This window comes from Coregonus lavaretus (genome assembly GCF_964263955.1).
Source record: "Coregonus lavaretus genome assembly, chromosome: 13".
In the NCBI taxonomy this organism is placed as follows: domain Eukaryota; kingdom Metazoa; phylum Chordata; class Actinopteri; order Salmoniformes; family Salmonidae; genus Coregonus; species Coregonus lavaretus.
In genome coordinates this window covers 32568134-32640222 of record NC_140000.1, presented here as the reverse complement: position 1 = coordinate 32640222, position 72089 = coordinate 32568134, and the positions used below count along the sequence as shown (strand labels likewise).

The 72089-nt window shown below is 43.0% G+C and overlaps 2 protein-coding genes across 2 annotated transcripts; both read right to left on the bottom strand.

Moving 5' to 3' along the window:
- Window positions 1-22027: 22027 nt before the first annotated feature.
- LOC311140179 (failed axon connections homolog) lies at window positions 22028-47811 on the bottom strand (the record flags this gene model as incomplete). The annotated part of the gene is made up of 6 exons (XM_084175125.1): window positions 22028-22386; window positions 23034-23150; window positions 24095-24312; window positions 42683-42879; window positions 43500-43635; window positions 47555-47811. The coding sequence occupies 6 exons, from the start codon at window positions 47809-47811 to the stop codon at window positions 22028-22030; spliced, it is 1284 nt and encodes a 427-aa protein (XP_084031251.1).
- A 4882-nt stretch (window positions 47812-52693) lies between these two features.
- Window positions 52694-67616, bottom strand: LOC311140178 (ubiquinone biosynthesis O-methyltransferase, mitochondrial-like). The gene is made up of 6 exons (XM_084175124.1): window positions 67341-67616; window positions 64323-64460; window positions 58909-59008; window positions 55950-56201; window positions 54939-55098; window positions 52694-54627 (listed from the first exon to the last, which is right to left on the bottom strand). Exons 1-6 carry the CDS (start codon window positions 67517-67519, stop codon window positions 54431-54433), a joined length of 1026 nt encoding a protein of 341 aa, XP_084031250.1. The 5' UTR covers window positions 67520-67616; the 3' UTR covers window positions 52694-54430.
- Between the last annotated feature and the right edge of the window lie 4473 nt (window positions 67617-72089).

Sequence of the window (72089 nt, the reverse complement as noted above, 5' to 3'; positions counted from 1 at the left end):
GATTACAAAAGCTATCTGGCTTTTTTGTCTAAATGACAGAATCTGCAAATATAATTAGCACAGGATGAAATACAGCAAGATAGCGGAAGAGCTGTCATCTCCTTCTGCTATTGTTTTCCAGTGCGCGTCCTCCAACTGAACTTCATCGCTAACTCTTTAATTGGTTTCAGGAAATCGGTTGCGATGAAAAGTCATGACCTTGATCTTTCCTTTCGATATATATTTTCTTTTTGCCTGGTACATGCAAATAGGAGGTGGGTTGGGGTGGAAAGTAAACAGACACAGATTGTTTCATTTTATTTTGTGTTTAGTGGCTGATTAGAAGCCTAATTAAATACAGTGTAAAAAAGAGTTCACAGGCACACAGAGGAGACTCTGACCCTGCAACTTCTAATAGACTCCAGAGATCCACTAAACAAAGAGATTATTAAATGCACCCCGGAATAAAGAGCATGTACTCAGAGTCTTTAACAAACAACCATCATTAGACCTTTGTTATTATCAGATCCTGTTCTTCATTTACTTTTCACCTAACAGCTGAACATTAATGGGGGTATAAAGGAAAAGGAAGCAGACCAAACATTAGCTCATTAGGTTGGTGATATACTGTATATCAACTTGCCACTGTTCCAGCTGATGGCAGGTTCACCACACACACAGTCAAATGTCATGCCTAGAACAGGAAGGTGAGTCAAATGTGCTTGTAATGTAAATTCATAAGAATTCATTAGATTCATATTATGACCCAATGGTGAAAACAAAAGAGATTTGAAAAATAGCCCACAGTTGGATTTGGTCAGCGCTGATGTGGGGGGGGGTTATTGAGTTTAGGGGGTGGAGGTTCTTGAGTATAGGGCTATGCAGGACCCTAACCTGCAATATCGTTAATAGTCTCAACCCAATAAACCGTCCTCAGAGTGTGATCCATATTGACAATTATAATACTGTATTGTTCTATTGTTCCTTTAAACTCCCCACATCGTCTCTCCACCCCTCCCACTTTCCTTGGTTCAGAACATCAGTGTACCAGGGCATCTCCCAACCTCCCAATTCATCCATGGCGTAGACAGAATGGCATTCTTGTCTAGTCATTCTATTTCTATGAGCCAGGACTACAGTAAACACCAGTCCTGGTGCAGGAGAACTCTCTCACCTCTCAAGGTCTCAAGGATGCACTTATACAGTAAAGCAGAGCAGTCTTGACGCAGTGCGTTGTCGACTCGTCGCTATGACAGCCTCAGACACAGAGGGCACACGTTACACCACAAACCTCACAGCAGGTGCTTAGCTACTCACAGTGAACTAACACACCACCCACTGCTGGAGGTTCTCTCATCCAAAAGGTTAACATGGCTGCGCAGAGGAGATTATTTTTGTCATCCTATCTGTCTCTTTGGACTCACTCTAGCTGGTAGTGGAGGGCAGTGGGCAGTGGAAGGGTATGGACAAATGGTCAGGGGTAGGGAAATAGTCATGTAAAGCCCCAAAATACATTGCTGCTATGTAACGGTACATTGGTGAAAGGATGGATAAACAGCCACAGAGGTTTAATACTGAAGATTCACAGCCATATCCAAATACGTTGATTATCTCAGGCAGATAGCATGGTCGTCAAAACAGACCATAATACAACTATGGTGGCCAGTTCCGATTTAGTCCATATTCCTCCTCCTCCAGCTGAGTGAGGGCTATTTCACATGCCACCCCTCCTCTCCTCACCACCTCTCTCCACGCCACCGCTGACAACAATACACCCCTCTTCCCTCCTCCGCCCTCCTCCTCCCTTTCAACAGGCTTCTGCTGAATTTATTCAAATATTTTGACATTTCGCCTCCCCTCACTTCCCGAGCAGAAATGATTTGTGACAGACGTGGTCCTCTGTAGCTCAGCTGGTAGAGCACGGCGCTTGTAACGCCAAGGTAGTGGGTTCGATCCCCGGGACCACCCATACACAAAAATGTATGCACGCATGACTGTAAGTCGCTTTGGATAAAAGCGTCTGCTAAATGGCATATTATTATTATTATTATTTATTATTATTAGACGGAGATGGGGCTCTGTCTGAAGAGCTTCCTCTAACACCCACCCAAGGGCTATTTTTTCCCTCTTTTTCCCCTCTTTTTTCCCTCTTTTTTTCAAAGGCCAATTTTTCGCTTTGTCTTTCTCTCCTCCTTTCTTCTCCACTACTCCTCCTGTCAACTGTTGCAGCTGTTGAAAGCAAAGTTCTACTCCTGGTTTTCTCCATGTGCCACTCCACTGCCATCGACAAACTGTGTGAAATTGCAAGAGCTGACATGTAGTTTTATGTGCTTTTAACTCAGTGGCCACCTGCGATCCTGACACTATGTATGACAACAAGGTAAGGGTGGTAAACCTCCTACTGTAAAAGTACAGTAACCTGCCTCTTAGGTGGCAGGCCAAATACTTTAGCACACCCTCAAGGTGTCACGTCTTCACTACACAGCAAATTCTCCAGTGTTAAATCAACACTGAGAGTGTTAAGTTTAACACTGAAAGTGTGGACCCGTATAGGCAGTGGAAGAGTATTAAATTACCACACTGCTTAGTGTAAAGCCTTGTTTGCATATTTCCCAGTGTTTTGCCTTTCGAGTGAATTGTAGAGTTACCACCCATGACTGTATTTGTTAGTGACAGAGACATGGTTGTTGTGTTCATAAATGTTCAGTCCTGTGGACTTCACCAAGTGAAATCCTTAGCGAATATGTTAACATTCAAATTAAATGATTTAACACAATATGTCGTTCATAAGGTAAACTCATGGTTTACTGGCCACAGTAGGCCTGCAAGTCACATTATGCTGGCTTGCAAAGTGATGTATAATTCCTTTTTGAATCCGTCCAGAGTAGGGATATCCAACCATTGGAATATTTTATCACTGCCAGGGTTGGGAAGACTATGATATGAGACTACCTAAATCACCTAAACTGGAACAAACATTTCAGTAACGGGTGCAATAAGTCCAAGTAACATATTGGATTAGTTTAGAAAATGTATGTCATTTATATTTGAGTAGCATAAGATTAATTAATCAATCAATGTACAAGCAAAAACTTCGATATTGAAACAAACAATTCTAAAAACCAACCTGCAATAGAGCATGATGGGAAATATGATAATGAGGGGCGTGGCTTTGGTTCAACTCTGGTATTAACACCAACACTGGGGTTATTTTACCCCAATGAGTGTTCATTTAAGACTTACAGTGTTAATTGTTATGTTACACTGAAAACTCAACACTAGGTAAAACTGGCCAATTTGCTCTGTAGTTATCCATTATACTCCATTTCATTAAAAGCTGTTTATTCTACAAACTAAATCTAAATGTTGAACCAGTCAGAGTAGTCTCCAGCATAATACATTGCTATTGTACTTTTCTATAAGTAGTGGTAGATGGAGTACTTTTCTGCTAAATCAAAAGGAGGATGTTGTGTCCACTGAAGGAAGCAGCTCAGATAACAAGCGATGTAGAGTAGACTGCTGTAGACAGTTCTGCTCTGACAACACAGCCTCTATTTGAATAATGCTGCTTATTAGCTTGGGGAGAGGTTTTTTTCTGCTCCTGTCTATCCCTGGTCACTTTGCACCGCCACAATAGACAAACAAGGCAACTGAGCACGAAGGTTGTCATCCATCAACAGAGAGAGAGAGAGAGAGAGAGAGAGAGAGAGAGAGAGAGAGAGAGAGAGAGAGAGAGAGAGAGAGAGAGAGAGAGAGAGAGAGAGAGAGAGAGAGAGAGAGAGAGAGAGAGAGAGAGAGAGAGAGAGAGAGAGAGAGAGAGAGAGAGAGAGAGAGAGAGAGGGAGAGAGAAGTATGAAGCAGTGCAGGCAAATGCATTTCTGTCTTGTTATTTCCTCACCAATAATCCGACTTCTCTACTTTCACATTTGTTCTCCCCTATCTGAAACCCTGGTCTCCACACAGCTTGAAACATAAACTCCAGTACATTTGAAAATATCACTTATTATCGCAATTTACGATAATAAATGCTTTGGTAAATGTAAACCAGACTTACTTCCAAAACTGAACAGCTAGAGAGTGAGTGTTGCTCAGTGTCACATATGGCAGCTCACACACACTCACACAAGCCAGTTGAATCAACGTGCAACATTTATTGGATTTGCAAAAAGTCAGCAACGTAAGGGAATTTCCTCTTTTTCTCACCCAACTTTGTACCTAAATCCAATGACAGGGTGGAAGTTTTTGTTGATTTCACGTTGAATTCACGTTAGTTGACAACTCAACCAAATGTAAATCAAAACTAGACGTTGAACTGACATCTGTGCCCAGTGGGCACACACACATACACACACACACATACACAGACACGCACACACATTACAGTTTTTTTATCGCTTTGGTTATATTTTCACAACTCTTAATACAAAACTCCAAATTGTTAACTCTTTTAACTCAGAAAGTCTTACATTCTAAACCTTTTATTGTGCATTCATTTTGTTTGGAGACATCTTTCACCACACAACCATTGATCCAGTTTACTGTGAAATACCATGAAACATTGATTTAATCACCAAAATACAACATAATGATGTCTTCTCAACTGGTTGTTCTAACAAGCAGTTAATCCAATAGCAAAAAATGCAAGATACATGTTTCAAAATTGCCCCTCGAATGTAATATGTACATTACACTGTTTTTACATCAGGCAATACACAAATTGACCCATCAAAAATGTAAAATCAAATGTGTGATCAAAGGTGTGATCATTGAAGACATATTTCACAATCATTGATGCAAAAATAAATGTATTTTTCAGATATTCACTACCAGTCAAAGGTTTGGACACAGCTACTTTATTTTTTACAATTTTTTACATTGTAGAATAATAGCGAAGAAATCAAAACTATGAAATAACACATGGAATCATGCAGTAACCAAAACAGTGTTAAACAAATCAAAATATATTTTATATTTGAGATTCTTCAAATAGCCACCCTTTGCCTTGATGACAGCTTTGCACACTCTTGGCATTAGCTCAACCAGTTTCATGAGGTAGTCACCTGGAATGCATTTCAATTAACAGGTGTGCCTTCTTAAAAGTTAATTTGTGGAATTTCTTTCCTTCTTAATGCGTTTGAGCCAATCAGTTGTGATGTGACAAGGTAGGGGGGTATACAGAAGATAGCCCTATTTGGTAAAAGACCAAGTCCATATTATGGCAAGAACAGCTCAAATTAGCAAAGCGAAACTACAGTCCATCATTACTTTAAGACATGAAGGTCAGTCAATACTGAACATTTCAAGAACTTTGAACGCTTCTTCAAGTGCAGTCACAAAAACCATCAAGCGCTATGATGAAACTGGCTCCCATGAGGACCGCCACAGGAATAGAAGACCCACAGTTACCTCTGCTGCAGAGGATAAGTTCATTAAAGTTACCAGCCTCTGAAATTGCAGCCCAAATAAATGCTTCACAGAGTTCAAGTAACAGACACATCTCAACATCAACTGTTCAGAGGAGACTGTGTGAATCGGGCCTTCATGGTCAAATTGCTGCAACGAAACCACTACTAAAGGACACCAATAATAAGAAGAGACTTGCTTAAGCCAAGAAACACGAGCAATGGACATTGGACTGGTGGAAATTTGTCCTTTGGTCTGGAGTCCAAATTTGAGATTTTTGGTTTCAACCGTTGTGTCTTTGTGAGACGCAGTGTGGGTGAACGGATGATCTCCGCATGTGTATTTCCCACCGTAAAGCATGGAGGAGGAGGTGTTATTGTGTGGGGGTGCTTTGCTGGTGACACTGTCTGTGATTTATTTAGAATTCAAGGCACACTCAACCAGCATGGCTACCACAGCATTCTGCAGCGATAGGCCATCCCATCTGGTTTGGGCTTAGTGGGACTATCATTTGTTCTTCAACAGGACAAAGACCCAACACACCTCCAGGCGGTGTAAGGGCTATTTTACCAAGAAGGAGAGTGATGGAGTGCTGCATCAGATGACCTGGCCTCCACAATCCCCCGACCTCAACCCAATTAAGATGGTTTGGGATGAGTCGGACCGCAGAGTGAAGGAAAAGCAGCCAACAAGTGCTCAGCATATGTGGGAACTCCTTCAAGACTATTGGAAAAGCATTCCAGGTGAAGCTGGTTGACAGAATGCCAAGAGTGTGCAAAGATGTCATCAAGGCAAAGGGTTTTTTGTTTACTACGTGATTCCATATGTGTTATTTCATAGTTTTGATGGCTTCACTATTATTCTACAATGTAAAAAATAGGAAAAATTATGAAAAACCCTTGAATGAGTAGGTGTGTCCAAACTTTTGACTGGTAGTGTAGGTCTGGATTGATGTCATTGCACGCCTCATCTATGGCCTGGAGGAGGGTGGCATGCTAACGGGGATGGCGATCATACCTTCCACCTGTATTGTAATCATTTATTGTATTTTACAATATTGTATTTTACTTATGTATTGTAGTGATCCTGTGTGGCTCAGTTAGTAAGAGCATGGCACCAAAGTGGTGGGTTAGATTCCCACTTGGGTCACATACAGAAATGTGTGGACTCACTGCTGTCACTTTGGATAAAAACGCCTGCTACGTAAATGGCATTTATTACTGTTATACAGTACTGTATTAGCCAATGCAATTTTAGTAAAGCAATGTGAAACACCACCATCAGAAAGACCACAACAACTTTGGATATATGTTTTCTGTATAAGGGATGCATTAAATATAGTACATATCTGATCTTGTCAATATCAGATTTTTTCTAATTTACTGGGAAATAAAATCATAATAGTCATAATAGGATATTACAATATATAATACTTTATATGTTTATGTGTATTACATACATTTTCATTATGTAGTTCTCAAAATCTATTGTTGTCACACCCTGATCTGTTTCACCTGTCTTTGTGATTGTCTCCACCCCCCTCCAGGTGTCGCCATCTTCCCCATTATCCCCAGTGTATATATACCTGTGTTCTCTGTTTGTCTGTTGCCAGTTCGTTTTGTTTCGTCAAGCCTACCAGCATTTTCCCCCTTGCTCCTGTCTTTCTCAAGTTCCTGTTTTCTAGTTTTCCCGGTTTTGACCATTCTGCCTGCCCTGACACTGAGCCTGCCATTCTGTACCTTGTCACACTACCCTGGATTATTGACCTCTGCCTGCCCTGATCCTGAGACGGCCTGTCGTTCTGTACCTTTTGGACTCTGATCTGGAATACTGACCTCTGCTTGCTCTTGACCTGTCGTTTGCCTGCCCCCTGTTTTTGTAATAAACTTTTGTTACTTCGACACTGTCTGCATCTGGGTCTTCTCCTGAAACGTGATAGTACGGACTGGCCATGACTGACCCAGCAGACTCGGACCAGCTCCGCAATGCCATCTCCTCCCAATGAGCCACCTTTGGAAGGCACGAGGAGTTGCTTCGTGGTCTCATGGAAGGGTTCCAGACCTTGGCCGAACGCCATGACCGAGCGTTTAACACATTGCTCGAGCAATTTCGCAGGTTGTCTGTTAGGCATCCTATCACCATGGTAACCTCCCAGCCCCTCAGTAACCCGGCTGTTAGCAGAGCGGCCACCCCGGTTTCCTGAGAATCCCACTTACTTCCCCCGGAATGCTTCGCTGGAGAGTCGGGAACCTGTCGGGCATTTCTCACTCAGTGATCGCTCATCATCGAGCTGCAGCTCTCCTCCTTCCCCTCGGACCACTCTAAGATAGCGCACCTCATCACGCGGATGTCCGGGAGGGCTCTCGCCTGGGCTATGGCAGTGTGGGAACAACAGACGGCCGTATGCTTCAGTCTGGAGGAGTTCATGCAGGAGGTAAAGAAGGTTTTCGATGCTCCATTGTCCGGGAGAGAGGCTGCCCGGAAGTTACACCAGCTTCGGCAAGAATCCGCAGTGTGGCAGACTATGCAGTGGATTTCCGCACATTGGCAGCTGAGTTTGCCAGGAACCCGGAAGTGCTGTTCGACACGTTCCCGAGCCGATGCAACTAGGCAGAGCTAGGATGTCTCCAGCCGAATGGCAATACAGGCTTCACATGAAGAGTTGCCTGTATTGCGGGACTACTGGTCATTTTGTGTCCACCTGTCCACTAAAAGACCAGGCTCACCGGTAGGAGCGAGTACTCTGGTGGGCCATACAGAGAACTTTTCCTCTCCCCTTACTCGCACCCCCTTGCATGCCATCGTGCTGTGGGGGAACCAGTCGAAATCTCTCCAGGTACTCATCGACTCTGGGGCCGATGAGAGTTTTATGGACGCTACCCTGGCGTCCAAGCTGGGCATCCCCACTTAGCCCCTCTCCATTCCCATGGACGTTAGAGCGCTGGATGGGCGCTCTATAGGCCGGGTCACCCACAATACTACCCCCATCAACCTACTAGTATCAGGGAACCACAGCGAGACGATCCAATTCCTGCTAATTAAGTCTCTTCAGGTTCCCATGGTATTGGGTTTCTCTTGGCTCCAGCGAAACAGCCCCTTTATTGACTGGTTTACTAGTGCCATCATGGGCTGGAGCCCGTTCTGCCATGCTCATTGCCTGAAGTCAGCGCAGCCTGCCCCGGGACGTCTTCCTGGGGGCTAGGAAGTTGCCTCGGACCTCTCCGCCATTCCCGCGGAGTACCAGGACCTCCAGGAGGGGTTCAGTAAGGGCCGGGCCAGTTCGCTTCCACCGCACCAACCCTATGACTGCGGAATCAACCTTCTCCCAGGCACCACTCCGCCCCGGGGACGACTGTACTCACTGTCGGGTCCGGAGACCAAGGCTATGGAGACCTACATTGAGGACTCCCTAGTTGCCGGGTTCATCCGTCCATCTGCCTCCCACGCCGGCGCAGGGTTATTCTTTGTGGTGAAGAAGGACAAAACCCTGCGCCTGTGCATCGACTACCGGGGCCTCAACGGCATCACGGTGAAGAACCACTACCCGCTACCACTCATTTCCTCGGCCTTCGAGCCACTCCAGGGGGCCAACGTGTTCTCCAAGTTGGACCTATGGAATGCCTACCACCTGGTGCGGATACGGGAGGGGGACGAGTTGAAGACTGCCTTCAACACGGCCAACGGTCACTACGAGTATCTGGTCATGCCATTTGGCCTTACCAATGCTCAAGCTGTGTTCCAGGCCCTGGTTAATGATGTTCTCCGTGACATGTTGAACCGGGTCGCTTCGACTACCTCAATTAATTCCTCGTCTTCTCCCGCTTCGCCCAAGAACACGTGCTCCACGTCCGACAGGTCCTCCAACGCCTCCTGGAGAACCAGCTTTTTGTGAAAGTGGAGAAATGCGAATTCCATCGCTCCACCATTCCCTTCCTGGGCTAAATCATCGCTGCAGGGAATGTACAGATGGATCCCGGGAAGGTGAGAGCGGTGGTGGATTGGCCTTAGCCTACGTCCAGAGTGCAGCTGCAACGTTTCCTGGGATTCGCCAACTTTTATCGCCACGTTACAACACCCTGGCTTCCCCCCTGTCTGCACTCACCTCTCCCAAGGTTCCATTCACATGGTCCCCAGCTGCTGACCGGGCGTTCCGTGACCTCAAACACCGTTTCACCACTGCTCCCATCTTGGTTCATCCTGACCCATCCCGCCAGTTCGTGGTGGAGGCCGATGCTTCGGATGTCGGAGTGGGGGCGGTCCTGTCCCAGCATTCGGCCCTGGACCTCAAGTTACATCCCTGCGCCTTCTTCTCCCATCGCCTCAACACCACGGAGAGGAATAATGATGTGGGGAATCAAGAGCTTCTCGCGGTGAAGATGGCGTTGGAGGAGTGGAGGCGCTGAATGGAGGGGGCGGAACATCCGTTCATTGTGTGGACAGACCACAAGAACTTGGAATATCTCCGCACCGCCAAGCATCTCAAGTCCAGGCAAGCTAGGTGGGCCCTGCTTTTCACCCGGTTCAACTTCTCCCTCTCATACCGACCAGGATCCAAGAATGTCAAGCCAAATGCGCTGACACGACACTATAGCCCCGCGGCTACAACCCCGGAATCCGAGACCATCCTTCCCACCTCGTGCTTGGCGACGGCACTCCGTTGGGGAATAGGGAAGCAGGTCCGGGAGGCGCAGCATTCCCAGCCGAACCCCGGGGGGGGGGGCCCAGATAACCAGATGTTTGTTCCTGACGCTGTCTGCTCCTCGGCCCTGGAGTGGGCCCTCTCCTCCAGGCTTGCCTGCCACCCGGGCTCCCGTCAGACCCTGGCCTTTGTGCGACAACGCCATGGTTCCTGACGTCTCTGCGTTCGTCGCCGCCTGCACGATCTGTGCGCAGAACAAGACTCCTCTGCAAGCTCCGGCTGGTCTCCTCCAACCTCTGCCTGTTCATCCCCATCCCTGGTCTCACATATCCCTGGACTTTGTCACGGGTCTTCTCCCGTCTGATGGCAACACCACCATCCTGACTGTTGTGGACTGGTTTTCCAAAGCCTGCCACTTCATTCCTCTCCCCAAGCTACCCTCCGCCATTCCTTTCCTCTCTGCTGTTCGTCTTCTATTGCCCCGTACCCTCCGTATACATCCAACGTCTTCTCCTGAAACGTGATAGTTGTAGACAAACCAGTTTAAAATCTATAGGTTTAACAAATGGTTACGTGATTATCAATTGAGAACAGTCAGATTAAGTAAAATGTATTTTAACAAATGAGAAGACAATCATATCAAAAGTAATGTGAGCATTGATTTGTGAAAAGCAATTACTTTATATGAGCATGCATTGCAATGTGAAGAAACACTGATTAAAGTTGTTGAAAAAGTAAGTGTATAATTTTCTGTGTTTTACTTAGTCAATTGAAAATGTGCTTAGAGTTTTGAAACAACTGCCTTTTTGATTATCTGTTTAGAGTTTTGTACTAAGCGTTTTGAAAATGTACCACATACTTGTGAAAATTGCACCAACGCCAATGGAAAAAACGAATCAACTTTACAAACCACACGTCCCAGAGAGCAACGGCCTGTTCTAATATGATAACAGGCTATTTCTAGTGAACCAGGGCCTGCTACTGGACACTTCATCATCACTCAATCTCAGTGATCTTCTACTAACTCCTATTTGACCCCCTCTACCTCCTCCTCATCCTTTGCTACCTAGAATGAACTGTGGCAAGCAACCCCTCCACTCAATGTCAGGCAAATCCATCTTGTAAAGCCTACAGAATTCACAGGGTCACAGTGCCTCACAGGTTTTTAGGTAAAATCAGATCGATGCCAACAATAGAGAGGTTTGAAAACAGGTGTAAGTCAGTTGTTGATGAGAATATATTTCAACCATGCCCAATTGAAGAGACTAAATCTAAGCAATAGGCCAATACCCACTGTAGGTGATGTGCAATAACCACAGCTAGAAGAGTATTCTGCTGTTTTGCTATTATGTCAGACCTGAAAACAGACTCCAGCTTCATAACAGAGAGAGAAACAGACAGCCCATGCTAATAACTGTGTAACATGATCGAAATCAAATTAGGGCAATTGCTTCCATCTCATTGATGAAGAGCCAATCAAAATCAAAACGAAACATTCCATGCGGATTGTGTTTTGTAATATTCAAATAGGCAATGCTTCAAAATGACAAATCAGTGCATCAGAGTTGTGCATGTTGATTGATTCCATCCATGAAACTCCTAATAGATTTAGTCCTCTGTGAGTTTGGCACTCGTTAACCTCGCAGCGTTTTCATATGAGAATGTATTGGAGCCACTTTATCCACCACTTGAAGGCAATTCACTGGGTGATAAATCCTTTGGCTTATCTGGATCCAGGTGACAGCACAGGGAAGTGCATAGGACACAAACACACACACTCACACACATGTACTGACAGTGTGCACATACACACACAAGCGCGCACGCACAGACGTGCCCACACACACACACACACACACAGATGCGCGCACACACAAACACACACACATGCACACGCACACACACACACACACACACAAACCACACACACAAACATGCACATGCACATACACATACATGGAGGTGCGCACACACACACACATACACACACACAAACGCACACGCACACACACACACACACACACACACACACACACACACACACACACACACTGGTTGCCTTCATCTGTAGGCTCCTATTGCATCTTCAGATTACTTTCTTCTGAATAGGTTGTCATGGTGACCCGGGCGTGAGTAGAGGATGCGGAGCAGGGAGAGTGTGATCCGACCGGAACCGAAGAGAGACTCTCCACAACTTGAGTGACTGAGCGCAACAGAAAATGCTTCCCCTTTCCCTCCCCAAAAAATTTAGAAAAAAGCGGAATTCAATTACACAGCTGAAACCTCACTCCTACCCCTCGGGAGCGTTATCAGTGCCATTTAAAAGTCTGATTACTCACAAAACCAATAACATTTTGACTCCTTGGTAATGGACCAGTAGATTAGAAAATTTAGATTACATTTAACCGCCCGTAGATTCTCATTAAAACACTACAAACTAGTTAGAAACAATAGGTAATTAAGAGTTTAATGAAGCATGTTAGCGTTAGTGCTAGTCGGCTGTATGCTTCTCTTGTGGGACCAAGCCTTACTTTGCACTTATCCTGCAGCAAAGTCAGTGCAGCGTCTCATTTGGGCAATACGACATATTTAATTAGATTAATGAATTTCTGTGCCTTCTCCCAGGGCTCGGCGAGCTCCTCGCGGTGACAGTGTAACAACAGATTATATATGAGGGGAGGCCCTCGACGCTCCAGGCAGACTGGTACGGGTCGGTCCCTCGCGACTGAACTGCGATATGTGACAGGTACGATGGCTGTGTAACCTGTCTCCCGTTTTACCTCCTACGAAATTGCAGAATGCAAATCATTTTCCCCACAAATTTGTTTATGTGAGTAAACAAAAACTTGATCGTTAAGTAATTCAAGATTGAATTCTGAAGGTGGTGTTAATGATAAATAAAATGTTTTTTGGGGGGGTGACAACAGAACGGTAAACTCAGTCCTACCAGTTCCTTTTTTCAGACGATTGTGTCGAACTGAACTGTACTCTCGCAGTACGGTTCAGGTCGATATGATAGTGTGAAAAGGGTACTGGTAGCCTCTTTGGCTTTGACCTGAACTAAAGGTCGATAGATAACTGCTGGAGTTGTAGTTACCACCCATTGAAAGCTAATAACATGTTTGATATAAAGGGTCTCTATGATCTGATAGGACATGGAGCAGATTGAATAACTCTTCTTGCCATTCTTTTTTTATATCACTCTATCCAGACAGATTAGATCAGAAATCAAGAAGGACAGGAGACAAGGAGAGAAACCTGAGTCGTATTCATTAGTGCACACTGTAGCAAAACGTAGAAAAACATTTGTAATGGAAAACGCAAACAAACGTTTCTTATTGGGAAAATCCAGGTCGTCCCTCCCTGTTTTTGTCTGTTTAGTGCCTAGTGAATACAACCCAGGTGGGTGAGGCACGTAAGGGTAAATGCACTGTGCCTCACCCATAGACTGGAAATTCAAAAGTGTTGTGGTATTTAAATGTGAGTGCAGTACAGTCCTCTATAGATGTCTTCTCTGACATTAGTGGGGTCAGCGGTTTTCTACTAATAGCGAACATGTCACTGTTCTGTAGTGAAACACTGCCCTCTATAGGTCTTCATACCAACCTGTACTGTATATTCATACATACACAGACACCATTACCCATCTGTGGAGTTTTAATACCATCTAAACTGTAGTGAGTCTGACTACTGTACCATCTTGACGATAGAAGCAAACTGTCATCCAGTCATCTGGGGCTACTATAATCCAACACAACTGTGAAACATCTCTGTATAAACCATGGAGACTGAAATATACTATTGTGCATTTAAACCCTCAGACACCTCCTAAGTCTTTGCTAAACTGCACAGAGGACAAGAATTAAGAGAATGTGTTTTCTCTAGACCTGAGCTCTGAATGGCACAGACACAGCCCAGGGGAATTCCGCAATATCAGCAGCACACACACACACACACATACACTCACATTCACACACACATACACACACACACACCTCCAGCCTGACTGTGTTTGTAAACAGCTGAATAATTGAGCCACATTCAACACATTCAAATCCACTGCCATTCCAGCCCGAGAAAAGAGGAGGAGAGGAGGAGGAGAGAAAGAGAGAGCGAGACAGATGGCCTAGCGTAGATAGTGCTAGAGACTGGGAACTGGGAGCATACTCTGAAGGACAGGCCCCGGCATTGTTCTGGCCGTGAGGGCCACTCTGTCACGACACATACCATTGGTCCCCAAAGAGCCCTGGTCTTATGATGTCAGTGTCCCCATCCCCGACCCATTGTCATTCCCTCTTTTTTTTTTTTCTAAAATGCAATCGAGTGTGACACAAACTGTTTACCTAGCGTGTCTGCTACCACAACCAGGAAGGAAAAAACACCCGCCAGGATCCCGGCACAAAAATAATCCCCCACAAAGCCAGAGAGTTTAAAGAGGCTTTGCCAATATCCCTCTGCTCTTCAGAAAAAAAGAGAGAGGAAGATAAAAATAAAGAAAAAACATGAGAAAAAATCTGTTAAATTTGCCCCTCAGTCTCGTTTGGGATTGCTAATTATTGTTTTTAGAGCCCAACAATTGGGGTATTAGGGCATAAGCGGCTGAAGATAACATCCAGGGGAAGGGAAGGATGGATGGAGGGAAGAAGAGAAGGGGGGTGCAGCATGGGGAGAGAGATAATGGGCCAACAGAAGGGAAGCTATGATAGGGCCTGGTCCATAGTCGTGTCTCTGTCTGTGCTCTGCGCTGAGGTATAAAGGCCTGAACTCTTAGTCTCTCTCTCTCTTTCTTTCTCTCTCTCCTTTCCTCTTTCTCTTGCTCTCTCACTTTCTCTCTTCCCTCTTTTTCTTTTTCCCAGAGGAGAAGTCAACATTAGAGTCACTAACCTCAAAGTGTATTAGTGCTTGAAACATCCCCACAGACCAGGTGACATAGAAAAACAACTACTTCTGCTGATAGAGCCACGAATGAAAGGCTCATAGAGCGACAAAATGCTCTTAAGGTTTACTATGACAGTCTGTAAATCAAACCTAAGTGCTTACTCAAAACATTACATAAAACTATGTTGTATGAGGACCGTCTATGGTACTCCATATACCTCATACAATATGTACAAGTGCCACATTTAGTCATGAGGACAAATGGCAAAAACTAAACCAGACACTAAGTAATCTGAAACACAACCAAAACAAACAGCAAATGCATCCAACACATTTGTAGTCACAGGCTTGATGTAGTCATTGCGTGCTATGAATATGGGACCAAATACTAAACTTTATACTACTTTAATACACATAAGGGAAGTTGTCCCAATACTTTTGGTCACCTAAAATTGGGGGACTATGTACATAAAGTGCTGTAATTTCTAAACAATTCACCCGATATGGATGAAAATACCCTCAAATTAAAGCTGACAGTCTGCACTTTAGTTATTGTTTGATTTCAAATCCACATTTTTGGAGTATAGAGCCAAAATAAAAACAAATGTGTCACTGTCCCAATAATTACGGAGGGCACTGTATATAAACACACACACACACACATACATGCACGCATACACGCACACGCACACACACACACACACACACACACACACACACACACACACACACACACACACACACACACACACACACACGCACACACAGAGAGAGACACTGGCACCTATCCCGTGAACGAGTGGGGTGGCCAAAGTCATCTGGAAGCCTCCACATGCCAATGAATAAATAAAGCTGTAATTAGTAAAGAAAACAGCGCCACCTGTTGGTTTCAAGTCCCCCTGAACCCAGGCATTGTGGGGAGCACCTGAGCCTGTGGGGGATGCGGCGGGCGGCTGGGTGTGGGGGTACTGTGCTGGTTGTGGAGGTAGTGTGGCATGTCCCGGGGTCCATCGGGGCCCACTGGGACCCACCTGGCAGAGGAGGGCTGATTCTGGGGGATGACCAGCTGGCCCGGGGGCCACAGTGGCCCCTGTCCCCCAGGGCCCCAGACAGACAGTGGGAGGCAGATGGACAGGTCACTGCCACTGCCAGAGGGCCAAGGGAAGGGCCAGCCAAAACCATCAAAACACACACATTCACACTCACAGAGGAACAGATCAACATGCTTGAATATGTTGATATACAGTGAATTTAGCCATGGTTAGTGAAATGTACAGACAGAACTTTAACTTCAAAATTATTATAAAAACTCAGAACATATGTATCATGTATTAGGACTTGAATTCACGCACATTACGATTTAAGCACAAATTGAACAAGTCACTCCTACAAACAGTTTTTGAAACATACACATTTTTACCCTGAAATATTCACATACCACTAACTTCTCATACCTCTTGTATGTCACGTGTATGGGCCTACTCTTAAATATACTGAGCTAACAATCTCGGATTCATTCTGTAGTCGTGAATGCACATTCATGGCATACCCAACTAGATTTTTTTGTTGTTGTTGTAAACATGATAGTTGGAATTAATCTGTTAAAGTTTGTTAGTGTAACTCTATGAGTGTAGAGTGTGTGGGTTGGTTTGAGAGAGTGTACAATATTGTAATGGTAGTGTCTGAGGTTGAGGATGCCACCAGCTCCACTCAGTCAGTCCAGAGCCACAGATGCTCCAGTATTTGTGTGTTGACTCGGTGTAATTTGTTTGCTCTAATTTGTTTTGGTGTGCCAGGGGAGTTCCCTTTTTAATTTTCCTCTCTGTGTTTATCCCTCTTTGTGGAGCGCTGATCTGTTAAGCGTGAGAGAGAGAGGGAGAGGGCTAAGGAGAGAGACTGAGAAAAATAAAGAGAGGGGGCACAGAGAAAGAGAGGCAGTGAGAGAGGTGGGGTGTTTCAGAAAAGGAAAATTAAAAAAAGGAGCTGTGCAGATTGTTTTAAGCTCTGTGTGCCCCTTCGGGCCCAAAGGCCTCGCTCGCAGCCTGCACCTGCTCCATCCCTGGGGATCCTGGTTCCTGATCCGTGGCCCTCTCTCCGCTCTCACCAATCCCCCAGCCCAGCACCACCACACAGCCCCCTCTCCCCTCTCCCTGAGCCCCAGCCTTCTCTCCTCCTCCTCTCCCCTCCACTCCCCCTCCTTGCCTCCAGCGCCTGGCAGAGCCTTAATCAGCCCGCCTCCGCGCCTGGATGCCTGCCACTCGTTAGACTGATTGAAAACACTGTGGCTCACATGCTAAACACACACAGACCCAAACACAAACACACACACACACACACAATAAATGCAGAGTAATAATATAGGGTACTAATATGTAGAATACTAATATATGCACACAAGAAAATAATGTTAGAGGTGAAAATCATTGTGAAATTAATTATTATAAATACTGAATGTGCAAATTTAGTACATTTACAGTAAATAATACCAACATTCAGACACACAGTAACAAAACTCAGACACAGATCAGTTTTTAAATCGTCACAGCTATTGTTTAATGAAATCATTGAGAGTAATCATTGTCATACAGCCACCTCACCTTTGGGTTATCATAATTGGACATCCATAGGTAGTTTGTCAGTATGTTACAGAGGATTCATGAGTTTATCACACTTATGTACATTTCCCCGTAATGTAATATTTCCACTAACAGGACATACATTGTTCTAATTTAGCTTGATAAAGCAGTCGCACTGATATAATGAGTTGTCCATATGTAGCATGGTAAAAACACATCCCATAATATACCGCAGGTTGACGTATTTTGGGATGAATCATGTTCTGGAGGCTGCTCTGCCCCATGTGATAGCGCCTCCCCTGCTGCTCTCTCATTGCGGGTCTGGTCTGCCCATGCTTCTAAAATGTTTTAATTTCAACAGTACGGCAATGCAACTCAATCAACCTCCCTCAAAAATATTTTCTCAATTACAAACACAAAAAGCCAAATTAAAAGATCCATGTCTTGGTCCACATTGTTTTGCAATTTTATGTTTCATCATTGGGAGGTAGGGTGTGTATAATCCTAGCAGATTGACAATTTACTGTTTTATTTGGTCTTTTGTCAATGTGCCTTTGCAAACAACCATTTACTTTGACATTGCAACTTTGTGAATAAATATGATATTCTCTCAGGGTCATCCTGATACACACACACACACACACACACACACACACACACACACACACACACACACACACACACACCTATCAATATTTCAATTTAAATGCCTAGCTACTACACAGACATCCAGTGGCCTGTGTCATTGATGTTCATGTCTCATTCCATTAATTTGGCCTTACCATTTTATCACAACAATCCACAGCATCATAGGTGTGTTAGTTTGAGTTTGCCCATTTGAAACCATTATATTGGTAATAAAGTGAAAACTCCACCCATTCAGGGTACTAGGTGAGTTAAAACATACCCATAGATATTCACATCCCAGTCTATTCATTTGGCATTAGCTACCATCTTATCATAACAATCCCATTACATTAAAAAATAAATATTGCAAAATGATTTCTCTCCTTGAGAGCAATAAAGATACAAATGATAAAACATTGCAAACTTAAGTTTAATATAAATACAAAGTGCTGGCACTGTTTTCAAATAAGAGTGAGTTACTGAGTGAAGAAAGCTAAATCAATCTGCATTCACGATTCACATTCAACCCCTTTTCATAATTTCTGTGCACTAAGGCTTATATCATACAGTGAGGGAAAAAAGTATTTGATCCGCTGCTGATTTTGTACGTTTGCCCACTGACAAAGAAATGATCAGTCTATAATTTTAATGGTAGGTTTATTTGAACAGTGAGAGACAACAACAACAAAAATCCAGAAAAACGCATGTCAAAAATGTTATAAATTGATTTGCATTTTAATGAGGGAAATAAGTATTTGACCCCTTCTCAATCAGAAAGATTTCTGGCTCCTAGGTGTCTTTTATACAGGTAACGAGCTGAGATTAGGAGCACACTCTTAAAGGGAGTGCTCCTAATCTCAGCTTGTTACCTATATAAAAGACACCTGTCCACAGAAGCAATCAATCAATCAGATTCCAAACTCTCCACTATGGCCAAGACCAAAGAGCTCTCCAAGGATGTCAGGGACAAGATTGTAGACCTACACAAGGCTGGAATGGGCTACAAGACCATCGCCAAGCAGCTTGGTGAGAAGGTGACAACAGTTGGTGCGATTATTCGCAAATGGAAGAAACACAAAAGACCTGTCAATCTCCCTCAGCCTGGGGCTCCATGCAAATCTCACCTCGTGGAGTTGCAATGATCATGAGAACGGTGAGGAATCAGCCCAGAACTACACGGGAGGATCTTGTCAATGATCTCAAGGCAGCTGGGACCATAGTCACCAAGAAAACAATTGGTAACACACTACGCCGTGAAGGACTGAAATCCTGCAGCGCCCGCAAGGTCCCCCTGCTCAAGAAAGCACATATACATGCCCGTCTGAAGTTTGCCAATGAACATCTGAATGATTCAGAGGAGAACTGGGTGAAAGTGTTGTGGTCAGATGAGACCAAAATCGAGCTCTTTGGCATCAACTCAACTCGCCGTGTTTGGAGGAGGAGGAATGCTGCCTATGACCCCAAGAACACCATCCCCACCGTCAAACATGGAGGTGGAAACATTATGCTTTGGGGGTGTTTTTCTGCTAAGGGGACTGGACAACTTCACCGCATCAAAGGGACGATGGACAGGGCCATGTACCATCAAATCCTGGGTGAGAACCTCCTTCCCTCAGCCAGAGCATTGAAAATGGGTCGTGGATGGGTATTCCAGCATGACAATGACCCAAAACACACGGCCAAGGCAACAAAGGAGTGGCTCAAGAAGAAGCACATTAAGGTCCTGGAGTGGCCTAGCCAGTCTCCAGACCTTAATCCCATAGAAAATCTGTGGAGGGAGCTGAAGGTTCGAGTTGCCAAACGTCAGCCTCGAAACCTTAATGACTTGGAGAAGATCTGCAAAGAGGAGTGGGACAAAATCCCTCCTGAGATGTGTGCAAACCTTGTGGCCAACTACAAGAATGGTCTGACCTCTGTGATTGCCAACAAGGGTTTTGCCACCAAGTACTAAGTCATGTTTTGCAGAGGGGTCAAATACTTATTTCCCTCATTAAAATGCAAATCAATTTATAACATTTTTGACATGCGTTTTTCTGGATTTTTTTGTTGTTATTCTGTCTCTCACTGTTCAAATAAACCTACCATTAAAATTATAGACTGATCATGTCTTTGTCAGTGGGCAAACGTACAAAATCAGCAGGGGATCAAATACTTTTTTCCCTCACTGTACGTAGTAATGTAGTCATATTACAGCCCACTATCATCTTTCCGGTCTCTTTCTCTCAGACACACACACGTAAAGGGATAACACTACTTCCTACAAATGGGCCTTTCCATTCTGTTTTCAGTAACTTTCTGTATTAGTTTGGTGTTAATACTGAAGTGATAAAGAATGCTTTGTATTATTGTTATTATTTCATTAAAGATCCAATGCAGCTGTTTTTATCTCAAATTCAAATAATTTCTGGGTAACATTTACGTACCTTACTGTGATTGTTTTCAATTAAAATTGTCAAAAAGAAACAAAAACAGCTTCTTAGCAAAGAGCAAATTCTCAAGCTAAAATTTTGCTAGGACTGTCTGGGAGTGGTCTGGGTGGGGAGGGGAAAACTGAAAACTAGCTGTTATTGGCAGACAGGTTTGGAACTCTATTTCTTAATGGTCTATTCTTATTGTGGTCCTCTGTAGCTCAGCTGGTAGAGCACAGCGCTTGTAACGCCAGGGTAGTGGGTTCGATCCCCGGGACCACCCATACACAAAAATGTATGCACGCATGACTGTAAGTCGCTTTGGATAAAAGCGTCTGCTAGTCGCTTTGGATAAAAGCGTCTGCTAAATGGCATATTATTATTGGTCTGATGTCACCAGGCAGGCCAAAACAGACTGAAATTTCAGGCAGTCTTTTCAAACAGTTCTTACACTGAAAGGGCATTATCATAATTTTCACAATATCATTCCAATCATTTCACAATATCATTTCACAATATCATAAAACACAGGAAAATCACGTTTTTGACTGCACTGGGCCTTTAACATTCCAAGTGGCAGAAACTGACAGGACTCAAGACCATAGAGTTAAATAGACCGCAGGATGGATGTATAGATACAGCACCCTCTAGTGGTGAGATACAAGAGACGGATCTACAACCAGCCTGTACTAGTAAGTGTACTCCGACAAGAGTGTTACATCTCCAGTTCCTTTCGTGTATCCCAATCTCCTTTACTAGAGTGAAGTTAGACACAGAGTTGATGGAAAGGCCAGTGATTATGGCTGATGCTCAGCAGCAAGCCACAAACAATAGGACTACTAGTAGAACAGCCCACCGTTAGTAAGACACAGACTAGAGCAGCCACCCAAGTCAAACATTCTTTATATATCACTCTTTACAATATGTGTCCAAGTTATAGCAAATGACTGTCCTCCGTTTCCTCTCAAATCCAGTGTTTTCATGTTTCTGCTACCATCATCATCGTCTCTCTTTCACTAGCTACATTTCTAAGAAACAACCATGTTGTCTGTATTCCATGGACAGATGCACCACTAACTGGTTCCACCAACAATCTCTCTAATAATGTTTTACACTAGTCTGTACCCTGGGACAACTGACACAAATAAGGCAATGTCTGTGATAGTGCCATATTGGCAATGTTACAATCACTAGGGGTGAGGAAATCATATTACTGTAACACATGTAACAGGGGGTTCGATTTATACGCTCTGCATACAAATACCCAGTTTGTCTGGGCGCACTGATATTACATTGTTAGGATACAGTTTTCAGTCATCATGGGATATAACTGCGCCTCCATGTGTGAGCACAGATCTCTGGAAGAGAGGGAGGGGCAGCAGCAGAAGCGAGAACTGTGCCTCTGTGTTCCGCAGCTCTATGATGCCAATCCAGATAGCAGCGCCCTGATTAGTTCGAAGTTCCGGCCGTCTGACCGCCTCAGCCAAACCCACCCCACCTCCCAGGATGAGGGTGGGTCAAGGGTTGGGAGGTTTGGGACTGGGTTTGGAAGGGGCAGGATTAGGAGGGTCAGGACTTGGAGGTTCACACTTGAGCTGCGGCTCGTTGTCTGAGCCCGTGCCCACGTCCGAGTCAAACAGCGAGTGGTCCGTATCGGGGGAGTGAGTGTGTGAGTGTGTGTGTTTGTCGGAGGCTTCACTCTCCTCCATGGTGTCTGTCCTGGAGAACAGGCCAAAGTCCATCAGGCCTGTAGGAGAGCCCTCGCTGCTGTCAGTGTCTGCTCCGTCATAGTACAGGTCCTCTATGTCCACAAACCACTCAGGCCAGAACTTTCTCCGCATGCGCTCACAGAACATGGCCAGGTTGATGAGCTCGCCTAAAACACAGGGGACAGGGGATACAGGAAGTACAGGTTCCAACATCAGTACTCAAGGAAAATGTACATCAGTGTCAGAGCATCCTCTGATTTCATATTTAGACCTTGATTGTCAGATTTTGTACAGTTCAAAAATGAAAAGAGAGTCTTTCATCTCTGATTGTCTCTGTTCTCTAAAGGCTGAAACGTTCCAACATCAGTACTCAAGGAAAATGTACATCAGTATCAGAGCATCCTCTGATTTCATATTTAGACCTTGATTGTCAGATTTTGTACAGTTCAAAAATGAAAAGAGAGTCTTTCATCTCTGATTGTCTCTGTTCTCTAAAGGCTGAAACCATGACTAGTAAATGTGCAACAACACTGCACATTACAGTCTTTCACTGTCATCTAGTGGAAGAAGTAGGCAAGTACACCTGTATAAAACAGGAGGACCTTATTGCATCCTATTCTCCACATGCCTTTAAATCTATAGAATAATACATTAGGTACAGAATTTTTGGATACAATCTTGATAACAACATAATAACAATAACACAATAATAGCACAATCACAATGCACACTTTTAAAACCAATCAATTATGATGCTTTGGTATTGTGAGTATGAGTAAAACATTTCACAGAGAGGCTGAGAGATTGAACTGACCTTTGATGAGCTGTTCAGGTCGTGTGCCAGGTAGTGTCCACATGGCCTGGGCCAGGTGACCAAACACAGCAGTGTCTACTGTCGACATCTTATGCCCCATGAAGTACTTCTTATCTCCTGCAGGACAGATTAACAACTGAGGTCAGTAACAGATATCAACCAACCATCAGCAAACTATCAGCAAATATCAGTCAACTATCAGTCAACAATCAGTCAACTATCAGTCAAAAATCAGTCAACTATCAACCAACTATCAACCAAGCATCAACCAAGCATCAACCATGCATCAACCAACCATCAACATACCCACAGGGAAACACCCAGCCAACCAGGAGAACAGTTTGACGTTATAGTAGTTATATTAAAAGCGTTATAAAGTAAATTCAAATTGCACATATTACACTATAGTTTACGACCTTGCAAAGATGACACTATAGTTTACGACCTTGCAAAGATTTTACGCTAAAATCAATAGACATTCTCGGCTCTTTTCCCTACTAAAAGACATTTGAAACACATATTGTAGTTGGAAGCACTGTGCATATACATTATCTCACCACTAGAGAGTGGAAGAGAGTAAAATGGAGCTGTGCATAAAGGACATACCCCACTACAAAGTCAATCTTACAGTGAACTTCAACTGACCCCATGTTATAAGTGATACCGGATGATTAGGAAGCCTTCCTTTCCCATTGTTCCTCATATCTCCATCATCAGTAGCCAATTTCTCAATACTGTGAGAGCGTTGAGAAATTGGCTACAACATCAGTTGTCCTTCAGTTGCCTCTAGTCTCTCCCTGAATCCCAAATCAACCCCTAGTCCCAACCACCTAGGCACTTCTGTAGATCTGAGAGGATTGGATCGCTGTAAGCAATATGGTTGTTGCTCCATTTTGCCCTCTGATAGGCCAGGGAGAATTATCGCTATATTGCTTACACTAGTCCGATCCTCTCATATCTACACAAGTGCCTAGGCCTAAGGGTAGTGCCTAAGGGTTGATTTGGGATTCACCCTCTGTCTACCCCTACCCTCCCATCCCCCTGTACCTCTCCATACATACCCAGCAGTTCGGCCAGTGTGCGCATGTCCTTCTCCATCAGCTTGTAGACCTCCTCCTTGGAGAAGCGTCCGATGCCGTGGCCGTACATCTGCCTTTGCACCATGCTGCTGTTCAGGTGGCTGAGGATCCACTTTAGCATGTCACTGAGAGGTCCAGTGACTGACAGCATCTTCTGGGTCTCCTCCAGGTTGTCTACCCACTGGCAATAGGCTATTGTCCTGTATAGAAACACATACATACAGATTATAGTACAGTCTTACATAGAAACACACAGATAGGTTGTCTACTGGCAGTAAGCTATCATCTTGTATAGTTACACAAGCATAATACAGGTTATGAACCCAGCGGTAGTATAGTATAGTCATATGGAAACACATACACTGTGTGTACAAAACATTAGAATCACCTGCTCTTTCCATGACATAGACTGACCAGGTGAATCCAGGCTGGCTGATATACACTGTGTTGTAGGCCTCTAGCAGCCCAGTAGGCAGTAAAACAGGGTGGCAGGGAGAAAACCCTCCATCGGTCTCAATAACTGTCACTGTCTGTCCCTGAGGAAGGACAATAGCACTGGGAGGGAGCTGCCCAGCCAGGCCTACTGTCCTCTCTCTCTCGCTCTCTCGACAAGAGACAAACACAGAGAGGTACATTACAGTACGTTAAATCAGAGTTTCTGAAACTGGGGGGGCCCAGGACCGAGTTTGGGAAACCCTGCGGTAAATGACAGCTCTCCTCTTAATACAGTATGTCTATCTGACTGTATGATCTGCTTTTAGCAGTGGTGTGAAGTACTTAAGAAAAAATACTTTAAAGTACTGCTTAAGGAGTTTTGGGGGGTATCTGTACTTTTTTTACTATTTATATTTTGACAACTTTTACTTTTACTCCAATATATTCCTAAAGACAATAATGTACTTTTTACTACATACATTATTTTTTTAAAAAAATCTTAGGGGGTAGATCAGCTTTAATATTGCAGATAGATTGTAGCTTCCATCAACGTAATTGTCTCCATCATTTACAATCGCCCATGTATATTTTTGTAAATATGTATATTTTTGTAAATATATATATACAGTATATGTGTATATATATATATATATATATATATATATATATATATATACTACCGGTCAAACGTTTCAGAATACCTACTCATTCCAGGGTTTTTCTTTATTTTTACTATTTTCTACATTGTAGAATAATAGTGAAGACATCAAAGCTATGAAATAACACATATGGAATCATGTAGTAACCAAAAAAGTGTTAAACAAATAAAAAAAATCTTCAAATATCCACCCTTTGCCTTAATGACAGCTTTACACACTCTTGGCATTCTCTCAACCAGCTTCATGAGGAATGCTTTTCCAACAGTCTTGAAGGAGTTCCCACATATGCTGAGCACTTGTTGGCTGTTTTTCCTTCAAACCATCTCAATTGGGTTGAGGTCAGGTGATTGTGGAGGCCAGGTCATCTGATGCAGCACTCCATCACTCTATTTTTAGGTATTGGTGGTCCCAGGGATCGAACCCACTACCCTGGCGTTACAAGCGCCATGCTCTACCAATTGAGCTACAGAGGACCACAGTTAAGTGTGCCTTGAATTCTAAATAAATCACAGACAGTGTCACCAGCAAAGCACCCCCACACCATCACACCTCCTCCTCCATGCTTCATGGTGGGAACCACACGTGCAGAGATCATCCATTTCACCTACTCTGTGTCTCACAAAGACACGGTGGTTGGAACCAGAAATCTCCAATTTGGACTCATTAGACCAAAGGACAGATTTCCACCGGTCTAATGTCCATAGCTCGTGTTTCTTGGCCCAAGCAAGTCTCTTCTTCTTGGCCCAAGCAAGTCTCTTCTTCTCTACAAAAAGAATGGCAAATGGCAGCTGGGGTGACGTGCACGGCGAGGACGGTTCGAAACAGGCTCCTAGGGGCAGGGCTGAAGTCGTGCAAAGCTAGAAAAAAGCCCTTCATCAATGAGAAGCAAAGAAGAGCCAGGCTGAGGTTTGCAAAATACCATAAGGATTGGACCGTAGAGGACTGGAGTAAGGTCATCTTCTCAGTCCAATTTTCAGCTTTGCCCAACACCTGGTCATCTAATGGTTAGACGGAGACCTGGAGAGGCCTACAAGCCACAGTGTCTCGCACCCACTGTGAAATTTGGTGGAGGATCGGTGATGATCTGGAGGTGCTTCAGCAAGGCTGGAATCGGGCAGATTTGTCTTTGTGAAGGACGCATGAATCAAGCCACGTACAAGGTTGTCCTGGAAGAAAACTTGCTTCCTTTTGCTCTGACATTGTTCCCCAACTCTGAGGATTGTTTTTTCCAGCAGGACAACAAATGCCACACAGCCAGGTCAATCAAGGTGTGGATGGAGGACCACCAGATCAAGACCCTGTCATGGCCAGCCCAATCTCCAGACCTGAACCCCAATGAAAACTTCTGAAATGTGATCAAGAGGAAGATGGATGGTCACAAGCCATCAAACAAAGCCGAGCTGCTTGAATTTTTGCGCCAGGAGTGGAATAAAGTAACCCAACATAAATGTGAAAGACTGGTGGAGAGCATGCCAAGACGCATGAAAGCTGTGATTGAAAATCAGGGTTATTCCACCAAATATTGATTTCTGAACTCTTCCTTAGTTAAAACATTAGTATTGTGTTGTTTAAAAATGAACATTAACTTATTTTCTTTGCATTATTCGAGGTCTGACAACACTGCATCTTTTTTGTTATTTTGACCAGTTGTCATTTTCTGCAAATAAATGCTCTAAATGACAATATTTGTATTTGTAATTTGGGAGAAATGTTGTCAGTAGTTTATAGAATAAAACAAAAATGTTATTTTTACCCAAACACATACCTATAAATAGTAAAACCAGAGAAACTGATAATTTTGCAGTGGTCTCTTACTTTTTTCCAGAGCTGTATATAACATTCTATTGGTTGCAAGAATTTTGTATAATAATTTAAATTGAAAAATTAAACTTTTTGAATCCGGCGTCGTTTTGCGTATCAGTTCATAAACAATATGTCATGGAATCGGTACATCGAAAATCTCTTCCCAACTATTTTGCAATCTACAGTATATGGCACAGCTGTCCATTTTTTGGTCCTTAAATTAAACTGGCATACTTTTTTATCTATCACAATTTTCTTTAAACAATTTTGGTCTTTAATGCAGGGCCGACAGACAGGTTCCTTACTTTTTCCCCCTTCCACTTGACTCTTCCATTTTTTTCGGTAATGCTGCAATTAGTTGGTTGTAATTTTGGGTAGAGCAGACATTTCCATATATTTTTGTTAGCTGCATGTGTGACATAACTCCACCAGTCCTATTTGTCATATCATTTACATAGATTATACTTTTTTTTTTTATAAACGAAAAATTATGTTTTTTTTATCAATTAGTATATTTGAGTTTAACCACAATGTTTGTTGTATTATTTGTTCTGTCTATTCTGGTGGATTAAACTGAAATTGCAACCAACTTTCTATGGCTTGTATAAAAAAAAGCCATACTTTGGAGATGATTTCATTTTCAAATAACTGAAAGTGAGAGGTTGTAATCTGAATAAAAAGGGAAAAAGGCCATTCTTGAACATGGGATGAGACATTCTTACTAATCTGCTAGAGAACCAGTTCGGATTTAAGTATAACTTTTGTATGACTGAGTCCTTTAGTGAGAGGTCTAATGCTTTATTATTAAATAATTTCTGCCCTCATATTCATTATATAAATAGGCCTGTTTGATTTTGTCTGGCTTGCTGTTCCAAATAAAAAGTAATATTTTTTGCTAATTTTTTGCTCATATATTAAAAATAAAAACAGGTCACTAGGTGTAGGCAAGACTAAAAGCAAATAGGTAAACTGCAGTATGACTGAAGAGTTAATCAGGGTGATTTTTCCACAAATAGATCTTCCTTTCCATGGTAGCAAGATCTTATCTATTTTTGCTAACTTTCTATAAAAATGTATTGTAGTGAGATAATTTCTTTATTTCAGGTATATGTATTCCGAGGACATCCACATCACAGTCAGACCATTTTATTGGTAAACTACACTGTAATGTAAAAGTTGTATGTTTTAGTGATCCAATATGTAATATCATAATTTGGTTGTAATCCAGAGATCTTAGAAAAAGTATCTAGATCCTCTATGAGGCTGTGGAGGGATCCAAATTGTGGATTTAAAAGAAAACATGAATCATCAGCTTACAATGACACCTTTGTTTTTAAGCCCTGGATTTCTAACCCCTTGATATTATTGTTGGATCTGATTTTAATAGCTAACATTTCGATGGCCATAATAAATAGATATGCCCATACTGGACAACCTTGTTTTACTCCTCTTGACAGTTTAATACTTTCTGAGAAGTAGCCATGATTTACTATTTTACACCTAGGGTTACTATACATAACTTTAACCCATTTTACAAGAGATTCTCCAAAATTGAAATATTCCAGGCATTTACAGTGGGGAAAAAAAGTATTTAGTCAGCCACCAATTGTGCAAGTTCTCCCACTTAAAAAGATGAGAGAGGCCTGTAATTTTCATCATAGGTACACGTCAACTATGACAGACAAATTGAGAAAAGAAAATCCAGAAAATCACATTGTAGGATTTTTAATGAATTTATTTGCAAATTATGGTGGAAAATAAGTATTTGGTCACCTACAAAAAAGCAAGATTTCTGGCTCTCACAGACCAGTAACTTCTTCTTTAAGAGGCTCCTCTGTCCTCCACTCGTTACCTGTATTAATGGCACCTGTTTGAACTTGTTATCAGTATAAAAGACACCTGTCCACAACCTCAAACAGTCACACTCCAAACTCCACTATGGCCAAGACCAAAGAGCTGTCAAAGGACACCAGAAACAAAATTGTAGACCTGCACCAGGCTGGGAAGACTGAATCTGCAATAGGTAAGCAGCTTGGTTTGAAGAAATCAACTGTGGGAGCAATTATTAGGAAATGGAAGACATACAAGACCACTGATAATCTCCCTCGATCTGGGGCTCCACGCAAGATCTCACCCCGTGGGGTCAAAATGATCACAAGAACGGTGAGCAAAAATCCCAGAACCACACGGGGGGACCTAGTGAATGACCTGCAGAGAGCTGGGACCAAAGTAACAAAGCCTACCATCAGTAACACACTACGCCGCCAGGGACTCAAATCCTGCAGTGCTAGACGTGTCCCCCTGCTTAAGCCAGTACATGTCCAGGCCCGTCTGAAGTTTGCTAGAGTGCATCCAGAAGAGGATTGGGAGAAAGTCATATGGTCAGATGAAACCAAAATAGAACTTTTTGGTAAAAACTCAACTTGTCGTGTTTGGAGGACAAAGAATGCTGAGTTGCATCCAAAGAACACCATACCTACTGTGAAGCATGGGAGTGAAAACATCATACTTTGGGGCTGTTTTTCTGCAAAGGGACCAGGACGACTGATCCGTGTAAAGGAAAAATGAATGGGGCCATGTATCGTGAGATTTTGAGTGAAAACCTCCTTCCATCAGCAAGGGCATTGAAGATGAAACGTGGCTGGGTCTTTCAGCATGACAATGATCCCAAACACACCGCCCGGGCAACGAAGGAGTGGCTTCGTAAGAAGCATTTCAAGGTCCTGGAGTCTCCAGATCTCAACCCCATAGAAAATCTTTGGAGGGAGTTGAAAGTCCGTGTTGCCCAGCGACAGCCCCAAAACATAACTGCTCTAGAGGAAATCTGCATGGAGGAATGGGCCAAAATACCAGCAACAGTGTGTGAAAACCTTGTGAAGACTTACAGAAAACGTTTGACCTGTGTCATTGCCAACAAAGGGTATATAACAAAGTATTGAGAAACTTTTGATATTGACCAAATACTTATTTTCCACCATAATTTGCAAATAATTCATTAAAAATCCTACAATGTGATTTTCTGGATTTTTTTTTCTCATTTTGTCTGTCATAGTTGACGTGTACCTATGATGAAAATTACAGGCCTCTCTCATCTTTTTAAGTGGGAGAACTTGCACAATTGGTGGCTGACTAAATCCTTTTTTCCCCACTGTATATATAAATTTTAGTCCTACTTTATCAAAAGCCTTTTCAAAGTCAGCTATGAATACCAGGCTTGGTTTCCCAGATTTTTCAATGTTCTATTGTTTCCAGTACTTGTCTTATATTATCTCCAATGTATCGTCCATGTAAAAAAAACTGTCTGATTAGGATTAATAATATTAGATAATACCTTTTTAATTCTATCTGCTATGCATTTTGCTAGAATTTTTTCATCACAACACTAAAGTGTAAGGGGCCTATCATTTTGTTAATGGACTGGATCTTTATATTTACCATTTGGATCCTGTTTCAGTAATAATGAAATCCGACCTTCTTATTGAGTATCTGATAATCTATCATTTTTATAGGAGTGGTTAAAACATGCTAATAATGGTCCTCTGAGTATATCAAAAAAGGTTTGGTATACCTCCACTGGTATGCCATCCAGCCCTGGAGTTTTCCCGGACGTAAAGGCTTTAATTGCATCAAGAAGTTCCTCCTCTGTAACTTGGCCTTCACTTGAGTCTTTCTGTATAGCTGTTAATTTTACATTATTCATAGAAAAAAATCCATACAATTAGCTTCGGTTAGTGGAGATGGAGGAGACTGAAACGAAAACATATGCTTAAAGTACTTTGCTTCTGTCACGCCCTGACCTAGAGAACTCTTGTTGGTTGGGTCAGGGTGTGAGTTCAGTTTGAGATCTATGTTATTAGATTCTATGTTTAGGATCTAGTATGTGTATTTCTATGTTTGGCCGGGTGTGATTCCCAATCAGAGGCAGCTGTCGCTCGTTGTCTCTGATTGGGGATCATACTTAGGTAGCCTGGTTGCCTACCTTAGTTGTGGGATCTTGACTCGTGTTTTGTGTTCCTGTTTGGCTTGTTGTGAGTATAGCCCATAGGACTTCACGTTACGTTGCTTTTGTTGTTTTGTCAAGTGTTTATCTTCATTAATAAATATGTACGCATACCACGCTGCACCTTGGTCTGACCCGTCTCTCAACGATCGTGACAGCTTCCTCTTTCAAATAATGGGTTATAAATTATTCTGTCCTAGTTAAAAACAAGTTATCATCCAATAGGCTTTGATTACATTTCCAAAATCCTCGCCCACATGGAAATTCTGTAAGAGTAATGTACACTACCGTTCAAAAGTTTGGGGTCACTTAATCTTTTCTTTTTATTGGCCAGTCTGAGATGTGGCTTTTTCTTTGCAACTCTGCCTAGAAGGTCAGCATCCCGGAGTCGCCTCTTCACTGTTGACGTTGAGACTGGTGTTTTGCGGGTACTATTTCATGAAGCTGCCAGTTGACGACCTGTGAGGCGTCTGTTTCTCAAACTAGGCACTAATGTATTTGTCCTCTTGCTCAGTTGTTCACTGGGGCCTCCCACTCCTCTTTCTATTCTGGTTAGAGCCAGTTTGCGCTGTTCTGTGAAGGGAGTAGTACACAGCGTTGTACGAGATCTTCAGTTTCTTGGCAATTTCTCGCATGGAATAGCCTTCATTTCTCACTGACGAGTTTCAGAAGAAAGTTCTTTGTTTCTGGCCATTTTGAGCCTGTAATCGAACCCACAATTGCTGATGCTCCAGATACTCAACTAGTCTCAAGAAGGCCCGTTTTATTGCTTCATTAATCAGCACAACAGTTTTCAGCTGTGCTAACATAATTGCAAAAGGGTTTTCTAATGATCAATTAGCCTTTTAAAATTATAAACTTGGATTAGCAAACACAACGTGCCATTGGAACACAGGACTGATGGTTGCTGATAATGGGCCTCTGTACGCCTATGTAGACATTCCATTACAAATCAGCTGTTTCCAGCTACAATAGCCATTTACAACATTAACAATGTCTACACTGTATTTCTGATCAATTTTATGTTATTTTAATGGACAAAAAAATTGCTTTTCTTTTGAAAACAAGGACATTTCTATGTGACCCCAAACTTTTGAACGGTAGTATATATGCCAATTATTTGATGGTCCGACCGCATTCTGTCCCATATCAACACTTTTTAAACTTTTGGTGCCAGCGAGAATTACATAAGAAAGTAGTCAAGATGACTAGCTTGATTGAGTCTCCGCCATGTATACCTCACTAGGTCAGGATATTAAAGCCTCCATATATCTACCAGTTCCAATATATATCCATGACATTCGTGATTTCCATAAGTGCATGAGGGTGATAGTTTGTATTGTGCTTTCCTTTACGGTCCATTGAGGTATTTAAAACCGTATTATAATCTTCCACCATAATAATAGAGTCTTGTATTGCGTGTAGGTTTGATAAATTATTATATATATTTTAAAAGAAGCGTGGATCATCATTATTTGGACAGTATAGATTAATGAGCCATATGAATATTTCACCCCGGAGTGTCTTCAGACCCTTTTACTTTTCCACATTTTGTTACGTTACAGCCTTATTCTAAAATGGATTAAATATTAATTTTTTTCTCAGCAATCTACACACAATACACCATAATGACAAAGTGAAAACAGTTTTTTAGAAATGTTTGCAAATGTATTAAAGATAAAAAACAGAAATACCTTATTTACATCAGTATTCAGACCCTTTGCTATGAGACTCGAAATTGAGCTCAGGTGCATCCTGTTTCCATTGATCATCCTTGAGATGTTTCTACAACTTGATTGGAGTCCACATGTGGTAAATTCAATTGATTGGACATGATTTGGAAAGGCACTGTCATGCGGTGAGGTGTATGTGGTGTGGAAGTCAGGCGCAGGACACCGAGGCTCAGTCCAACAGAGTTTACTCAAAAATCCAACAAGGAAACGGTAAACAAACTACCTCGAAACAATCAGAGGCGAGCATTTACGCACAATGCGTAAAACACTAAAACAGTAACCAAGAAACAAAACACGCAGCACAACGACAGGCGAACAACAACACACAATCTAACTAACACAAAACAGGGAACTTATAGGACACGTAATTAGGACACAAACAGACACAGGTGTACCAGACAGACTAAAGCAATCAATACACGAAACATACAACGGTGGCAGCTAGTATTCCGGGGACGACGAACGCCGCAGCCTGCCCGAACCAGGAGGAGGAGCAGCCTCGGCCGAAACCGTGACAGGCACACACCTGTCTATATAAGGTCCCACAGTTGACAGTGCATGTCAGAGCAAAAACCAAGCCATGAGGTCGAAGGAATTGCTTAGAGACAGGATTGTGTCAAGGCACAGATCTGGGGAAGGGTACCAAACATTTCTGCAGCATTGAAGGTCCCCAAGAACACAGTGGCCTCCTTCATTCTTAAATGGAAGAAGTTTGGAACCACCAAGACTCTCCCTAGAGCTGGCCGCCCGGCCAAACTGAGCAATCAGGGGAGAAGAGCCTTGGTCAGGGAGGTGACCAAGAACCCGATGGTCACTCTGACAGAGCTCTAGAGTTCCTCTGTGGAGATGGAAGAACCTTCCAGGAGGACAACCATCTCTGCAGCACTCAGTTGGTAGAGCATGGCGTTTGCAACGCCAGGGTTGTGGATTCGCTTCCCAGATAGTATATAAAAAATAATAATGTATGCACTCACTAACTGTAAGTCGCTCTGGATAAGAGCGTCTGCTAAATGACTAAAATGTAAATGTAATGTAGTGGCCATGACAGCCCGCTTGGAGTTTGCCAAAAGGCACCTAAAGACTCAGACCATGAGAAGCAACATTCTCTGGTCTGATGTAACCAAGATTGAACTCTTTGGCCTGAATGCCAAGCGTCACATCTGGAGGAAACCTGGCACCATCCCTACGGTGAAGCATGGTGGTGGCAACATCATGCTGTGGGGATTTTTTCAGCGGCAGGGACTGGGAGACTAGTCAGGATGGAGGCAAAGATGAACGGAGCAAAGTACAGAGAGGTCCTTGATGAAAACCTGCTGCAGAGCGCTCAGGACCTCTGAGTGGGGCGAAGGTTCACCTTCCAACAGGACCACGACCCTAAGCACACAGCCTAGACAACACTTCGGGACAAGTCTCTGAATGTCCGGACTTGAACCCGATCGAACATCTCTGGAGAGACCTAAAAATAGCTGTGCAGCGACGCTCCCCATCCAACCTGAAAGAGATTGAGAGGATCTGCAGAGAAGAATGGGAGAAACTCCCCAAATACAGGTGTGCCAAGCTTGTAGCGTCGTACCCAAGAAGACTCAATGTTGTAATCGCTGCCAAAAGTGCTTCAACAAAGTACTGAGTAAAGGTTCTGAATACTTACCAGTCAAAAGTTTGGACACACCTACTCATTCCAGGGTTTTTCTTTATTTATACAATTTTCTACCCCCGGACAGCTGATAAAACTGAGGAGTATTTCTGTCTGTAATAAAGCCCTTTTGCCCTCCCAGGTCCACACATGGCCTTTTGCCCCTGCCCAGTCATGTGAAATCTATAGATTAGGGCCTAATGAATTTATTTCAATTGACTGATTTCCTTATATTAACTATAACAAAGTAAAATTGTTGAAATTGTTGCATGTTGTGTTTATATTTTTGTTCAGTATATATTACTGGCACAGTCCAATTTCATCTTTATGTTATGTATGAAAGATACAATAAACAGTACACAAGATTGTGTTATATTAGCCCAAATATTGAGTCGTTTCATTTTACCGTTCAAGGGGAATGTATGCAGCCGGCTATACATGTATCCCCTGTGGACCGACCAGTTCGTACATAAAACTTTCTCCATTCAGCTGAAACAAGATGGAACGACTATTGCCATCTGCCGGTGTTTGGTTTAGTGTTATACACTATATGGCCAACAGTATGTGGACACCTGCTCGTAGAACATCTCTTTCCAAAATCATGGACATTAATATGGAGTTGGTCCCCCCTTTGCTGCTATAACAGCCTCCACTCTTCTGGGAAGGCTTTCCACTAGCTGTTGGAACATTGCTGCGGGGACTTGCTTCCATTCAGCCACAAGAGCATTTGTGAGGTCGGGCACTGATTTTGGGCGATTAGGCCTGGCTCGCAGTCGGCGTTCCAATTAATCTCGAAGGTGTTCGATGGGGTTGTGCAGGCCAGTCAAGTTCTTCCACACTCGACAAACCATTTCTGTATGGACCTCGCTTTGTGCACGGGGGAATTGTCATGCTGAAATAGGAAAGGGCCTTCCCCAAACTGTTGCCACAAAATTGGAAGCACAGAATCGTCTAGACATTATGTGCTGTAGCGTTCAGATTTCCCTTCACTGGAAGGGGCCTAGCCCGAACCATGAAAAACAGCCCCAGACCATTATTACTCCTAAAACTTTACAGTTAGCACTATGCAATCGGGCACGTAGCGGTCTCCTGGCATCAGCCAAAGGCAGATTTGTCTGTTGGACTGCCAGATGGTGAAGCGTGATTCATCACTCCAGAGCATGGTTTCCACTGCTCCAGAGTCCAATGGCGGCGAGCATTACACCACTCCAGCCGAAGCTTGGCATTGCGCATGGTGATCTTAGGCTTCAGCACTCAGCGGTCCCGCTTCTCGGCTGAGCCGTTGTTGCTCCTAAAAGTTTCCACTTCACAATAACAGCACTTACAGTTGACCGGGGAAGCTCTAGCAGGGCAGATATTTGACGAACTGACTTGTTGGAAAGGTGGCATCTTATGATTGTGCCACGTTGAAAGTCACTGAGCTCTTCAGTAAGGCCGTTCTACTGCCAATGTTTGTCTATGGAGATTGTATGGCTGTGTGCTCGATTTTATACACCTGTCAGCAACGGGTGTGGCTGAAATAGCCAAATCCACTAATTTCAAGGGGTGTCCACATACTTTTGTATATGTTCCACACAATAACACCAATCATCAAAATGTATCACCCCCCACCTTATTTTACAACAGGCTACGTTACAGCTTTGTGTTTAATCGTTAATGTATTACTGAACTCATAGTATTGGCTTAATTGAGCTTTTATACACTATTATAATAATTTGGGACTGGAGTAAATTGTGCCCGGAACCAGTAGCTAGTAGGAACTGTCTGTGCTCAGCAGTGTTTCCACTCGAACAGTAAGAGAATGAGTACACAACGGTCACATTGACCTGTCGATACAGAACAGAAATATAAATGTAAAAAACAGACAGTTTATCCAATAACATTTATTCAAAGAAGTTTGGACGGCTCATCTTAGGGTTTTGTACCCGCTGTTCAACAAGTGGGGTGAATGGCACTTCTACTTCGACTTCAGCTCGGACTGCAGTCAGCTCGACTTCAGTATGTAAACATGGCACGCAGTTTCTGGAGCGTCGCTCTCAAATAGTCTAATTGCTGCAAAGGAACCACTACTAAAGGACACCAATAAGAAGAAGAGACTTGCTTGGGCCAAGAAATACGAGCAATGGACATTAGACCGGTGGAAATCTGTCCTTTGGTCTGATGAGTCCAAATTGGAGATTTTTGGTTCCAACCACCGTGTCTTTGTGAGACGCAGAGTAGGTGAACAGATGATCTCCACATGTGTGGTTCCCACCGTGAAGCATGGAGGAGGAGCTGTGATGGTGTGGGGGTGCTTTGCTGGTGACACTGTCTGTGATTTATTTAGAATTCAAGGCACACTTAACCAACATGGCTACCACAGCATTCTGCAGCAATACGCCATGCCATCTGGGACTATAATTCGTTTTTCAACAGGACAATGACCCAAAACACACCTCCAGGCTGTGTAAGGGCTATTTGACCAAGGAGAGTGATATATTTTGATTTGTTTAACACTTCTTTGGTTACTACATGATTCCATATGTGTTATTTCATAGTTTTGACGTCTTCACTATTATTCTACAATGTCAAAAATAGTTTAAAAAAATTAGAAAAACCCTTGAAACAGTAGGTGTGTCAAAACTTTTGCCCGCTAGTGTATATAAAAAAAATATTGCGTATCTTAATTTCCACAATTAACGAGTAATATGCGTAATAATGTAGGCAGTTAATGCTAAGGATTGTTACCTATAACCAGGATTGCCATTACAAAAAGTACATTTTTGGCAAGCAATTAATATTTTAGCAAACAAATATTGTGATTCATCCTATATTGTCCCTAATATCATTACCCCATAGCAACAGATGTGGGATATATACACACATACTCATACACACTCAACCCTTTCCCCCACAAACAACCACAAGCTCAGATGTTCAGCAGTTGTTCCATCCCCAAGCCCAATTTAAGAAAGGACTTGATGTGCGAATGCATATACGGTTGCAGCTGTTTGAGAAGGCATGCAAAATTTAGCAAAAAAAATCACAAATTGGGAGATACACCCCCTTCCCCTGAAACATACACACGCTGGTCCCCTGTTGTGACCATTTTCCCAAGCATCTCTGTGCAGTCAAACCTTTGATTATTTTGTGCTACCAGGGCCACAATAATTTGCCCCATCTCTGATTGTCCGAGTGTGACCCCCTCCCCATGGGTTACTACAGCTAGTGTTGCCAGCACTGCCACTACCTGGGTGGGGGCACCTGTTAAGATCATTTATGAACTAACTATTTCAGTGTCTCTGTGCGTCTCCCAAAAGGTTGTAAGGCTTTTGGATCAAGAAACAGAGTCCCGGTCTGCATAGTCAGGCCTTTATTCATTGAGAATTCTGTTATCCCAATTTCAGAGTCCATCTTTTATACTCACACGTCATACAAAAATCCCACCCCTTTTAGGCAGGCTGTTTTCCTCTGCTCTCCTAACCATCAGGTCACACACACATGTTCTTATCATAGGCTGCATTCCTTAGTTATCGCCATCCTCACAATATCCTGCACCATATTTCATACTCTTTAAAAAGCCTAACGGTTTCTCTCCTCCCTAAATTGGGAGGCCTCTTTATCTTGGTTTCTCAGCTGTCTGTAGACAGCTCTCCTTGTCCTTTGTTGTCTGGTCTAACTCTTACTCACATTGCTAAATAGCATCTCAATGTCATAGTCTTTACTGGTCCTACACTCACACATTCTAACACATTTCACACAGTTTCAGGGTGTAATAATTAGTCATTAATAATTATTCTAACAGCACCCCACCGGAATCCCCACCGGCTAGGTACAAGGTCGTCAAGGTTCTCATTAGCAGCTTTGAGAAATGCCTTGTATATTATGCTCACCCATCAGGGGGCTTTGGCTTTGTAGGACCAACCCTGCCAGGCATACAGCGGTGCTGCTTTAGTGGGTCTCAGACCGCATTTATCTTTCTGTTTTGGCTTTGTATAGGCTACTTAAAGTAGGCCCATAAAACAGATAAGGACTTCTCCTTAGTGTATGGGTCGCTCAGGTGGGTGTCTAGGGTATAGGGTTGGGAACAGTTCCATCACGACAGGACAATAAATAAACTATATTTATAATTTAAACATGTATATCCCATATCATAAAGTGTGAAAGCTCTCGCTCACAACCCCTGCTCGCAGACACACTTGGGCTCTGGGATTTACAATCATTTTCCTTTTTCACTCACTTAACTCCACACTTTTCCAAACACAAAAACACACACCCCACCTTCCATCACAATACACCAGCACATACCCACATACTGTGCCTTCTATGTCCTCTGTTTGCTGTGTTTTTATACCTACCATGTTGATTCTGAGTACTTTTTTGTTCCAGTTCGTTATATTTGAAGATGTATTATTTAGCTAATTATCCTTTCTTCTAATGCTGTCTTATCTATTTATAAAATGCTATAAATAGAAAGTAAAATACTAATTATTTTACAACATTCCCTATCTTGAATGGTACTCCATACATTTACCCTGACACCCAAAAGTACTTGTTACATTTTGAATGCTTAGCAGGACAGGAAAATGGTCCAATTCACGCACTTATCAAGAGAACATCCCTGGTCATCCCAACTGCCTCTGATCTGGTGGACTCACTAAACACAAATGCTTGATTTGTAAATGATGTCTAAGTGTTGGTGTGCCCCTGGCTATCCGTAAATTTAAAAAACAAGAAAATCGTGCCGTCTGGTTTGCTTAATATAAGGAATTTGAAATGATTTATACTTTTACATTTACTTTTGATACTTAAGTATATTTTAGCAGTTACATTTACTTTTGATATTGAAGTATATTTAAAACCCAATACTTTTAGACTTTTCCTCAAGTAGTATTTTACTGGGTGACTTTTCTATTAAGGTATCTTTACTTTTACTCAAGTATATTAATTGGGTACTTTTTCCACCACTGGCTTTTAGGGCTCCTTTGTCCCTACTGGTTCACCTATGCATTACTTGATGCAATCTACATTATATGTAATATCTGATTAGTGGAAATGTGATGTACAACATAGTGAAATGAAGAAGAAGGTTACAAGACCTTATATAAGTCTTTCCAGAGAGTTTGCCATCTGGTCCACACAAAGTAGGGTGTGCATATGTGTACTATATGCACATATGTAATTGAGACAACAGCAGGGACTGATACCAGTGCCATGTTCCTTCCCCTCCCTGTCACAAGGTGGAGCTATAACTTATGTCTATTCGATACTTAGCCTGCCACCACAGATCGAACAATGAGTCAGATAATTCACCTTCACATGATGTTAAAGTGTGAAGCATCCCGTTAGCGTTTCCACTTACTACCAAATATGGTGATGAGAGTAAGCCCAGTAGCCAGCAGTGGGAGAAGATTGAGTGAGATGGATTTTGGCTGACATTATGTTCATTTTCTCATCGATGAAACATTTGATCTCCATACAGTTTTCTGTTCCCAAAACTAGAATCTATAACAAACAGAGTGGACTGTAAAATGCAAAATATTGCATTGTTTAGAAGGAGTTCAAGGGCAAATTAAGTTATTGCACACGCGCACTTCATAGAGTAGGCGTTCCCTAACGGAAATATGCAACTACATGCTAGAACACGCCAACAGGATCTTGCTATCTCGTGCTTGGCTCTGCCCCCTAATTGCTTGTTCTGCCCACTATTACTAATTTGTTCCCATTGGAAACGACAGGCTGTGGTCTATCTTGGGTTCGTTATAAAAATCTTTGCTGCCACTGTCTAATGTGTTGTGTTTTTTTTTTACCGTGCCATGAGATCACAGAGACATTTTGAATTAATCTTTCACCTTCAGTTATCAGGACAAAAGTAATGAATGTATTGTGATGATTAACAGTCAGCTCTCTAGACAAAAAAAGATTGAGCTGTCTAGAAAAGGATCTGAGGGAAAATTTGCTTCAGGGGCTAAACCAGACAAACCTGAGATCAACCTAAGATCAAATCATAACTATTTAAAGGATTTCAATACCATTAAACAGTGTCCTTACTTATAACAACTCAAGCTCTACACAATAGGGATGGAAGACAAATGACAATCTTCACTAAACCAGACATTGAACCTAATATACAGTACATGTACTTTGTGATAAACAGCACAATCTCACAGACCAGAGGCATATCTCTGTCACAGAGCAGCCTTCATCTCCATGTTGTCATAGCAACATCAATCATGCTAATTTACGGGCCTGAAGAGCTGTATATGATCTCAGCATGCTGTAACCCATGCTGCTATCCTCAGCTGGCCAAACAGAGCAACAAGCAGCCCCATAGTCCTGCATAGCCATAAATCATGTAATCAATAGTCTAAACATAGCCTGCGAGAGGGAGGGGGAAAAAGACGACAGGAGATAAACAGAGAGAAAAGAGAGAGAGTGAGAGAAAGGGAGTGGAAATGAGAGTTATATGAATGACCCTTACTCTATAGCTGCAGAGCAATATTATGGAACCCCCGACCCCCCTCCAATTCATAGCTCTGGTTCTGAATGAGATTCACAAGATTTGATGCACAGAAACGTGTTGCTGACTGATTTCTCACCTTGTAAATATTGCAGAAAAGAGCTTGATGAGCAAGTATGCACTCCCTCCTCTTTTCTTTGACTGCCTCTCCCTGGGGCCCAACCAGGAAAGGCTCAGCCTGCGTCCAAAATGGCACCCTATTCCTTACATAATGCACTACTTTGTCCAGAGCCCTATGGGCCCTGGTCCAAAGTAGAACACTATATCAGGAATAGGGTGCCATTTGGAATGCAGCATCAGTGACTTCCCAGCAGAAGCCTCACCAGGACAGATGCCCAGCAGTGACTCACCAATAATGTAACGTCCCAGGAGGTGGATATACTGTAAGTGAATCAGTAATGTAACTGTGGATGACCACTTGGGAATAGTGAGTGACCTTATCCGGTTACAATTCATTCCCTACCCTTCCCCTTGGCCCTAACCCGTCAATCTTTGCAGATCTGTAAGGTGGAAGCAATATGGTGGAAACTTTACCACTACACTGCTTATACACTACATGACCAAAGGTATGTGGACACCTGCTCGTCGAACAACTCATTCCAAAATAATGGGCATTAAATGTGGAGTTTGTCCCCCCTTTGCTGCTATAACAGCATTCACTCTTCTGGGAAGGCTTTCCACTAGATGTTAGAACATTGCTGCGGGGACTTGCTTCCATTCAGCCACAAGAGCATTAGTGAGGTCAGGCACTGATGTTGGGCAATTAGGCCTGGCTCGCAGTCGGCGTTCCAATTCATTCCAAAGGTGTTCGATGGGGTTGAGGTCAGGGCTCTGTGCAGGCCAGTCAAGTTCTTCCACACTGATCTCGGCAAACCATTTCTATATTGACCTCGCTTTGTGCACGGGGCATTGTCATGCTGAAAGTTGGAAGCACAGAATTGTCTAGAATGTCATTGTATGCTGTATAGCATTAAGATTTCTCTTCACTGGAAATAAGGGGCCTAGCCCAAACTATGAAAAACAGCCCCAGACCATTATTCCTCCTCCACCAAACTTTACAGTTGGCACTATGCATTGGGGCAGGTAGCGTTCTCCTGGCATCCGCCAAACCCAGATTTGTCCGTCGGACTGCCAGATGGTGAAGTGTGATTAATCTCTCCAGAGAACGGATTTCCACTGCTCCAGAGTCCAATGGCTTTACACCACTCCAGCCGACGCTTTGCATTGCGCATGGCCATGTAAACCCTTTTCACAAAGCTTCTGACGAACAGTTCATGTGCTGACAGTGTTTTCAGAGGCAGTTTGGAACTCGGTAGTGAGTGTTACAACCGAGGACAGACGATTCAGCTCTCTGCGGTCCCGTTCTGTGAGCTTGTGTGGCCTACCGCTTCGCGGCTGAGCCGTTGTTGCTCCTAGACGTTTCCACTACACAATAACAGCACTTACAGTTGACCGGGGAAGCTCTAGCCAGGCAGAAATTTGATGAACTGACTTGTTGGAAAGGTGGCATCCTATGACGGTGCCACATTGCAATTCACTGAGCTCTTCAGTAAGGCCATTCTACTGCCAATGTTTGTCTGTGGAGATTGCATGGTTGTGTGCTCGATTTTATACACCTGTCAGCAACGGGTATGAATGAAATAGCTGAATCCACTAATTTGTATATATAGTGTACCTATCTAGACTCTTCAGACATGCTAACATCAAGGGTTAAGGGCCAAGGGGGAGGGTAGGGTGCAATTTGGGACCGGCTGTGACATATACGGAGTCACCAATGTAGCTGTGGGTATATTAATTGACTGAGTCACCAGTAGAGGTGCTCCTCCACCATCTTGGTGACAGCCCGGGACACGGCTCTCTCCTGGGGACTGAGGTTCTTGTTGAGGTTGACGCCCAGCTTCTCTTCCAGGAAGTCAATGATGAACTCTGACCCCGACACCTGCTGCCGGTTATACTCAATCCATGGCATCTTGCCCTGCGGAGAGAGCTTCCCATCAAAGTAGTTCTGCAAGAGGGAGAACAGAATGGGATTCAGCACTGGGAGATTGACACACTGTTATGATGTCATTTCACAGTGTCATAAGAACAAGGTAGATTTAGTAGATAAGTGACTTGGCGCCGCACAGTCTGAATAACAAGGATTCCATTATGTCAAGGGAGCTTACTGGTGGTTTATCTTAGAATGATTGATAGATAGTAATATACTGACTTGGGTACAGGGTAATACCATCAAAGAAGGGAGTGCCAAATGATGGTTAACAGATGTTGTTCAAGAAATGTGTCACATGAGGTATATAAACTGAGAGGTTTTCTTTGTTCAGTTAGTTCGAATGGCAAGAGGCGAAGGACATGTCTTTTTGTTATGTGAACCACGGTACCTATTAAATACTTGAACGAACTCTCCATCTAAGTGTTAAATATCTTCTTGCATCATGAATTACTTGATACCCGAGAAACTCATCATAACACACACTCTAGTTGTATCTGAATATGTAGGACTGATTTCCCAGACAGAGAATTTCCATTTAAAGTGCTTTTTAGTCCAGGAATGTAGGCTTAATCTGTGTACAGGAAACCAGTTCTACTTTTTAAAAGTTCTACTTTATCTTACACAGACTATTGTACCTGGTAGGGCAGGTCCACCATGCGTAGGTAGGTCTCCATCTTGAGGCAGAATGGTGAGAGGCTGGGGACCCCCGTGTTTGGCCTGGAGAACTGGTGGAGGATGATGGCATCTTTAGAGTCCAACTCCTGCTCCTTCCTGGAAAACACCCGGGGAGAAAAAAGGCCATCTGAAAAGGTATGCTATACTGAGGCAACTTCAAACTACACAGGTGGGAGCCCCATGAGATATAACACTTGAAAACAATTGTTTTATCTCTATGTGACAGCCACTTTAAAAGTCATCAAAGTTTCTGTGACAACAGTACAGCTATTTCCAGGTCAGTTTGTGATGTGAGAACAATGTCATAACTCGCCCTGATTGGAGGAGATCAGATAGGAGAGAGTAGGATTAGTTGCAGCTCTGTTTCAGGCTCTTAGTAATCTCACTGGGAGGGGAGGGTCTCACCTGGTGCCTATTATAGCATGGTGACACAGCAGCGAGAGGAACTATTCTACTATTCCCTTTGCTCTGTGTTACAGAGGGCATTTCCATTTAAAAGGGCCGATGAGCATCAACATGTGAAGTTCATAGAAGCATGTCAAATTGTGTCAAATGAAAGCAAAGAGTCTATATTTTTGAGAAATTAAGGCAAATATACATTCTGTTACCAAAAACCCACATATCTTTAAGATGTTTCCTAATTTCTCTCCATCATGAGGGAGGATAATGACATTTCACAGAAGTAATAAGTAAAGGTAGTTATAGTGTTTTTACTGATATCAAGTTTGTTTATTAATTATTAAGTAATTAAAACTCGTAATTCTGTTACCAAATCGGTAACGGAATTACTGCAAAATCAGTAATGGAATTACTGCAATTGAATTGGCTACAATGGGAAATCATACTAGTCACAAACCACACTTGGGTCACCTGCTACTGTCCTCCCTTCCACTGGCATACTGTTATGTTCAGCTCATAACTGTGTTTTTCCCTTTCTGTCATCTGGTGGTCAAATCAGAGAGGAAGAGGCAAAGCGAGAGGGTTTCCTCAATCAAAATCTGTCCACGATAAGCAGACCGATAAGCAGAACGATAAGCAGACTGCCTGCCTTCCCGCCTTTGGGACAACGACTCCCATTGTTAGGGCGGAGACAAGACCATCTTGTCATTATATACAGTCTCTCAGGTCAAAGCAAGACTGTGAAAACAGTCTGGACATCCCCTCCCTCTCTCTCTGCCGCTCTCTCTCTATTTTTTCTCTCGCCAGTTAATGTTACGTCTCCCGGCTCTTACTGACACCTACCACCTACCCTCTTTCCATTTACTGTAACAAGCATCCTCACCCACTGAGCACCGACTGACACCGGACGTCCACGGACGTTGAAAAGTAGTTGGCCCTGACCGGACCAAATCTGAACCAATCAAAGATGTCTATGTTTCACAAGTTTGGACAGCACAGTACAGTATAGTACAGTACAGTAGAGCACAGTAGAGAACGGTAGAGTACAGAATAGTACAGTAAAGTGGAGTAAAGTACAGTAGAGCACACTAGAGTACTGTGCTGAACTCTGCTGTGCTGTGCTCCACTGTGATGTCCAAACTTGTGAAACATAGACGTCTATGATTGTTTCAGATTTGGTCTGGTCTGGACCAACCAAATGTGGTCTTGTTTGAGGACGGAGCTCATTACAATAATACCCAGTGTGTAGAATAATACCCAAATATGCAAAAAGATATTGCATATTTCTACATTTGTTTGCCTATTCAGGATACATCACCATGAAGATAATGATATTCATATCCATAATTATCGATTTTTGTATGGTACAGATCATGGACCCATGATGTAATTCCGTTACCGTAATTATATTACCAGATGTAAATCCACTTCACCTATTGTAGTTCAATAACAAACAAAACATTCTAACTCAAGGTGTCATGTCATAGCTGACACCCCATTTTTTCTGTAGACATTTTTTTATCTTAATACTGAGCAGATATTTAACAGTTTTTGGAAAATGTGGTCGCATAAAAAACTGAGGGAGATTTTTCTGTTACCAAACTTTGCATCTGCACAGTTCTTCAAGTAAATGTGTTTTTTTGTGAAATGTTCTGTGTAAATTGTTCAAAGTAGTCCTTGTGCATAGAGTTGTATGGTTTGTTAAACTTTGAAATCAATGTTTTTTGTTGGCATACATTTTAAAGTGAAATATCTGAGTCAAAGCGTAATTCTGTTATCGTTGAATTGCCCTAAAACAACCTGTTCCCTCACTATATTTAAGTCACCAGTCTCAACACTCATGCACACAAGTATACACAGATACAATACACAGATACAATACACACATTTAAGATAATGAGATAGATATTGAGAGGGTAAACTCATCATCATATTACTGACTCCATGGTATTCAATGGGCCTACAGCAGAAGAAACTCTAGGATTTGTCTGAACTTCCATTTCAATCCTCTACCACCCTTGAAATCAAGGCCTATGAGGCTAATCACGCTTGTGAAAAGCTGATAGAGTCCTCACATTTCCACCCCACAGTTTTTAAATGGTGGGTGTGGGTGACTGACACTGACATATCTTTTGGCTTTAATAATTAAACATAGCCTACAGTACAGGGGTGTGCTGCCTTGCAATTACTCTAGTTCTTACCGAAGTTAATTTTATGAATTATAGCCTACATATCATGTCCATAGAGCAGGAATGGAATCCATCCAAAGTCAGTTACATCAGACATTTTGTAACACCTTGAAATTCTACTTAAATGTATGGAAATAAATATGGCATGTATATCAATGATAGCCTACTTTGGCTAATAAAATGTATAGGCTAGGTTTTCGGTACAATGGTCTTGCGCAGGACAGTCCACGACAATAAACAACTCACATTCCCACAAAATGTCGCTGTCCATAGAACCGTGGTGCTGAAACCGTCGAAACAACGTAGGCTACGTCGAAGTCCATTTTTCAATGGTGCTGAAATTCTGGACCATGTAATAGAAACACTATTGTATTTAGGCCTAGATACAGGGAGTTCTTTTGAGAAGAAGCACTCAAAGGGGTGGCATAGAACAACACACATGCTGCAGATTTACTGTCAAAGTGTAGTTTTCTATGGTAGAAGCATGACCATAGAATGCGTATGCAACGTGTTTCAGCAATGTTTCCAAATTGGGAAATGCAAAGCCAGTCCTCTCAGAGTGTGTGACAGATTATATGGAGCCACTGTTACAGAATGTACCATAGGCCTAAATCCTTGATTGACGATTGTGTGGGGACAGGAGCGCCATTCATTACATTAACAATAGGCCTGGATTAATCTTCCCTCTCAAAGATTAAACCAGACGCATTTCATTCAACAGTAGGGTACAAACGTCCGCTTTCACTAAACATAAATCTTAAAATAGCTCACGTAAGAGGTTAGTAAAGGTAATTCTGACACAACTGCTGCAGCGCTAGAGAAATTCATACTTACTCTGAAGTGTGGTCCTCTGTAGCTCAGTTGGTAGAGCATGGCGCTTGTAACGCCAGGGTAGTGGGTTCGATCCCCGGGACCACCCATACGTAAAAATGTATGCACACATGACTGTAAATCGCTTTGGATAAAAGCGTCTGCTAAATGGCATATTATTATATTATCTTGTGGCTGGCACGAGACATTGCACAAGACCTGACGCGTGATTTTCCACATTCCAATATTTTTCCATCTCCTGTCCTTGCGGGGAACTGTATCATAAAACAGCTGCACAGTCTAGTCTAGTGCAGGAATAGATGATTCCGCGAATATGTGAAGAAATGTAAACAAACGATAACAATATTCTGTTTTTCAAAGATCTGTCAAGAGCAGCTGTTCAGAGGTGACAGTAAGTGCGCACCACCAGCCACACACCCCCAGCACATCCCCGAGGGTGTGAATGATTTTATAATTTCTGATCATTATTGTGAATATTGTAGATTAGGCCTACGCAAACACAGCCTAAACATCACACAGATACACACATTTCATCATGTGAAGCAATACCCTTGCAGATTGTGTCATTGTAGCATATTTTTGCCATTGTAGCCTACCTGATGGCGAGCAGCTCGTGTAATAGGTAAGCAGCAGCGGCGAGGAGGGCACCACCGGTGATATAGAGGGTCTTCTTCCACCAGGAATCTGACCCCAATCCCGACATGATCCCACCGTAATCCTGTAAAGGGATTGCGACGATATAGCCATAAAGAGAGTGAGGCTCGTCGGAGCCACATAGCCCCAAGGGCAGGCTGTGATTCCGCCCGAGTTCAACCACACACGGTCGGGACGAGGCGAAACCAGCACCCCACATACTCTCTCAATCACCGCGTGGCGCCTGCGTCCCGCAAACCACTCTCGGCTTCATCAATATGTCACAACAGTCCTATGCTGCATGGCGATATGCTATTTCATCTGCCAAACAGGAGAAATAGACATCTTCCGGGCTGATGGTGCCCGCACCCCAGCTCGGCATCCTCCGCCAGCCCTCGGAGCCTTTGTCTGTTCCAATGGAAATGAGTGACGTCACCGCGGCAAAACTGGTGGCAGACGATGAGCACTCCCCTAACATCTGAGCCTCAGTGACAACAAAACCATCACACAAGTTGATTGGGGTAGTTTGGGTTTATGATTAGAAATAGTTTATTTTAATTAAAACAGCAAAGGCTTTAATATAGGGCAATAGGCCAGGCCTTATTAATTAGTATATTGATTTCTAAATGCCAATTAAATGGATTAAGCAACTATGTTGTTTTCTTGGAGCAATGTTATATTCAATGTTATATTCCTCCCAACTGCCCACTGCACTGAGGCTAGGAAACACTATCACCACCGATAAATCTACAATAATCGAGAATTTCAACAAGCATTTTGCTACGGCTGGCCATGCTTTCCACCTGGCTACCACTACCCCGGCCACCAGCTCTGCACCCTCCGCTGCAACTTGCCCATGCCCCCACCGCTTCTCCTTCACACAAATCCAGACAGCTGATGTTCTAAAAGAGCTGCAAAATCTGGACCCCTACAAATCATCTGGGCTAGACAATCTGGACCCTTTCTTTCTAAAACTAGCCGCCGAAATTGTCGCAACCCCTATTACTAGCCTGTTCAACCTCTCTTTCGTAACGTCTGAGATCCCCAGAGATTGGAAAGCTGCCGCGGTCATCCCCCTCTTCAAAGGGGGTGACACTCTAGATCCAAACTGTTACAGACCCATATCCATCCTGCCCTGCCTTTCAAAAGTTTTTGAAAGCCAAGTCAACAAACAGATCACCGACCATTTCGAATCCCACCGTACCTTCTCCGCTATGCAATCCGGTTTCCGAGCTGGTCATGGGTGCACTTCAGCCACGCTCAAGGTCCTAAACGATATTATAACCGCGATCGATAATAGACAGTACTGTGCAGCCGTTTTCATTGACCTGGCCAAGGCTTTCGACTCTGTCAACCACCGCATTCTTATTGGCAGACTAAATAGCCTTGGTTTCTCAAATGACTGCCTCGCCTGGTTCACCAACTACTTCTCAGATAGAGTTCAATGTGTCAAATCGGAGGGCCTGTTGTCTGGACCTATGGCAGTCTCTATGGGGGTGCCACAGGGTTCAATTCTTGGGCCGACTCTTTTCTCTGTGTATATCAATGACGTCGCTCTTGCTGCTGGTGACTCTCAGATCCACCTCTACGCAGACGACACCATTTTGTATACATCTGGCCCTTCATTGGACACTGTGTTAACAAACCTCCAAACGAGCTTCAATTCCATACAACACTCCTTCAGTAGCCTCCAACTGCTCTTAAACACTAGTAAAACTAAATGCATGCTCTTCAACCGAACGCTGCTTGCACCCGCCCACCCGACTAGAATCACTACTCTCGACGGGTCTGACCTAGAGTATGTGGACAACTACAAATATCTAGGTGTCTGGTTAGACTGTAAACTCTCCTTCCAGACTCACATTAAGAATCTCCAATCCAAAGTTAAATCTAGAATCGGTTTCCTATTTCGCAACAAAGCCTCCTTCACTCATGCTGCCAAACATGCCCTCGTAAAACTGACTATCCTACCGATCCTTGACTTCGGCGATGTCATTTACAAAATAGCCTCCAACACTCTACTCAGCAAATTGGATGTAGTCTATCACAGTGCCATCCGTTTTGTCTCCAAAGCCCCATATAATACCCACCACTGTGACCTGTACGCTCTTGTTGGCTGGTCCTCACTACATATTCGTCGACAAACCCACTGGCTCCAGGCCATCTATAAATCACTGCTAGGCAAATCCCCGCCTTATCTTAGCTCATTGGTCACCATAGCAACACCCACCCGTAGTCTGCGCTCCAGCGGGTATATCTCACTGGTCATCCCCAAAGCCAACACCTCCTTTGGCCGCAATTCCTTCCAGTTCTCTGCTGCCAATGACTGGAACAAATTGCAAAAATCTCTGAAGCTGGAGACACTTATCTCCCTCACTAACTTTAAGCATCAGTTGTCAGAGCACCTTACCGATCACTGCACCTGTACACAGCCCATCTGAAATTAGCCCGCCCAACTACCTCATCCCTATATTGTTATCTATTTTGCTCATTTGTACCCCAGTATCTCTATTTGCACATCATCTCTTGCACATCTATCATTCCAGTGTTAATACTAATTGTAATTATTTTGCACTATAGCCTATTTTATTGCCTACCTCCATAACTTGCTAAATTTGCACACTGTATATTATATGTATTTCTGTTGTATTTTTGACTTTGTTTTGTTTTACCCCATATGTAACTCTGTGTTTTGTTTGTATCGCACTGCTATGCTTTATCTTGGCCAGGTCGCAGTTGTAAATGAGAACTTGTTCTCAACTGGTTTACCTGGTTAAATAAAGGTGAAATAAAAAAAAATAAAAAAATATGGGCAATTTCACTATTATCTCTTTTACAAAGTCCTGCAATATCTCCATAGCAACATTTACTTGTCCAACTGTATTTGCATGGACCAATATATATATATATATATATATATATATACAGTAGGCTTAGTATTTAGCCATTATTGAATGCAGAACAGACTCTTCGATTGGTATAACGACTGGTGCATGTTCAACAACAATATGCTTGCATAGCAGGTGTTAAGTTGCGTCAATTCAAATCTGGTATTAGGAACAAAAGAGGTCAATACACGTCTTCTAAAATAGACTAGTATTTTAATTAATGCAAACCACTTCAATGGTAAATATGATGTTCGTATATAGGGGTCCACTGAAATACCACGCAGGGCACTCAGAGAACTAAGCCATTGTTATGAGTTCTTCTTAAAATACTCTGACAGAGATAGTTCCCGCTCCCTGCTGGCCAATCAGAGTAGAGACTGAGCGTGGTTTAGTAAGCTAGTCATCACATCTAGATCCCCACACAGGTGCATGCTTTTGGCTACTTTAGCTATAGTCGGTTATACTCACTCTGCAGTAACTTCGGAAGTGTAAAAAGGCATTCATCTTCCAAAATACACCCGATCAATGCGCTTTCCGTTGTGATTGTTTGCGAAACAACTTTGCTTGAAAAACGGATCGCGCTTTCGTAAGAATTCTATAATGTAAGGTCAGTTACATCACTGGTACCCCTCAGAGTCTGAGCTAGTGCCAACCAATGATGTACACTGCTCAACAAAAATAAAGGGAACACTTAAACAGCACAATGTAACTCCAAGTCAATCACACTTCTGTGAAATCAAACTATCCACTTAGGAAGCAGCTCATCCAGGATGGCACATCAATGCGAGCTGTGGCAAGAAGGTTTGCTGTGACTGTCAGCGTAGTGTCCAGAGCATGGAGGCGCTACCAGGAGACAGGCCAGTACATCAGGAGACGTGGAGGAGGCCGTAGGAGGGCAACAACCCAGCAGCAGGACCGCTACCTCCGCCTTTGTGCAAGGAGGAGCAGGAGGAGCACTGCCAGAGCCCTGCAAAATGACCTCCAGCAGGCCACAAATGTGCATGTGTCTGCTCAAACGGTCAGAAACAGACTCCATGAGGGTGGTATGAGGGCCCGACGTCCACAGGTGGGGGTTGTGCTTACAGCCCAACACCGTGCAGGATGTTTGGCATTTGCCAGAGAACACCAAGATTGGCAAATTCACCACTGGCGCCCTGTGCTCTTCACAGATGAAAGCAGGTTCACACAGAGCACGTGACAGACGTGACAGAGTCTGAAGACGCCGTGGAGAACGTTCTGCTGCCTGCAACATCCTCCAGCATGACCGGTTTGGCGGTGGGTCAGTCATGGTGTGGGGTGGCATTTCTTTGGGGGGCCGCACAGCCCTCCATGTCCTCGCCAGAGGTAGCCTGACTGCCATTAGGTACCGAGATGAGATCCTCAGACCCCTTGTGAGACCATATGCTGGTGCGGTTGGCCCTGGGTTCCTCCTAATGCAAGACAATGCTAGACTTCATGTGGCTGGAGTGTGTCAGCAGTTCCTGCAAGAGGAAGGCATTGATGCTATGGACTGGCCCGCCCATTCCCCAGACCTGAATCCAATTGAGCACATCTGGGACATCATGCCTCGCTCCATCCACCAACGTCACGTTGCACCACAGGCTGTCCAGGAGTTGGCGGATGCTTTAGTCCAGGTCTGGGAGGAGATCCCTCAGGAGACCATCCGCCACCTCATCAGGAGCATGCCCAGGCGTTGTAGGGCGGTCATACAGGCACGTGGAGGCCACACACACTACTGAGCCTCATTTGGACTTGTTTTAAGGACATTACATCAAAGTTGGATCAGCCTGTAGTGTGGTTTTCCACTTTAATTTTGAGGGTGACTCCAAATCCAGACCTCCATGGGTTGATAAATTTGATTTCCATTGATAATTTTTGTGTGATTTTGTTGTCAGCACATTCAACTATGTAAAGAAAAAAGTATTTAATAAGATTATTTCATTCATTCAGATCTAGGATGTGTTGTTTAAGTGTTCCCTTTATTTTTTTGAGCAGTGTATATAAACCCTGGATTGCTGATGATATGTATTGGCAATTGATAGGCTTTGAAGCCTCCGATCGGGCATATTGGCACACCCCAGTAGGAGCAGTCCTCCATATGAATGAATGGAATTCTACAGTCTTTCAATTGAATGTTAAGAACACAATTACATGTATTTAAGTATTTTTGTTGTTGTAGTGGGGACAGTAACATTAGTAATCTCTAAAAATTATACTTGAAAGAAAAGATTTGTTTTATTTTTATGTTTAGCTCACATAATATTATTGAAAAGTATGCATTAAGGTGTCTGTAATAGAATAACCGTGGCAAACACTAATGTAGACATTAATAAATACATTTCTATAGCTTCCAAAATAGTGCCTAGATGGAGGCATGGTGATTTCAACACAGCGCCCCCTATCAGTCATCTAGTGTATATATAAATCATTGGTGCCAACCAAGTGCCGCCTGCATCCGTGCGCTGTGCTTTTCCCAAACCGGTTCTGTTTGAAATCAGCATCGCACCTCATAATAAATGCTTTTCAAACCGATTCATAGTCGTTCTGAAATCGTATTCAATAATCCGTTTATTATAGCTTTGTGTAGATTAACTTTTTCTTTAAATATTGAAATAGATATATTCCATTAGAAGGCCTATACATCCAAAATCCTTACTGCGCAGCCATACTGCAAGAAGCGTGCGCACTTCATCGGCTTCGTGGGCGAGCGCTCATATCACTGGCGGTAGACTACACTGTATTGGACCAGTTGTACATGTTCATCCTGTTCAAACCTGGTCTGCTAAATTTATGGCAGAGCAATCTTAGGCTGCTTAGGTATGAGACGGAAAACCATCCCTGGACTGTACTATAGCCTACATCGACCCACAATCAATAGTTTGGACATACAATGAACAGCTTTTAAATGCAACTTGTTAGAAGCCAGTTGGGCATGTGACTTGAATAACATTTGTGTCATGAGGAAAAAAACATGTACCTCTTTTGCATTCCAGCACACTGTCCTGGGCGTTGTCTACATATAAGAAGGGCAAATGGAAAAATACAAATGGAAAAATATATAACAGAAACACTAAGTCTATCTGTGGAGGATCAAATACACTACTGTGACTGTACTTCTTGAAACATCCAGCCAATGATTGTGTCTGTTTTGAAGAATAACTTCCAAGCATGATTTAGTTTAGTTGGAGGCTTGTTTGGGTCTTATGTAATAGTTCAGCAAGAAGCCAATTATTATCTAAAAGTCACCATGGCTACAGAGAGCAAACAAGAGAGAGAAGGCTGAAGGAGCCTGATCTCCCCCTCCCATATTTCATGGATTAGCAGAAAATATGTGGACAGAAAATTTAAAGAATTTTCTAATATAAAGAGCCCTCTACTCAGATCCTGAATTTCAACACAGGACTTATTCACAACTGAAACATCACATCACTGATTTGGACTAGATCTTCACACTGTTGAAATGACACTAGAGAGCAATAATCATCAGATCAGAGAATCGTAAAGAAAACGATTTCATTTCCTAATGGAGGATATGATAAGCATGTCAAGATATAAACAATATCCACATGATGGATTTTGATGAACAGACACATTATGACTGTATTTGAAGTAAACATCTTGCTCAATAGTAAATCAGAGACCTGAGATGTCAATCACAGTGATGAACACTTCTACCATAACATATGACATTGTAATGACAAGCCTCGAAAGGTTAAACAGTTCACGCAATTCAGGGGGACTCATTATGCTGTGAACTCACAGAATAATCATGGCCTGGCTGAAAGAAAACACCATCATATACTTGTATCAAGCTCTGAACTATGTAACTTTCTCATAGACTTTGTGTTTTTCAGGTCCATTGTCTTTCCCTTCAGTCCCTTTAGAGATCCAGAGGATCTGTGCTGCAGCTGACCACTTATGACCACTCTCTCTCCATCTCCCATGGTCAAGTCAGTTGTACCAGCGTCTGGCCTTAGCTTGGGCCACTATCACGGTGGGGTCTTCGGGGTCGTCCTCGTCGGGGTTCGGTTCCTCCTCGAGTTTGACCGCGTGCAAGGCGTAGTTGATGCTGGTGCTCTCTATCCAGCTCCAGGCCCCTGACAGAGGGTTATACAGCATCCCTCGGATAGACTCCACATGGAAACCATCTGGGATGGAGTAGAGATAGAGAAGAATGGGTCAGAGAGAAATAGAGAGAGAATGGGTGAGAAAGAGAGGATGAGAAATAAGAGAATGGGACAATTGAAAAGACAGAGAGCGATAGAGACAGACGGTCACACACAACCTCCTATTGGAAAGTGATAACGAAAGAATGAGACTGAGCCAAACAAAGACACCAGTATGCATTCAAAAAGAGGCACCAGCACAATAGTAAGAGTCCAAAGGGACAGTAGAAAGAGCTAGGAGGAGAGTGAGGAAGAGGAGCAGCAGAATTTGGATGAAGAGCAGGCAGACTCACTGGACTCTAGCAAGCGCTCCAGCTCCACGGGGCTGACAAACTTGTTCCAGTCATGGGTCCCGCTGGGCACGATGCGCAGCACCTCCTCTGCTGCTACAATGGCCAGGGCGTACGACAGCTGGGTCTTGTTGATGGTGGTGATGAAGAGAGAGCCTCCTGGCTGCACACAGGAGGGAGACCGTTACAACCCAGGGTTGTGTTCATTAAGCACCAAACAGAAGAAAACAAACCAGGAGAGACTACCTGGACTGGTACCTGGTCCATTAAGAAATGCTCATTTTCCGTTGCAAAACGTTTTAAAATGTTTTTCATTGTGCACCCTAATGAATGTGCCCCAACAGATGTGCGTTGCTTCTGATGGCACTATTGTTGTCAATTGAGAGGCAGCAACACAACTCTGATAGATAAGACTTCAATAGAACAAAACAACTGAAAGATCAGGTAAAGCGGACAGGCTTTGAATGCTTCATCTAACACATCAGAGACTGTACACACAACTGTAACAAGGAGAGATGAGAGCTGGTTTACATCTCAACCAATAAAGCTATTTTAAACATGACACTGTACAGAACAAATTATATTTCTGATGGTCAGTGTTAAAAGAGCGGGTGAGAGATTTGGGCCAGAGAGAGTGAGAATCTGGATGTAATAGTATTAGAGGAGATTAGGATGATTTGGGCTCTCTCTCAACTCATTTGTCCTCCAACACACTGATCCAGGAGATTGGAGGCATCTGGCCCTCAGACTGATACAGAGGTCAAGCCAAAAGATACAGTCGATAGTACAAATAACACACACACACACACGCACGCTCATACACACACTTATGTGCTGACACACACGTACACGCACACACAGTCACACACTTATGTGCTGACACGCACACACACACACCACCTGGTACATGGTTAACTCAATGAAGCGACTGATCCACTCAACAATCAGAGAGAACCATCACATGACCACATCACACGCGAGTGTGTGGAATGTGAGACGAGTCACATGACCCACCTTGAGCACCTGGTTGCAGCAGAGCGTGAAGGTTTCCAGGTCGGCCAGATGTTCCACCACCTCTGAGGCCACCACGGCATCAAACTGCCCCGCTCCCTGCCCCCCCTTTTCAGAGAGCTCCTCCAGGGTGATAGCACGGTAGCGCACATTGCCACGCAGGTCTGGATCATGCCACGCATGTACCTCCGCTGTCCCAATACTGTCTGCCACCGGGTCAATACCTAGCACATCTGCCCCCAGTCTACCCAAGGGCTGGGAGGTTGGGATAGAGGGCGTGATGGAGGAAGAGGGAGGGAGGGTAGAGGAAGAAGGAGGGAGGGTTAAGGAAGAGGGAGGGTAGAGGAAGTGAGTTTATACATACAGTGCCTTCAGAAAGTATTCACACCTCTTGACTTTTTACACATTTTGTTATGTTACAAAGTGGGATTAAAATTGATTTAATAGGCACATTTTGTCAATGATCCCTACACACAATACTCTATAAATGTCAAAGTGGAAGAAGAATTCTACTAAAAAAAATAAAAAAAATATGAAAAGTAAAACACTAATATATCTTGATTAGATCAATTAGAATCACCTTTGGCAGAGATTACAGCTGTGAGGGTTTTTGGGTAAGTCTTTAGGAGATTTGCATACCTGGATTGTACAATATTGCACATTCTTTTTAAAATGATTCAAGCTCTGTGAAGTTGGTTGTTGATCATTGCTAGACAGCGATTTTCATGTCTTGCAATAGATTTTCAAGCCGATTTAAGTCAAAACTGTAACTAGGCCACACAGGAAAATTCTATGTTGTCTTGGTAAGCAACTCCAGTTAATATTTTGCCTTGTGTTTTAGGTTATTGTCCTGCTGAAAGGTACATTTGTCTCCCAGTGTCTGGTGTAAAGCAGACTGAACCAGGATTTTCCTCTAGGATTTTGCCTGTGCTTAGCTCTATTCCATTTATTTTTATCCTAAATAACTCCCTAGTCCTTGCCGATGACAAGCATACCCATAACATGATGCAGCGACTACCATGCTTGAAAATATGAAGAGTGGTACTCCGTGATGTGTTGTGTTTGCCCCAAACATAACGCCTTGTATTCAGGACAAAAAGTTAATTTCTTTGCCAAATTTTTTACAGTATTTTTAGCAGTACTTTATCGCCTTATTTCAAACAGGATGCATGTTTTGGAATATTTTTATTCTGTACAGGCTTCCATCATTTCACTCTGTCATTGAGGTTAGTATTGTGGAGTAACTACAATGTTGTTGATCCATCCTCAGTTTTCACCTATCACAGCCATTAAACTCTGTATCTGTTTTAAAATCCCCATTGGCCTCATGGTGAAATCCCTGAGCGGTTTCCTTCCTCTCAGGCAACTGAGTTAGAAAGGAAACCTGTATATTTGTAGTGACTGGGTGTATTGATACACCATCCAAAATGCAATTCATAACTTCACCATGCTCAAAGGGATATTCAGTGTCTGCTTTTTTAAATTACAGCCATCTACCAATAGGTGCCCTTCTTTGTGAGGTATTGGAAATTCCTCCCTGGTCTTTGTGGTTGAATCTGTGCTTGAAATTCACTTCTCGACTGAGGGACCTTACAGATAACTGTACGTGTGGGATACAGAGATGGGGTAGTCATTCAAAAATCATGTTAACCACTATTATTGCACACAGAGTGAGTCCATGCAACTTATGTGACTTGTTATGCACATTTTTACTCCTGTACTTATTTAGATTTGCCATAACAAAGGGGTTGAATACTTATTGACTCAAGACGTTTCAACTTTTCATTTTTAATACATTTGTTTTTAAAAAATTACCAAAACAAATCATTATGAGGTATTGTGTGTAGATCAGTGACACACAATCTCAATTTAATCCATTTTAAATTCATGCTGTACCCAACAAAATGTTGAAAAACTCAAGGGGTGTGAATACTTTCTGAAGGCACTGTAATTGGATTATCATGGATTCCAGAATAAAATGATGAATACTTGGCCCTTGAAAGAACACTGTCAGTCTATAGAGTACCGTGATGGAAGCCACAAAAGAGAGCGAAAGTGAGAGAGTTTATACATATGGATTCTAGAATAGAATGACGAATACCTGACCCTTGAAAGAACACTAACAGTCTATTTGGTGAGTGAAGTGCTGGAAGGAATGTAGAGAGGGAGAGAGAGGCGGCCGGTGGGGATTGGGAGGAAATTAGATAAAGGGAATTTGAGGAGAGTTTATGAAAGTCCCTGAGACGCAGTGCCCCCTTCTGGCTAAATGTGTGTATGGCGTGGCACATGTGTTTACAGCGTAATGCTGCCTGCTCGCCCGCAGCCAATCTCCATCCTTCCACAGCTGATCTCTTCTGAAGGGAACTTCCCTAACGACGCGATTCTCTGAGACGGACTCATACAGTCCAAAGTCTAACATAGACTGTGTGTGTGTCTGTTTCTCTGTCTGTGTATGTGTGTGTGTGTGTAATAGCTTATGTGTTAGTGTGTGTGTGTGATAGAGAGCTATATCAGACCTGAAGTTGTCTTCTCAAATCAAACAAAACTGCTGGTATGTGTTCACTTCAAATAAGAGCAAGGAAACAAATGCAATCCTTTGCAGATGTGAAGTTATCAAAAACTAACAAACACATAAACAACAAACGACCAACTGTCCTTTCCACCAAACCCTGACCAGTCAAACTGAGAAAGAATATGAATGTAGTTGACATTTAAACATATTATTAGCAACTGGTAGAGCAAGTAGAGCAAGGAAAAGGCTTGCATCACAAGCAGAATTGTACTGTATGGGCTACATTCAAAGTGAAGCTCAATCTGATTTGATAGCTTGCAATTCAAACAATTGGAATTTCCAAGCAGGCGTATAGGGATAGGAGTCTGTTGTCCACAGCAGCATCAGACTGCATATCTATCTCATTCATACACACACACACACACACAAAAGACAAGACACACGTTTTACCTCAGTGAGCAGCCCCCCTCCACAGCCTACGTCCAGTATTCTGAGCCCTGCCAGGGGTTTCCCCGGCTGCCGCCCGCCATGTGCATTCAACAGATTATCCCTGAAAGAGGTCAGAGGTCAGGCTGTGAACACACACTATCCCACTCCCAAAATACAGGTGTGCCAAGCTTGTAGCGTCATACCCAAGAAGACAAGGCTGTAATCGCTGCCAAAGGTGCTTCACGAAAGTACTGAGTAAAGGGTCTGAATACTTACACTACCGTTCAAAAGTTTGAGGTCACTTAGAAATGTCCTTGTTTTTCAAAAGAAAAGCAATTTTTTTGTCCATTAAAATAACATCAAATTGATCAGAAATACAGTGTAGACATTGTTAATGTTGTAAATGGCTATTGTAGCTGGAAACGGCTGATTTTTTATGGAATATCTACATAGGCGTACAGAGGCCCATTATCAGTAATGTGTTCCTATGGCACGTTGTTTGCTAATCCAAGTTTATCATTTTAAAAGGCTAATTGATCATTAGAAAACCCTTTTGCAATTATGTTAGCACAGCTGAAAACTATTGTGCTGATTAAAGAAGCAATAAAACTGGCCTCCTTGAGACTAGTTGAGTATCTGGAGCATCAGCAATTGTGGGTTCGATTACAGGCTCAAAATGGCCAGAAACAAATAACTTTCTTCTGAAACTCATCAGTCTATTCTTGTTCTGAGAAATGTAGGCTATTGCATGCGATAAATTGCAACGCTGTGTACTACTCCCTTCACAGAACAGCGCAAACTGGCTCTAACCAGAATAGAAAGAGGAGTGGGAGGCCCCGGTGCACAACTGAGCAAGAGGACAAATACATTAGTGTCTAGTTTGAGAAACCAGTCTCAACGTCAACAGTGAAGAGGCGACTCCGGGATGCTGACCTTCTAGGCTGAGATGCAAAGAAAAAGCCATATCTCAGATTGCCCATCTTAATATTTTCTTTTTATTGGCCAGTCTGAGATATGGCTTTTTCTTCTCCCTATTCACTGTTGACGTTAAGACTGGTGTTTTGCGAGTACTATTTAATGAAGCTGCAAGTTGAGGACCTGTGAGGCGCCTGTTTCTCAAACTAGACACTAATGTATTTGTCCTCTTGCTCAGTTGTGCACCGGGGCCGGTGCCTCCCACTCTTCTTTCTATTCTGGTTAGAGCCAGTTTGCGCTGTTCTGTGAAGGGAGTAGTACACAGCGTTATACGAGATCTTCAGTTTAAAACGATAAACTTGGATTAGCAAACACAACGTGCCATTGGAACACAGGACTGATGGTTGCTGATAATGGGCCTCTGTACGCCTATGTAGATATTCCATTAAAATCAGCCGTTTTCAGCTACAATAGCCATTTACAACATTAACAATGTCTACACTGTATTTCTGATCAATTTGATGTTATTTTAATGGACAATGGACTTTCGAAAACAAGGACATTTCTAAGTGACCCCAAACTATTGAACAGTAGTGTATGTAAATGTGATATTTCCATTGTTTATTTTTAATACATTTGCAAACATTTCAACAAATGTGTTTTTGCTTTGTCATTATGGGGTATTGTGTGTAGATTGATGAGGGAAAAAACAATTTAATCAATTTTAGAATAAGGCTGTACCATAACAAAATGTGAAAAAAGTCAAGGGGTCTGAATACTTTCCGAATGCACTGTACATACAGTGCCTTCAGAAAGTGTTCATACCCCTTGACATATTCTACATTCTGTTGTGTTACAGACTGAATTCAAAATGGATTATGTTAAAAAGAAAGCTCACCCATCTACACACAATACCCCATTTTAAAAATATATAATTTACATAAGTATTCACGCCACTAAGTCAATACTTTGTAGAAGCACCTTTGGCAGCGATTACAGCTTTGAGTGGTCATGGGTATGTCTCTATCAGCTTTGCACATCTTGTTTTTTTCTCTCCCATTCGAGTACTCGAACAGCCAAAAATGTTAAATTGCCTATCCCTAGTCTGTTTGTGTGTGTGGTCTCCATGTTTTCCCACACCTCCTACTGTCAGAATCTCAATCGCCTTGGCTACACAGTCACCAGGACAAACGCTGCTCTCTAATAATCCCACAGCTAAATTACATTTCCCTCTCTTGACCCCCATCTCCGGCCCATTCCCTCTGGCTGCTGTCCCCCCAGGCAAGATGTATATGGAGCGGGCGAGGAGTCATGTGTGTGTCCCTCATTACTGCCCTGCCACTGGATCTCCCACAGCCTTGGCACAGAGAGCGGGAGAGAAAGCCTGAGAAGGCTGCAGGGAGAGAGCTTTAGCCTGGACGCCCTTCAGCAACTCTAAACACTACTCAATGCTAACACTACCCATCCAGCCCATCTCCACACACAACTCTAATGCTTTTGATGAGGGACCATGTAGCCTACCGCTGCGCTTCCTTCTGGTTTCTGCTCGCAAACTACGCTAGCATAAGTAAATAAACAAATAACATTCCTAAAAAACTGAGGATTCTGATGCTAAACCAACCAAATCAGTGCTGTTGTCCCCTCGTTCAAACATAACCCGAGGGCAGAGACACATCAGTGTTGAGTCAGACATCCCTCAGTCACACTGTCACCACTGAGACTCATCACCGCCAGTTCACAGACAGGAAGGAAAGGGATTTGCTACTGTAGGCTGGATGAATGGGAATGCACTGATTAGGCGTGGAGAATATTGCATATCTTATCAATCGAAATACCCTCAGACATATAGCTTGCATAGCTTTGATGTGGAGGAATCAACTCTTTCCATATCATCTGCCCTTGTATCAACCCTATCCATATAAATGCCCCCGAACCTCTATTTCTGACCTCTCACACCTACTTCAGGCATTTCTCACTTCTGAACTTTTTGTCTCAATGTAACATGGATCAACTGGGGTCTGTCACTAACTTGTACTGCCTGGCTCTGACATCATTTTAGGTCACATAACGAATGTCATCAGTGAAAGAGAGGTGCTCCTCTAACAGGCAGGGGAGGGGCCGTACTGTGAGCGAGTGACACGAGGAGCAGGGAGGGAGAGACTAGAGACCGCAACCAACCAAGCCGACTCGCGCTATAGTAGACTAATAGCTGCCATAGCTATGATTAAGTAGTACCTGTCTTAACTGCATCAAACCGGGAGAAGCTAGTTAAGCTAGCTAACGTTAGCTAGCTAGGCTAATTGTGGTTACAGTGCATGCGCTTTCTCATCCTACAGTTACAAATAACAAGAATTGCATTCAAAATATTAAGTTGCACCCTACCGGTTGGCTCTTGGTCATTGTAGCCTATCCTTCTCCTTTAACTTTTAATTCCGTCATTTTAATTCCATCTTCCATTGATTAACTTCGATATCTCCTAGCTTTTGCCACACACGGAGCGAGGCGCTATGACTGTAGCCTTTTGCTGCTTTGATGATTTATGATTGGCCAACAAACAACAAACTACACGCTCCACTCTCGTGAAAAGCAAGAGCAGCTGCATAATTTAACAAATTGCTCCCTCTCTCCCCCTACTGCAGCAGTCGTGTTCGGATCTGTACGGGCTCTTCCGGACAAGTCCGTTCAAATGACACATACCTACGAGCCGTGACAATCATATCAGATCCGACCCAGACCCATGACATTATTTTGAATTCTGGATCCAGTCCCTCGGGTCTAAGGGTCTTGTACAGTGAGGGGGAAAAGTATTTGATCCCCTGCTGATTTTGTACGTTTGCCCACTGACAAAGAAATGATCAGTCTATAATTTTAATGGTAGGTTTATCTGAACAGTGAGAGACAGAATAACAACAACAAAATCCAGAGAAATGCATGTCAAAAATGTTATAAATTGATTTCCATTTTAATGAGGGAAATAAGTATTTGACCCCCTCTCAATCAGAAAGATTTCTGGCTCCCAGGTGTCTTTTATAAAGGTAACGAGCTGAGATTAGGAGCACACTCTTAAAGGGAGTGCTCCTAATCTCAGTTTGTTACCTGTATAAAAGACACCTGTCCACAGAAGCAATCAATCAGATTCCAAACTCTCCACCATGGCCAAGACCAAAGAGCTCTCCAAGGATGTCAGGGACAAGATTGTAGACCTACACAAGGCTGGAATGGGCTACAAGACCATCGCCAAGCAGCTTGGTGAGAAGGTGAAAACAGTTGGTGCGATTATTCGCAAAATGGAAGAAACACAAAAGAACTGTCAATCTCCCTCAGCCTGGGGCTCCATGCAAGATCTCACCTCGTGGAGTTGCAATGATCATCAGAACGGTGAGGAATCAGCCCAGAACTACACGGGAGGATCTTGTCAATGATCTCAAGGCAGCTGGGACCATAGTCACCAAGAAAACAATTGGTAACACACTACGCCGTGAAGGACTGAAATCCTGCAGTGCCCACAAGGTCCCCCTGCTCAAGAAAGCACATATACATGCCTGTCTGAAGTTTGCCAATGAACATCTGAATGATTCAAAGGAGAACTGGGTGAAAGTGTTGTGGTCAGATGAGACCAAAATGGAACTCTTTGGCATCAACTCAACTCGCCGTGTTTGGAGGAGGAGGAATGCTGCCTATGACCCCAAGAACACCATCCCCACCGTCAAACATGGAGGTGGAAACATTATGCTTTGGGGGTGTTTTTCTGCTAAGGGGACAGGACAACTTCACCGCATCAAAGGGATGATGGACAGGGCCATGTACCGTCAAATCTTGGGTGAGAACCTCCTTCCCTCAGCCAGGGCATTGAAAATGGGTCGTGGATGGATATTCCAGCATGACAATGACCCAAAACACACGGCCAAGGCAACAAAGGAGTGGCTCAAGAAGAAGCACATTAAGGTCCTGGAGTGGCCTAGCCAGTCTCCAGACCTTAATCCCATAGAAAATCTGTGGAGGGAGCTGATGGTTCGAGTTGCCAAACGTCAGCCTCGAAACCTTAATGACTTGGAGAAATCTGCAAAGAGGAGTGGAACAAAATCCCTCCTGAGATGTGTGCAAACCTGGTGGCCAACTACAAGAAACGTCTGACCTCTGTGATTGCCAACAAGGGTTTTGCCACCAAGTACTAAGTCATGTTTTGCAGAGGGGTCAAATACGTATTTCCCTCATTAAAATGCAAATCAATTTATAACATTTTTGACATGCGTTTTTCAGGATTTTTTCGTTGTTATTCTGTCTCTCACTGTTCAAATAAACCTACCATTAAAATTATAGACAGATCATTTCTTTGTCAGTGGGCAAACGTACAAAATCAGCAGGGGATCAAATTCTTTTTTCCCTCACTGTAACTGGCTCTGACATAGATTCTAGGTCTAAAGTAGCCCTAATCAGTGGATGATTGTGGCATCTTTAATATGCAATGGGGTGAATAATGGCGGTGAATAAACTATAGGCATACACACACGCACACACACCGTATGAAAGGCACCCTGAGGTCGTTCATTGAGTGGAGGGCTGCGAAGTCTCCCTGCTCGTTCCACCACTTGTTGGCGAGAAGCTGGAACCTCTTCACCTCATTTGGGTCCACAGTGGTCTTGGAGGCAGAGCGAATCCTACAGATGCAAAACAGTTGTCATTAGGCACTCAAATACAGACATGTATCAGACATTGGGGACGTCCCAGGTCGTCTCTATTGCAGTCACACAGCGTAGATCTCACAACGCCTGGGTCGTATTCGTTAGAGCACGCACCAGACCCAACGCCAGGATAAAGTGACTAAGGGGGCAGTTGAAATCAGTGAGGGCGCACAATTTTGGGGGGTTCATGCATTGGAATTATATAGAATTCTGCTTATATCACACTATACTACATTAAACATCAAGTTCAAATGCTGAGACTCCGAGACCATTGATTAAGTGCTTTTTAAGTGACAGGTTGGCGTGAAATCTGTAGCCCATCTCCGCTGCACTGTATCAGCACAATGGACAGTGCCCTACACACTTAAACAAGGCCATTTTGGTCACGAATATAGGCTACAAGACAGATAGGGTAATTTACCCATTACAAACAGCCCATGTGAATGTCTTACCAAAATAATGCTAACTAAATGCTGAAGGTAGTAGCCTAGTTATTCATGCATGCAAGCAGAAATACTGAATAGCAGTTTGGGTTTGAATACTGACAACTGCAAATGCGAACAGAACAAAACTACGGTAGCAAGTAGGCCTTGTATACAAAATATCAGATCGATAAATGCATGACAAAATCTATATTTAGGCTAGTTACATTAATAGTAAACAAACAGAGTAAACAAAAGGCAAATGGAGATCCAAATAACCAAAACATAGCCTACAGGCTACTACTTCCAAACAAATGGAAAACCATGCCGCTCATGAGTACAGCAATACGTTGTGATATGACACAATACACTTCTGTGGATCAAATTCGAACCACAAAATCAATGCCTACCATAAACACGTTTCCAATACGTAGGCCTACAGTTCCATTCACAACCAGGAAAACCAATAGGCTACCAAGAAAACCATAATAGAATGTATCTATTTCTATGATGAACATTAACAATATGTACAGTACCAGTCAAAAGTTTGGACACACCTACTCATTCCAGTGTTAATAGTGAAGACATCAAAACTATGAAATAACACATATGGAATCATGTAGTAACCAAAAAAATTGTTAAACAAATCAAAATATATTTCATATTTGAGAATCTTCAAAGTAGTCACCTTTGCCATGATGACAGCTTTGCACACTCTTGGCATTCTCTCAACCAGCTTCATGAGGTAGTCACCTGGAATACATTTCAATTAACAGGTGTGCCTTGTTAAAAGTTAATTTGTGGAATTTATTTCCTTCTTAATGTGTTTGAGCCAATCAGTTGTGTTGTGACAGGGTATGGGGTGGTATACAGAAGATAGCTCTATTTGGTAAAAGACCAAGTCCATATTATGGCAAGAACAGTTCAAATAAGCAAAGAGAAACGCCAGTCCATCATTACTTTAAGACATGAAGGTCAGTCAATCCGGAACATTTCAAGAACTTTTAAAGTTTCTTCAAGTGCAATCGCAAAAACCATCAAGCGCTATGATGAAACTGGCTCTCATGAGGACCGCCACAGGAAAGGAAGACCCAGAGTTACCTCTGCTGCAGAGGATAAGTTCAGAGTTACCAGCCTCAGAAATTGCAACCCAAATAAACAGAGTTCAAGTAACAGACACATCTCAACATCAACTGTTCAGAGGAGACTGTGTGTATCAGGCCTTCATGGTCAAATTGCTGCAAATAAACCACTACTAAACGACACCAATAATAGGAATAGCCTTGCTTGGGCCAAGAAACACGAGCAATGGATATTAGACGGTGGAAATCTGTCCTTTGGTCTGATAAATCCAAATTTGAGATTTTTGGTTCCAACCGCCGTGTCTTGGTGAGACGCAGAGTAGGTGAACGGATTATCTCCGCATGTGTAGTTCCCACCGTGAAGCATGGAGGAGGAGGTGTGATGGTGTGGGGGTGCTTTGCTGGTGACACTGTGTGATTTATTTAGAATTCAAGGCACACTTAACCAGCATGCACAGCATTCTGCAGTGATACGCCATCCAATCTGGTTTGAGCATAGCGGGACTATCATTTGTTTTTCAACAGGACAATGACCCAACACACCTCCAGGCTGTGTAAGGGCTATTTGACCAAGGAGAGTGATGGAGTGCTGCATCAGATGACCTGGCCTCCACAATCACCTGACCTCAACCCAATTGAGATGGTTTGAAGGAAAAGCAGCCAACAAGTGCTCAGCATGTGGGAACTCCTTCAAGACTGTTGGAAAAGCATTCCTCATGAAGCTGGTTGAGAGAATGCCAAGAGCTTGCAAAGCTGTCTAAGGCAAAGGGTGGCTACTTTGAAGAATCTATAAAAACAAATAATGAGAATCGCACACGTAAAAAAACACCAATGTTTCGGCATCACTGTGCCTTCTTCAGGGTGAAGATACAGATTTTGCGCCAACTTGTCTCTCAATCATTTGAACTTTTTTGCTATTTTTATATAGGGACATGAAACTAAAACTGAGGGGGCACAAGTTTCAACTGAGGCCCCTTTTGCCCCCTTGTGGAATAGGGATGGCACACACAGAAGCGAAACTAAACAGTCTACATAACACTAGAGAGCATTTGGAGTAAACAGTTTTGCTAAGGCGTGCACTTATGAATACAACCCTGGGGTGTAATAATTAGTGCACACAGTATCAAACAGTAGAAAAACGTTTCGCAATGGAAAACGAGTTTCTATTGGACACATTCACGTAGGCCCCTCCCCGTTTGCTTTCTAGTCTAGTGATGAATACCCATACCGCGCCCTTCTGAGATTCGCATGGGACGAAACCATTTTCCGAGAGCATTGAGTTAGTTAGGCAACTGAGTCCATCTGCAATCGCCAAGACCACATCTGCAAACTAAAACGTAATAGTACCATACCTCACATGCTCGAAAACCATTTGAGAGCGACGCTCCAGAAACTGAGTGCCATGTTTACATACTGAAGTCCAGCTAACTGCAGTCCTAGCTGAAGTCGAAGTAGGAGTGCCATTCACCACATTTGTTGAACAGCGGGTACAAAACCCTAAGATGAGCCGTCCAAACTTCTTTGAATACATGTTATTGGATAAACTGTCTGTTTTTTACATTTATATTTCTGTTCTGTATCGACAGGTCAATGTGACCGTTGTGTACTCATTATCTTACTGTTCGAGTGGAAACACTGCTGAGCACAGACAGTTCCTACTAGCTACTGGTTCCGGGCACAATCAACTCCAGTCCCAAATTATTATAATAGTGTATAAAAGCTCAATTAAGCCAATACTATGAGTTCAGTAATATATCAACGATTAAACACAAAGCTGTAACGTAGCCTGTTGTAAAATAAGGTGGGGGGTGACACATTTTGATGATTGGTGTTATCAGTGGCGGCTCCTGAAAAAATTCTCAGGGGGGGCAATTTTTCTGATGATTTAGGTGACCTACACACATTTTAAAAAAGATATGTCCAGCAACAACATGAAGACAGGGGCAGCATATAAGTCAATACCAGAAGCATTTATTGACTGATCTCAAAAGTGTTGGCTTACCAGGGTTGGTGGAGCCCTCAGTTTCATCTTTGCCTCGCAAAGCTAACTCAAACACTCCGCAAAACTTCACACACTGGATTAGCCGGCTGAGGATGTGGCGGTTCTTGCTAATGTCGTAGTAAATATATTTGTTATAGTGAATATGGAATATGATATGTTGAGTAAAATGTTGTGCTAAGATCTATTTAGGTCAGGAGCTGGTTATAAGTTCTGTTCCTATCCAATAACAATGGACAAAAGGGTCCTATCTTGTCAGCCTTGTCAGTTTCAGTTCTCCAGTAAACTTGTGATTATCAACACTAACCTCATCGTTGTGGCGGCGGACAGCTAGCCTGTATCCCTCATCCAGTTGAGTGGGAATGTTCACTCTCCCCAAATCAGATAATCTCAAACAGCTATCCATGTGGGTCTTTGACAGCTCATGTTTCTTAATCTTTCCTGAAAGATGGTGCATGTCCGTTACACACCAGTCGCTGTCCAAGCGGTGCTGTCTGCCGTGCCGCCTTCAGGGTGAAAGAGTAAGCAGGGGGTAGCAGAAGACTGCATTAGCTACATCGCAGCCTGCTAGCCAGGTTTTTCGTTCGTACCAATTTTTTGGAAAATCCTCGGGTGTAGGACTTCCCCCCTTTAGTAGAAACCTGTTGAATTATTAAATTTGGTCTGGGAGGTCCTAATTGTTTCGTTGCCAATTTATCTTGATTTGTTCGCCGACAAAAAGTAACTTATTTCAAAGAGACAATCGAGTTGCACTGAACGCTATAGCCATCTTGATAGTAGTACGTGAATTGATTGATGAGGCTACCCGCTCTTTTCTTAGTTACGTTCATGGTTACGTTACGTATGACGAAAGCGCGTAAGTGCAAGCCCTCAGAAACCCATAGAGATTGTATTGAAAGCTCTGATATTTGAAAAAAATAGATTTTACATGGGAGTCTATGACAGACTTCTGGGCGATTTTCAACCTGACTGAAATCGCCCCAAAAGGGGGGGGGGGGGGGGGCATTTGAAGCACGACTTTAGCCTGATTGGACATTTAGTGGCACTGTGGCAGATCAGACGTCTAGATTACAACACTGATAACTACTGTTGCCGTGATATAATTGATTAGAAAAAAAATCCCTTCCTTTTCCCGTTTGGCAGTGCGTCGCCCATATCGCCCTATTGAACACACCGCCCCTGGGTGTTATTGTGTGGAACATATACAAAAGTATGTGGACACCCCTTCAAATTAGTGAATTCAGCTATTTCAGCCACACCCGTTGCTGACAGGTGTATAAAATCGAGCACACATCCATGCAATCTCCATAGACAAACATTGGCAGTAGAACGGCCTTACTGAAGAGCTCAGTGACTTTCAACGTGGCACAGTCATAGGATGCCACCTTTCCAACAAGTCAGTTCGTCAAATTTCTGCCCTGCTAGAGCTTCCCCGGTTAACTGTAAATGCTGTTATTGTTAAGTGGAAACTGCTATGAGCAACAACGGCTCAGCCGCGAAGCCTAAGATCACCATGCACAATGCCAAGCTTCGGCTGGAGTGGTGTAAAGCTCGCCGCCATTGGACTCTGGAGCAGTGGGAACGCATTCTCTGCAGTGATGAATCACGCTTCATCATCTGGCAGTCTGACAGACAAATCTGGCTTTGGTTGATGCCAGGAGACTTCTACCTGCCCAAATGCATAGTGCTAAATGTAAAGTTTGGTGGAGGAGGAATAATGGTCTGGGGCTGTTTTTCATGGTTCGGGCTAGGCCCCTGCACAACCCCATCGAACACCTTCGGGATGAATTGGAACGCCGACTGCGAGCCAGGCCTAATCGCCCAAAATCAGTACCTGACCTCACTAGTGCTCTTGTGGCTGAATGGAAGCAAGTCCCGCAGCAATGTTCCAACAGTTAGTGGAAAGCCTTCCCAGAAAAGTGGAGGCTGTTATAGCAGCAAAAGGGGGACCAACTCCATATGAATGCCCATGATTTTGGAATAAGATGTTCGACGAGCAGGTGTCCACATACTTTTAGCCATATAGTGTATAACCCTAAACCAAGCCCCGTTATGGCGATAGTCGTTTCATCTTGTTTCATCTGAATGGAGAACATTTTATGCACGAACTGGTCGGTCCACGGGGGATACGTGTACAGCCGGCAGCATACATTCCCTTTTGACGCTAAAATGAAACAACAATATCGTCATCTGCCGGTGTTGATGAAACAAGTTTACTGGAGAACGGAGACCAAGTAGAGACTTTTGGACAAGGTGGATAATTGTATAATATAAGGCAGTTTATTCAGAGGTAAAGATATCTGTAAATAGCGTGCACGGACCCGTTCGTCAACCTCGTAGGGAGATATCCGAGAGCGCGCCCCAAAACATTGTGTGCTGACATTTTATACAATAAAATAAAGTAGGTTGATTCTAGTAGTTCTGATCTTCCGATTGGTCCTGATGAGTTGGTCGAGGTCATCTCCATTGCATTGGCTCTGAGTCGGGTTCTCTGTCTTCAGATGTTCAGCCTAAGAGAAGGGGTTTTTTGTGTGTGTGTGCTTAACAATGATGATGTGTGTGTATGTGTGTGTGTGTGTATGTGTGTGTGTATGTGTGTGTGTATGTGTGTGTGTGTGTGTATGTGTGTGTGTGTATGTGTGTGTATGTGTGTGTGTGTGTGTGTGTGTATGTGTGTATGTGTGTGTGTGTATGTGTGTATGTTTAACAATGATGATGTGTGTGTGTGTGTGTGTATGTGTGTGTGTGTGGGGGGGGGGTGTGTGTATGTCCTCAGAGCAATAACTCGTGAGTTTGGGAGAACTTGAGAGACCTATGGCGTGGGTGTTGTCCATAGCCACCTGCTGATAAGGCCGACAAGATAGAAGTCTTTGTGCATTGTATTAAGTCCAAAGGCCCCAACACAAGATGGGTTATGCACAAGATTTTAGTCAGACCAAGCTATAACATAATATATTTACCACGACAAATCCCTCTCTTCACGTCTCCCCAGAGACGTGACCAAGTAACAGTAAAGAAGGAAAACTTAAGACGTGACACAAGCTAACAGTGTAATTGGCAAAATAGGGAAAACTTTATCAGAAGATAAAGTTTTGATTCCCCCTCTTCACGTCTCACAAGAGACGTGACATAAAGCTTAAATGCTGCAATTTGGCAAAATAGGGAAAACTTTATCAGAAGATAAAGTTTTACATTCCCCCTCTTCACGTCTCACAAGAGACGTGACAAAAAGCTTAAATGCTATTCATCATCCAGATATCCTTGGTCAGCATCGTCAATAGCAAGCAAAGGAAACATCTGACCGTTATCTGCAGGATGTGGATCAATAGCGGTGGTTATAATCCTGGCTGTCAGCGTCCGTATGCATGGAATGCAACAGCATCCACAAAGCACTAGAATTGCAGCAAAATTAAGATGGATACAAGTATAGAGGAAACAAGCGTTTTATATTTACCAAACGCATCCATCCAAGAGTCCCACATTGAAGTGTCCACCCCTGAGTGGCTCTTCATCTTACCATTAAGAGTTTGTAACCCTTCCAGGGCAATTATCAAACTGCCATCTGTGGCTGTATTGTTGGGAATAAAGGTACAACATTGTTCACCAAACATAGCACATACTCCTCCTTTTTCAGCCAGGAGCATGTCGACAGCAATACGATTTTGGAAAGCCATGAGAGAGGTTGCAGCCAACTGGCCATGCACCGCCTCAAAACCTTGTTGTGTCCAATTGCCTAACTTTTAACATTAATGTATGCAGTTAATTCTATCAACGTTTTTATTAATAGTACAACAGTCAGCACCCAAAAGGACGAGCCCCCAAAAACTGTACTCCATGTACCCATGTTCAAGGGCAGTTTCACAGACAACAAAGAGAGAGTGTTCTTATCGGCCTGTTATGTGAAACAATCCATATCAGTACAGTGCTCCTCATTAATGCATTCCTTCCAAGCTATTCATCACATACAGATCCAAAAAATAAAACCCAACAATTTTATGGTGTCACTCTAAACAGAGTATAATCACCCTTAAGAATAACAGGATATGGAAATTAAATCACAACATTTAATGTTAATAGAAAATAAAAATAATAATTTTAACCC

Excerpts from the sequence above, each read along its gene's own strand:
- LOC311140178 (XM_084175124.1), bottom strand. The coding sequence starts at position 67,519 with ATGTATTCAAAGAAGTTTGGACGGCTCATCTTAGGGTTTTGTACCCGC. Across the intron at positions 59,009-64,322 it reads CTCAGGGTGCCTTTCATACG|GGATAATCTGTTGAATGCAC; the intron begins GTGTGTGTGCGT and ends GACCTCTTTCAG. Across the intron at positions 56,202-58,908 it reads GAGGGGGGCTGCTCACTGAG|CCCTTGGGTAGACTGGGGGC; the intron begins GTAAAACGTGTG and ends CCAACCTCCCAG.